The sequence below is a fragment of the Sus scrofa genome, chromosome 4 (genome assembly GCF_000003025.6).
Source record: "Sus scrofa isolate TJ Tabasco breed Duroc chromosome 4, Sscrofa11.1, whole genome shotgun sequence".
In the NCBI taxonomy this organism is placed as follows: Eukaryota; Metazoa; Chordata; class Mammalia; order Artiodactyla; family Suidae; genus Sus; species Sus scrofa.
The window spans coordinates 7,744,508-7,805,455 of record NC_010446.5 but is presented as its reverse complement, the minus strand read 5'-3'; the positions used below and the strand labels follow the sequence as shown (position 1 = coordinate 7,805,455).

At 50.1% G+C, this 60,948-nt stretch overlaps 3 long non-coding RNA genes across 4 annotated transcripts; 2 read left to right on the top strand and 1 right to left on the bottom strand.

Annotated features, from left to right (window-relative positions):
- Positions 9,436 to 38,237, top strand: LOC110260216. Its single transcript, XR_002343066.1, has 2 exons — positions 9,436 to 9,987; positions 36,154 to 38,237. It is a non-coding gene; the product is annotated as an uncharacterized LOC110260216 (long non-coding RNA).
- LOC110260217 lies at positions 12,204 to 17,951 on the bottom strand. Of its 2 annotated transcripts, none has more exons than XR_002343068.1 (3): positions 17,892 to 17,951; positions 15,896 to 16,216; positions 12,204 to 14,831 (listed from the first exon to the last, which is right to left on the bottom strand). It is a non-coding gene; the product is annotated as an uncharacterized LOC110260217 (long non-coding RNA). The 2 variants fall into 2 exon arrangements; XR_002343067.1 differs by having other exon boundaries at positions 16,050 to 16,216.
- On the top strand, positions 45,917 to 52,222 carry LOC102159040. The gene is made up of 3 exons (XR_002343065.1): positions 45,917 to 46,472; positions 47,158 to 48,268; positions 51,749 to 52,222. It is a non-coding gene; the product is annotated as an uncharacterized LOC102159040 (long non-coding RNA).

The window sequence follows — 60,948 nt, the reverse complement described above, 5'->3', positions numbered from 1 at the left end:
ACTATGAACGGTACCTGCAAAGAGAAGCAAGAGGGAGTTCCTGCTGTGGCTCAGTGGAAATGAATCCCTCGCATCGCCACGAGGACGCCGGTTCAATCCCTAGCCTTGCTCAGTGGGTTGAGGATCCAGCATTGCTATGAGCTGCGGTGTAGGTCGCAGATGCAGTTCTAATTCAGTCCCTAGCCTGGGAACTTTAAATGCACGTGGCCTTAAAATGCAAAAATAAATAAATAAATAAAAATAAAAATAAAAAAAAGAAAGGAAGAAAGAAAAAAGAAAAGCAAGAGAGGGTAAGTGACAAGGATGGTGTGTGTGTGCTTCTCACTGGGTCATCCTCAGGTTCCCCGGATTGAAACCACCAGTTTGGATGATCTCTCACGGTCCTTGCAGCAAGAAACCTTCTGTTTTATGATGTTTTTCAATGATTTCATTTCTGAGTAAAGTCAAAACAGGCAAAATGCTAGCGCCAGCTTTGAAGGCTGTCTAAGACCCCATGGGTAACACCTCCATTCTTGAAAAGAGAGTGTGGGCTCTTTAGGGATCGAAAATATTCTCTATCACGGTTTTATGATATTTCAAAACCAGCACCTTAATCTGGGAAAGTGAGTGAAAAAGCAGAAAAGAACGAACTGCAGCCCTGCTTGCTGGAGGAAGCAGTGGAGCCTGGAGGCCCAGGGCAGGGGTTCTGGATTCCAATGTGTGTGCTGAAGCCACTGGTCAAATGATTTACATTTCCTTCGTCTTCCAGTTTTCATCGGCAGAATGGGCTTGTGGTACCTGCTTCTCGGAGTCATTTTAAGGAGCAAGATTATGTATAAAAAATTACTTTTCCCTGCCAGGTATTTAGTAGGCATTCAATAAATGATAGTCATTATTAATTCAGGTATGCTTCTAATGCATTTGATACTTGTCAACATTCCTGCAAATGTGTTAAAAATGAGAATAGGAAACGACGCAGTTTAAGAGTTGCCCAGTATCCTGGCTCTGCCAGGCCAACAGCCTCTCTCCGAGGGCAGAAGGCCCTATAATTCTTTTTTAAATGGCAGGCTTATGGTGATGTTGGCCTTCAGATTTTCAGTTTGCCTAATTTTTTCCCCCAAAAGAGAGCAAGCTATTCTTTTCCCAGCTGAAACCACGCCTAAGTATCCAAATTTGGGATAGAAGGATTCCATGTGCATTTACTTATTTCTAAATTAATATGTATTTGATTGAAGTATATTAATTTACCATATTGTGTTAGTTTCAGGTGTATAGCACAGCCATGCAGCCGTGTGTGTATGTATATATAGTGTATTGCATGTGTATTCTTCAGATTCTCTTCTCTTAGCAGCTGTTACAGAATATTGAGTATAGTTTTCTGTGCTATACAGTAGATCCTTGTTATTTATCTATGTGACATATAGTCGTGTGTATCTGTAAATTCCAAACTCCTAACGTATCCCTCCCCTCCTTTCCGCTTTGGTAACCATCAGTGTGTTTTCTATGTGTGTGAGTTTTTTCTGTTTTGGAAATAAGTTCATTTGAAGGACTCCACATTTTAAAAGAATGAAGATGACATCCTAATACACTGTTGCGAAATTAAAAAAAAAGAGGCCTTGTGGAGTTCCTGTCTCGCTCAGTGGAAACAAATCTGACCAGCATCCATGAGGACGCAGGTTCCATCCCTGGCCTCGCTCAGTGGGTTAAGGATCCGGCATTGCCGAGAGCTGTAGTGTAGGTTGCAGATGCGGCTCAGATCCCTCATTGCTGTGGCTGTGGTGTAGACTGGCGGCTACAGCTCTGATTTGACCCCTACCCCGGGAACCTTCATATGCTGTGGGAGCGGCCATAAAAAAAAAGACCAAAAAAAACAAAGAGGGCTTAAAATTATTTCTCTGTTTTTTTTTTGTTGTTGTTGTTGTTTTTTGTGTTTTTTTTTTGTTTTGTTTTTGTTTTTGTTTTTGTCTTTTTGCTATTTCTTGGGCCGCTCTGGGAGCATATGGAGGTTCCCAGGCTAGGAGTCGAATCGGAGCTGTAGCCACCGGCCTACGCCAGAGCCACAGCAACGCGGGATCTGAGCCTTGTCTGCAACCTACATCACAGCTCACAGCAACGCCAGATCGTTAACCCACTGAGCAAGGGCAGGGACCAAACCCGCAACCTCATGGTTCCTAGTCGGATTAGTTAACCACTGCGCCACGACGGGAAGTCCTTCTCTGTATTTTTTTGTAGTTTAATAGTTTAACTTTCTTGAGACTAAACATGCAAACATCTTTTTTTTTTTTTTTTTTTTGGATAGTTAAAACAATATAGAGAATGCACAAAGGCTGGCGTACCTCCATAACTCAGTGGTTTGTGGGTGGATGCATGTATGAACTCGGCAAAACCTTTAGCTTCAGCTTGCTTATGTCTAAAATAAGGATATTGAGACGCTCGACCCTCTAGGACTGCTGGGAAGGTTAAATAAGGTGGTTATTAAATGGGTCAGGCACATACTGGGTGTACAGTAAACAGCCATTGCCGTTTTTTTTTTTTGGTTGTTTTTTTGTTTTTTTTTTTTGGCCACGACATGGCATATGGAGTTCCCAGACCAGGGATCAGATTCAAGCTGCAGTTGTAACCCACATCAAAGCTGCGGCAACACTGGATGGATCCTTTAACCCACTGCACCCAGTGGGGGGTCAAACCCAAGTCCTGGCACTGCAGAGATGCAGTTGTGCCATAGCGGGAACTCCAGGCATTGCTATTTTTATGTGTACTGATTGACTAAATAGTTTGGTGTTGATTTGTATAGTTTGAGCTGCAAACTCGTAAACTATAAGTTAACGTTGGCTTCTTGCACTACATGATCTGCATTTAATCATTCTGGAAGCAGCTAAATCTATCTGCCTGGAGGTTGTGTTGGGGGCTACGGCATCAGGTTTAAGAAATGTGACATCTGCTACAAATTTGGGGTGTCAATTTAGTAAAAATCATTCAGGTCACTAGGATGGCTTAGGACTGTGGTCTATAGCCAGACATGGGAGAGGGCGGAATTCCATTGGGCAGTAAAATATCTGATGGATGAACAGTCCGGTTGTTGGAGGAAAGACTCAGAATTTCATCTGTGCAAATCAAATGGCAGTATCTCTAGCAGTTAGGCCTAGGTTTGGCTGCAGAAAACCTGAAATAGCAGTGACTTAATTGGGTAGAAGTTAATTTCTCTCTTTGGCAAGTCCTGGAAGACAAGGCTAATATGGCACTGTACTGTCCCAGGGACCCGGGCTTCATCTACCCTGTCGCCCCTCAAGAGTGCACACCATCCATTCATAAGCTTACGTCCTAGTCCAAGGTGACTGCTGCAGCTCCAGCCATCAGATCTTTATTCCAGGCATTTAGAAAGAGAAAAGAGCATGTCCTCTAATGCCCACATCAATCTCTGCTAAAGTCTTATCCTCCAATCCACTTTGGCTACAAGGGATGCTAGTAATACAGCCCCCCGCCCATTTTTTTGTCTTTTAAAGGCCACGTGCTTGGCATATGGAGGTTCCCGGGCTAGGGGTCAAATCAGAGCTGTAGCCACTTGCCTACGCCACAGCCACAGCAATGCAGGATCCGAGCCATGTCTGTGACCTACACCACAGCTCACGGCAATGTCGATCCTTAACCCACTGAGCAAGGCCAGGGATCGAACCCACATCCTCTTGGATGCTAGTCAGGTTCATGAACCACTGAGCCATGACAGGAACTCCAGTAATATAGTCTTTACCCTGGGGATGTGTCCTGGAAGAAGTGGTATCTGGGGACAATAGCAGCCTGTGTTGCAGGGTTAAAGGGGCCAGATCACTCAGTTTTGACTGGGTACAAGAATGCAGAAGCTATTCCGTGTGTGAAGTGTGGACTTGGGGCTGCTTGTTGCCATGCTAAGTAGAAAAGATTGACATGTCAAGTGTCCTGAGGAAAAAAATTGTCCTTGCCCCTCAGACCCCCTGTTCTGGCCAGAATTCTCTGGCTGATAAGCTCCTAAATTTAGGATGGTACTTGCTTGTGATGTTAATACAACTAGTCTAGAGTCCTAGAGCTAAAACATGTTTCCACACTGGCAAAGTTGAGAAAGATACCAAGTGATGGGAAAGTAAATCGCAGAAATAATACTTATGGGGGATCAACATATGTTTCATACTTGAAGTATGTGGTATAATAAAAAAAAACTTGATATATTAGAGACAGATTCACCTGATAATGCCATTTTAAAGAGTAACCAAGTAGCAGTTTAATGTACACTTGCAAATTTTCTTTGGAAATTTTCAAGAAAATACTAGAAAATTTGTCATGTTTGATTGTTAAGAAGAATCCAAGACTCTTTAAACTTGTTTGAAAGTTTATTGCTTTACTAGACGCTTTGAAAACTCAGGAGGGCTTTTGTTTATTGTATCAGGATAAATATTGGAAGGGATTTAATCAACTGATAGGTAATTGAGTCCACCATTTTTTTTTTTTTTTTGTCGTCTTTTTTAAGGCTGCACCCACTGAGGCATATGGAGGTTCCCAGGCTAGGGGTTGAATCAGAGCTACAGCTGCCAGCCTATAGACGCCACAGCCACAGCCATGCCAGATCCGAGCCATGTCTGCAACCTACACTGCAGCTCACAGCAATGCTGGATCCTTAACCCACTGAGCGAGGCCAGGGATCGAACCTGCAACCTCGTGGTTCCCATTCGGACACCCATCACTTACAGTTATTTAAGTTTCAAGTTACCTGGTGGCTCAGCAGGTTAAAGATCTGGTGTTGTCATTGCTGTGGCTCAGGTTACTGCTGTGGTGCAGATTCGATCCCTGGCCCCAGAATTTCCATTGCTGTGGGCATGGCCAGAAAAAAAATAAAATAAAAAAAGTTATTTAACTTTTCAGTTTTTAAGCACTGAAACTCCCTGAAAGTCACTGTTAAAATATAGTTTATGTTTAAAGAGAATTATTGGTTGAAGTCAAAGGCCTAAGGAAAAATGGATTTCTAAATTATTTCTGTATTACTATATTTAAAAAAAAATCAACCTTAAATATTTTTCTATGTGAAAAAGCTGCCTAATATTAATAATAATTATAATGTAATAAACACTGACAACTTCAAGTTATATATTTTAAATTATTCCTATATCAAGCAGCAGGCTCTGGATGTATTTGCTTTTTCCTTTTGGTAGTAGAACATTTTTTGTTTGTTCCTTAGTTTGTTGCTTCAAATTAAACCTTATGTGGAATCCATTGTTGGCCTTTGTTTTGAGAAGTGACTCATACCCATTCCTAGAAGTCTGGGGAGTTTTCAGTCAAGGCCGCTTCCCCTTCTTCAGTTCTGAGGCCTGAGATGGCAGGGCAGGTGTCCCATCATCACAGGTGACACTTGGCCCATCACAGGTGACACTTCTCTGAAGACAACGATCACTATTTTCTTCTACGTAGAACACTTGAATTTATCTTCCTGCTTCCTGTTTTTTTAGCAGCAAAAAGCACTGGCTCAGAAACCAGATTATGTGAGTTCCCATCGTGGCTCAGTGGAAAGAAATCTGACTAGGAACCACGAGATTTCGGGGTTGATCCCTAGCCTTGCTCAGTGAGTTAAGGATCTGGCATTGCCATGAGCTGTGGTGTAGGCTGGTGGCTACAGCTCTGATTTGACCCGTAGCCTGGGAACCTCCATATACCGAGAGTGCGGCCCTAAAAAGCAAAAAAAGAAAAAAAAGAAACCAGATTCTGTGTGTTCAAATCATGGCTCTGATGCTGCCTTGCTGTGTGACCTTAGGTTCATTACTTAACCTTTCTGAGTCTCAGTTTCCTAATGTATAAATTTAGCATCTTAAGTGTCCTCTTTATGTAATATTTCTGTAAAGATTAAGTGAATTACCTATATGTGGAATCTAAAAATAAAAAATACAGGAATTCCTGTTGGGGCTCAGTGGTAACGAACCTGACTAGGAACCACGAGAATGTGGGTTTGATCCCTGACCCCGATCGGTGGGTTAAGGATCCGGCGTTGCTGTGAGCTGTGGCGTAGGTCACAGATGAGGTTCACACCTGGTCTTGCTGTGGCTGTTGTGCAGGCTGGCAGCTCTAGATCTGATTTGACCCCTAGCCTGGAAACTTCCATATGCCGCAGGTGGAGCTGGAAGGAAGGAAGAAAGGAAGGAAGGAAAGAGGGAAGGGAAAGAAAGAAAAAAAGGATACAAATGAACTTATTTGCAGAACAGAAACACTCAGACTGAAAGTTTTATGCTTTTCAAAGGGGACAGGTTGGAGGGAGGGAAGAGTGAACTGGGGATTTGGGATGGAAACGTTCTAAAATTGGGTTATTATGATGATTGTACAACAGTATAATTCATGGAATTATTAAAATTGAATATTTAAAATGCAAAAAAAGAATAAGTGAATTAATACATGTAAAGCTCTTGAGTGGTGCCTGGCATATAATAGGTGCTCAATATATGTCAATTATTATTATTTCTAGTTGCTGAGTTTTCCCTTCTATTATATGAATGAACTCACATTTTTCAATTGGATTCCTTTTTTCCTCCTTACTTTTGAAACATGAACTATTTTTGCTCCCTGCAAGCAATGCTTTCTGGCTGAAATAACCTCAGTGTAAGAAGAGATACCCTCAGGGGAGGGGAGGTGGGCCCCTTTGCCCCTGCACCTGCCACAGCAGCTTAAGCTCACCTCCTGGATCACGGACACCAAGCGACAGCCTGAAACCCACTGCTGCCAGTCGTTTAAGGGCTCCTCCTGGTTCACGTGCTCTGATTCCCTTCGCCAGTCCTGTTGTCCTGCCATGTGGAGCCCATCCTGCAGAGTGACCTCAATTCTGGACAAATATCCCGGGGCGGGGGGCGGGGAGACTGGTCTATAATGTTTAGAAGAGTCTATTACTGTCAAGACAGGGAATAAACTCATACATTTACACTGTGTTCAACCAAGGTCAACTTTAGAAGGAAAAGAAGAGAGAGATGGAGGAGGGTGAGAAGAAAGCCACCACCCCGACCTAGGACCACCTGGATGTTCCAGTGACCCCTCCAGTGTGTTCCTCTATGAGTCCTCTCACCTATGGGATAAAAGTGGCATCCTCAGCATGACATGTGGCCCTTCCGGGACTGCCTTTGGCTGCCTCTCCATGCCCAATTCTCCTCCATCTCTTCTCTCCCCATCATATTTCATGTTGCCTAAGTACCAGACACCTGCTCCATCTTGCTCCCTGCTTTCTCATGCCTCTGCATCTTCATGGATTATCTTTCCTCCTTGTCCTCTTGTCCACCGGGCACTGACCGCTCATCTTCAAGCTCGGATCACACCCTCTCTTCCCTGAAACAGTCCCTGACCCCTGCACCCCTCACCCCTTGCCATGAGCTGCTGAATCCTTACCCCTCCTTCTCTCTGCACCTTGCACCTAACCCCATTTTCCCCTCGTTGGATGTGACCTCCCTGTGGCAGGGTGTCGGTGTCTCTACACTTCTGCATCCACTGCCAGCCTAGTCCCTGACCCAGAGCAGGTGGTCCTGAAGATCTATTGAACACGGCTTCCCCAGACCTCGCCCCCTGCTGCCTGGCTTCTCTGAGATGCTTTCCTTCCCCGGGCCTGGCTGTTAGGGCGTTCTCTCCGCGGCACATTGGGGAGAGAACTGCGCTGTTGGGGAGCTCAGTGGTCCGATTTCTGAATCTCCTCTTAAATGATGCTCAGAACAGAGGCCGTCATCCCTGTTCCCTGTTGGATCTCCAGGGCCCAACACGAAAGGCTTAAAAAGGTACTCAATTCACCATGTATTAAATAGAATAATAAACCTATCCACCCCTCATTCTGCATATCTCTCTGAGTCCAAACCCATCCTGTCCTTAAATAATTTCTGCCAAACCAGATAGACAGTCATATCCTTTTTGTCCCAAAGTGAGGGCTTGTCCGACCTTCCTGGAGAGGCAGAAGCATGATCCCTGGAATCTGCAGATGCCAGGGTTTGGTGTCAAGATGAAGTGATTCTGATAGCCGTGAGCAAGGAATCTGGTCCTGTGATACCAAGGTGAAACGAAAAGAATGCATGTCAGTGCCACTCTCAGGGGACAGTGTGACAATGTCAAAATAAACTCACAGCAAATGCTGTTAGCTTGGACTGAAGGGGAAAGTTTGGGCTTCTGCAGAAACGAGACCCCAACCAGGAAGATGACACTGCTGTATGGCTCTCTGTCCCACTGTCCCGACCCCTTCAAACCTACAGAGGAAGTCTGTGGCTCTGAATTTCTGCCCCGGCCATTCTCCTAAGAAGGTGACATGTCTTATTTATTTCATGCAGTTTTTTCTTTAATAAAATATGGAATGTTTTGCGGTAACACTTGCAGAAACAGAGACAGCATCTTGCAGGGAAAAAAAAAAAACTTAAAAAAAAAACCCAAAGCAAAGATTCATGTATTCCAATTTGTTGGGTAAGCTGAAGTAGTCCCAGGGAAACCTGGATTGGGCCTCTACCACAGGCCAGGTTCAACATGTAATCTGGCAGACAGAGAAATAAAGTGAATTCTCCCTTTATGGGCTTTCCCTCCAGAATATGGGCTTTTCCTTTATCAAGACCGTTACATGACAGCCCATATTTCAGTCCATCTGGTCTCACAATCTGCCCCCAGGCCACTGGGCAATTGTCCCCCTTTTTATCAAGGACCATCCAGGACGCAGGACACTCTCTCCGTAATCTGCAAGTCACCATGACCGCACCAGCCCTTTCGTCACCTCTTGAACACCAGAAGTGACACGTCTCCAGTCCTAGTTTATCAGCACTGGAACGGGATGATGGGTATCACTTTGTACGGTTTCTGAGTCAACCAGATTCAGGTTTGCATTCTCCCCTCCGGCTCACTCCGCAACCACACAGAGTTCCTCAAGCTCTCTGAGTCTTCTTTCTCCTCTGCAAAGTACAGGGACTCACCTCAGCCTCCTAGACCTCTCGTGAGGATTAATTACGGTGCTACTAATTAAGACCATTTATATGAGATCGTAAGACCTTCCCTGCCCCACGATGGTGCTAGACTGGCACTTGGACCAGGTTCTCTTTAAACTACCCAGAGTCAGAAGTGGGCAGATACTTGATTGAAACTCAAACCTTTCATTTTACTGCTAAACCCCCCCCTGTGGCTCAGAGAGAAACTCACTAACTTCCTCAGAGTCCTGCATACAAATTCAGGGCATGGACTTCCCTTTGTGGCTCAGCAGTAATGCACCTGACCAATATGCATGAGGACACAGGTTCGATCCCTGGCCTCGCTCAGTGGGTTAAGGATCCGGCATGGCCATGAATTGTAGTGTAGGTTGCGGATATAGCTCAGACCTGGCATTGCTGTGGCTGTGATGTAGGCTGGTGGCTTCAGCTCTGATTTGACCCCTAGCCTGGGAACCCCCATATGCCAGGGGTGCGGCCTTAGAAAGACAAAAAAAAAATTCAAGGAAGAGGTATTTGTTGATGTGCGTGTTTAATAAATACATAAACTATACTTATACTAATTCAGATACTGTCCTAGGTGTTTTTTCAAATACCAGAACATTTAATATTTGCAGAAACTCTGTGATGTAGGAATTATTATTATCTATCTGAACACGCTCAATTACAGGCTTGTAATTAGAGAGGGCTGCAGACCCAGGCTGTTGGCTATAAAATCTGTGCCCTTACCTTGAACCACCGGACCGGGCCCAACCCTGGAATACTCAGGCTTCTTTAACATTCATCCAGAGCCAATGCCAGCTCCTCTCTCCTCCTTTCTCTCTCTCCCCCGCCCTCTCTCCCTCCATCCCTCCAGCCTTTTATCTATCCTAATTAATAATAATGAGAGTGAAATTACTTTCTCTGAGAATCCCACTGAGCAGAGGCTGAGCAAAAGCATGTGTGTTCCGACTTGAGGAGAGAGAATTCAAAGAAGCTGGAGAGAGAGAAAGAGGAGGCAGGAGAGGAGGGGACACACTGGTTTCCTCTTGGTCTTGTTTAAGCATGAGGGACCGTCTCTAAGAGGCAGGTGAGCTCTGCCCTGGGAAACAGCCTTTGGGGGAGGGGGGATGGGAGGGGGATGACCTTGTCCTCGGTCAAAGTCTACTCCCTGGGGTGTTTGCTCTCCTGAATTTCCGGGGCTACTGGAGCGGGTCATGCCAGGCTCCTGGTATCTCACACCACAACAGGAGCAGAGAGACCCCTGGAGAAGGTGGTCATGATGGGAGGGGGGAAGCCCTGCAGCGTTGGGTTGGAAAAGGGGCCCAGGATGCCCAGAGAGGGTCGCTGGAGGGCGGGTCTGGGTCCTGGGGGTGGAGGGTGTCTGACCCCCCCGCCCCCCCGAGGGGCTATTGCATTCTCTTGCCAGCCAGATCTAGCCAGGAGTTCCCAGTGTAATTGTTCTCATTCCTATTTCATCTTTAGTCTGTCTCTGGAACTGGTGGCAGGTCTTTTCATTTCTATCACTTTTCCACTACTTAAATGGGATGCCGTGATGATCACGTATGCTAATGAGCAAGAAGGGGACACAGCCAGAATGACGCCATGGGTTGGGGGTAGAGTGAAAAGAAATATTTAAAGAAATATCTAGCTTGGGAGTTCCGGTCATGGCTCACTGGGAATGAATCTAATCTGACTAGCATCCATAAGGACGCAGGTTCGATCCCTGGCCTTGCTCAGTGGGTTAAGGGTCTGGCGTTGCTGTGAGCTCTGGTATAAGTCACAGCCGTGGCTTGGATCCTGAGTTGCAGTGGCTGTGGTGTAGGCCGGCAGCTGCAGCTTTGATTGGACCCCTAGCCTGGAAACCTCCATATGCCACGCGTCCGGCCCTAAAAGGAAAAAAAAAGAAAATGCTTTGTGCAATGCCAGAAACAGGAATTTAGCCAGTGTTGCTTTCTTCCTTTGGCTCTCGTGAACTCGTGCACTGCCTTGGAGATCAGTCTGCAGGCAGATTAGTTTGCAGCTTATCTGCACGCCTCCCACATGCCATCAGCCACAAAGCCGCTGGTGCAGGGAGCAAGAGCCAGGAAGCGAGCTCACGGTGTTAACTTTATCTTGGAATGCGTCTTCTTCCTGAGTTATCTGGAGTTACCTCTTTGTAACGACCCAGCCCCCAGCCCAGTTCCTGACAACTGCAGGAGCTTAATAGCTACATGTCCGTTGAATAAACAAGAGATCACCCAGATATAACATTTTCTGGTCTCTCATAAGAGCGTGTTCGTGACTCAGTGACTTGCGATGCGACTTGGTTGTACCTGTGTGTGCCTGGATTGATCTCCAGGGGAACACAGTTGAAAGGCACCGTTTTTCAGCTTCTCTGTGCTCAGTTCAGCAAATATTTCATTTACATCCTCAGAGAGCCCGGAAGTGGGGAGAGGCAGGGCCCCGTGCTCTTGAAGAATGTGCAGCCCTGCCCTCATTTCTGGGTGCATCACGCCAGCTCTTCTAAACCCCTGCACTGATTAGCCATTCGAGAAGCATTTTTAATGAGTACGTGTTTGTCCGTGTCCTTTGCTCAGACTAACAACTCAGTAGAAAAAGGAAGTTCACAGGCGCCGAGATAAGAAGGGATTTGGGGTGATTGCCTTCAAAGTTCTCCTCCTCGGCTCCCTTCCCTCCCCCAACCCCAGGAAGCTTTCTCATTGCAAGTAGCATGGAAAGAGGGGGGTCTGCCCCGTCCTTCCTGCTGGGATTTTTAAGTAGTTGTATGACTGTTTAATCTAGGTTTGCCATGGGACATGTCACATAATCAATTGGGACTCACCCTGCTCACCCTTCTAAATGCTCAAGTTGCTTTCGGGCTAAGGCAGCTGCAAGAGGACAAGTGGGGACACCGGGAAGAACACATCTGACTCCATATTGGATCTGTTACTTTTTCATTAACATTGTATTCTGTGGCTTTTGCTACAAGAATGTTGCCTCCAGCCTGAAATATACAGGATAACCCCTTCCCAAGGCTCTGCCCTTTAAAGGTGTAACACTTTTCCATTCACATAGAGATGCAAAGCTGCAGGACAGGGAATAACATTTGCCCTATTGAGGGTTTTTAAGAACCTCGTGACCTGACCATGGCTGCTGCAGGAACAAAGGATTCTGGTACCAAGAAGTCTGCAGCAACTATTGTCACATTTTAATATAAAAGAAGCCTGAATTCTAGCTTGGGTAAGACGGTCCTTTGGGATACCAATTTACCATTTTCTCGATCTGCTGGCTTTCCAAATAAAGTCACTCTTGCTTGCCCCAACAGCTCGTCTCTTGATTTATTGGCCTGTCATGCAGCAAGTAATAGCAGGTTGGACTGGGTGACAGTAGGACATGAGCGCTGTCCAGGTGGGGCACACCCTGCCGTCCCAACAGCCAGCCTGTGGTCCATTCATCTGCACACAATGGCTTCCACCCCAGTTAGCCTAACGTGCGTCCTGCCTCGGGAGTCAGTCAGGATGCTGACGTGCCCACCTCTGTGGTGACCACAGGTTTACAGACAACCCCATCTAGTCTAATTTATCTAGAATGGCTTTCAGGTAAGGAAGTGGCATTTCCGGGAGACTGTCTCTGCTTGTATTGGCGAGTGGCAGGGCTGAGCTTCCTCCTCTGTAAACCCATCCACCTTTCCACGCAGGAGTGTGGGGTGAGGATGAAATCAGGCAAGGCATGTGAACGTCCTGTCGTGGAAAGACACATCGAAGGGATGTGTGCCCTCTTTATTTTGTACACCTATTATAGTGCACGAATCTTCCAGGTAAAGCTCAGTGCAGTGTTTACAGATGCATGCACCTGTGTATAGAAATGCCATCATCGTCAGACTGCAGCACTGAGAGCATCCCAGCACGCTCCATTCTAAGGATCCTGAATATAAATACCGCTCATGTTGCTCCTCTTTATCCAATGAACATCATCCCTGGCTCCTAATTTACAGGGATAAAAAAAGACCTTTGAATGTAGCATTATATTAGAAAAGCAGAAGTTGACTACAATTGACCCCAAATTATTGCTGTTCTTGCCATGGTTATTATCTTCACTGGGCATGCTTGGAATATAATTGTCAATCACACGATGCTGTTTATAAAAATTTGAGATTCCTGACTACAGGGATTTTGAGGTTTGTGTGTGTGTGTGTGTGTTTTGTCTTTCGGGGGCCTCAGCCACAGCAAATGGGGTTGAATCAGAACTATAGCTGCCAGCCTACACCGCAGCTCACGGCAGCGCCAGATTCTTAATTCACTGAGCAAGGCCGTGGATCGAACCTGCATCCTCATGGGTGCTAGTCAGATTCATTCCCTCTGAGCCATGATGGGAACTACGGATTTTGAGTTTTTAAGTAGTCATAAAGATATGACACCAGCCTGCAACCCAGTCACAGTTTGTGAAGCTGGAGAAAGACCCCTGGCCCCAGCTTTCCTGTCCTATTTCCTGCATTTTGAGAGACACTCAAACATGCAGGGCTTAGAGGGAAGCCTGCCGAACACGAGGGCGGGTCCTACTCCATATTTTGCCACTAACAAGTTGTGTGATCCCCGGGGAAATTGGGCTGCCTCCTAGAGCCTGGGACACACCTTCTGGGTGTCGACTTCAGGATCGATATTTGCTTTGCCATTCTTTGTGTTTTAAAGATGAAAATGCCTCAATACTTCCCAGGTCGGTTCCCTTGAAATCCTCAGGCCGAGTTGGGACATTGCTACCTCATAGGGAGTCTCCACGTGATTTGATAAAAGTCCACCTGCTGGGCGGGTGCAGCCCCACAGTTTGGGGAGGCAGATGGCCCCTTTGTTAGAATAAAAGGCCCATTAGCTCTGGACAGGTACCATCTTGCACCAGGGCACCCAAGTTGGCCAGAAGCAGGTGGGATGGATTTCAGCCTAGGCTCATCCCCTTTGTGCAGTGCGCAACTTGCGGAACTGTACACAGGGGCCCTGCATAGAGTTGGCTGTTGTCTCAGTGTATTTACATTTTTTGGAGTCCTTGCTCTGACCATGTTATTTTGAGATGCAGATTAAATGGCATTTTGTTAGTCAGGTCTTTTCAACTGTGCCTGACATGCTTTTAGAGACTGCCCCAGCCGGCGGCTCCTCCAACCTGCCTTCACCATGCTATTTGGGAGTCCTGCTCCATGTCTTCCGCTCAGGATTTCAGGAGCTTGTGAAGGTAGAGGATGGGTCTGCTGCTTCTTTATGTTTTCCTCTGCAGCCATCACAGTACTGGGCTCAGAAAATTTGAGTGAGAGGGAAGAAGGAAGGGAAGGGGAGAAAAAGGAAGGAAGGGGGAGGGGAGTCGATGCCAATGATCAAATCTCTTCCCCATCTCCCTGTGCTTTCTGCATCACACCTAAACTGCAGTTGACACAGACCTCATCTCTGCTGTCGGTTCCCCTCCCACCAGCCTGACGTCAGGGCAGGAAGTAGGTCTTCCTCGCCTTCGTTTTCTCAAGGTACCTGTCACCTGAGAAGGGCCTCACCACTGACACTTGAGTGGAGATGAATCCAGCTGAGGAAATAATCCACAAAGCCTGCTCCACACAACCCCCCCACTGTCTTCTAACCTCCGGAGGCACCTGCCCGGCCCAGGTGGGAAACAGCCTGCTCTTTGCTCCTGCGATGACACAGACCTTGTTCATGCCTGACTCAGTGACGTCACTTCCCTGATGGGGCCTTGGATATAGGTCTCCCCACTAGCCGTGTCCTCTTCCTTGGGCTGCTGAGTGGACCCTTGGCACTCGTAGTTTTCCCATTCTTGGATCTGTTGAGTCAATTCAGAAGATCCGCAATAAATTGATTTTTTTTTTTTTATAGCTGCAACGCTCCTTCCAGGCTTGGCCACTCATTAGCTCTTGTGACTCTGGTCAGATTATTCATGTTTTCTTAGCCTCAGTTTCCCCATCTGTAAAATGAGATAGTGATGGGTCACTTACTGGTTTCCTGGGAAGACTGATCCAGGCTACCCAGGCTACCCAGGAGGGTAACGGCACACATGTGCCCTCCATACAGGGGGCTGTTCACTGGCCCTTTCTCTAAAAATATAAAGTGTATTCTGGAAGTTCCTGTTGCAGCTCAGCAGAAATGAATTTGATTGGTATCCCTGGCTTCACTCAGTGGGTTAAGGATCCAGCATTGCCAAGAACTGTGCTGTAGGTCACAGATGTGGCTCGGATCCCATGTTGCTATGGCTGTGGTGTAGGCTGGCAGCTGCAGCTCTGATTCAACCCCTAGTCTGGGACCTTCCATATGCCACAGGTATGGCCCTAAAAAAACAAAAAAAAATTAAATTGAATTATATATATATATATATATATATATATATATATATACACACACACATATGTATGTGAAGTGTATTCTTATTTGTGGACCATAAAAAAATATGCTATGGGTGGATTTGGCCTGTGGGCCACTATTGCATCAAATATCTGAAGAATTCATATACCTGTATTTCTTTCAGTTCTTCTTTGTGGAGTTTCATGCAGGAAAACACACCTGTGTGTGTGTGTGTGTGTGTGTGCACGTGTGTGTGTGTGCACGTGTGTTTGTGTGTTTTGAAGAATTGGAGGATTTATGACACTTGTGAGCTCTGAACCTCATGACTTACCCCATAATCAAATTACAAGTGCTCTGAGTGTCTCTATGTGACAGGCCTGGCATCCAGTATTTCATTTATATCACCTGTTTTAACCTCCAGATGTGGGCATCATAATCTCATTTTATAGATGAGACCAAGAAGGCTCAGAGTGGGTGAGTATTTGACCCAACGTCACCCAGCAAGAAAGAAGCAGAACCAGATCTGATTTGAATTCCGTTTGGCTCTAGAGACCTGGGTTTTCAAGGCTATTCTCCCCTGACCCCTGCGTTTCTGAGCAGACCCCTGGGGTCCCATCCTGGGACCTAACTCTCCAGCTACCCCCTTCCTCTACCATCACGGAGAGGGGAGGAAAGTCCACTTAGCATTACCTGCACCTGCTCTGAGCCAGGGACCTTCACACATCAGCCGCCTCTCCTCCCAGCAGAGCTGGGAAAGAAGTCTGGAAAAGACCTTAGTCGGTCCAGGAAATCCTTGAAGAACGGAAGTCAGTAAGGACTCCGCCAGTGCCGGATCCCAACTCACCCTGAGAGTTGGAGGTGGGACACAGCTGTCTTATCTGTGGTGCGAGGGCAGGAGCCAAGGGCACTGCGGGGGCGCAGGGGACTTTGGAAGAGACACTGGGTTGTTGCATAAGTTCCAGTGTGCTCCAGGGTCAAGCTAAGTCCAAAATTTGGATAAACCGGAGATAGCTGAAAAAAAAGAAGGGGCAGTTTTACGCAACATATGCCAGAACTGCTAACTAGATAAATACATGACCAAGACCGCGCTCCCCAGCTCACTCGGAGGGCAGAACAACTCGTCTTCACCAAAGGCCCCAAGGTCTGCCGTTGGCTGATAAGCGAAACAGATTCTAGTCTGTTCCTGTTAATGATATTTTAGGAAGCTGGGGGAGGTCTGTGGTTGGCTCAGGATGCAGAGCTCACGTATGATGATTATTTTTGTTGTCTTTCTTTCCAGTGGTATAAATTCTTCTTGAAAGTCTGAAACGAGACCGCATCTTACAGACGTTTCCCAAACTCTTGCACAGACGGCCTCGGGGCTCTTGTGAAAAATGCAGATTCGGTGTCTGCAGGTCTGGGGCCTGAGATCCTGTGTTTGGAACCAGCTCCCAGGGGGTGCATACCCTGCTGGTCCCTGGACCACATTTGAGTAGCAAGCATCTCTATACCGCAGCTACGTGCTCGGTGCCCTGACTCGAAATGACTTTTAGGATTTATTTAGTGTCACACTGTGGATTCATCCGTAGCTGGGTGATAGCAGCCAGAGCCCAGGGCTAGGGCTCAGGGCCTCAGAGTCCAAATCTTGATCTGGCCCTTGTGGGTAATGTGACCTCTGGCAAATTATTTTGGCTCCCGGCATCTCAGTGTCCTTACTCGTAAAGGAGAGAAAAGAAATCCTTATTCCGGAGTTCCTGATGTGGCTCTGCTGTAAGGAACCCGACTAGTATCCTTGAGAATGTGGGGTCGATCCCTGGCCTCGCTCGGTGGGTTAAGGATCAGGACGGGCCATGAGCTGCAGTGTAGGTCACAGACACAGCTCGGATCTGGCGTTGCTGTGGCTGTGGTGTAGGCCGGCGGCTACAGCTCCGATTCAACCCTTAGCCTAGGAACTTCCATGTGCTGTGGGTGTGGCCCCAAAAAGCCAGGAAAAAAAAGGGGGGGGGAATGCTTATTCTGTAGGATTAGCCAAAAGAGTAAATGAATGGATATATGTAAAAAGACTCAGCACGTGGGTACAGGTACCTGGGTCTGAAATCACTCTCAAAGGCAAATCTTCACTCTCTGTCCCCTTGGGGCACCCCTGATGGCCACAGGCTGGAGCCCCCAGTGCCCTATTTCATTCTTTCTCCCAAGTGGACCATGGACTGGGGGCTGGAGAGTTTGGCAAAGCAGTTTCTTTTCTGACAGCAGCTCCATCCCTCCTGCCCCAGCCCGGAGGCCACTCCTTCTCCTCCTGTCTTTTTTCCTCCTGCAGCCACCGACTCCCCACAAGGTTCCGGGGCTGCCTCCCAGTTCCCTGCCCCAGGTTTCTGTTTGGAGATTTGCCCTCCCATCTGGGCAGGGCCCTACCAAGGCCCTCCTGCTCTGCAGAGCCCTCCAGTATCTGGAACCGGGAGTCCCCCCAGCCCTCAGAGAGGAGAGAATCTGTTGCCCGAAGCCCACCTCTCAACTCTGATGGTTGGTTCATACACCTCTGGGGTTTTTTTGCCACCAGCAGCCCCCTACTCTGTCAGGACCAGGCTCATTTTTGTCATGGGAGTGCCTCTCGTGGCTCTCCAAATGAAACTGATAGCACCTATGACTTGAACCAATCAGAACCCAGACTGGGATTTGAACGCACAGTTTTGAAATTAGAATCACTCACCCTGTGTCTGGACTCACGGAGGTTCAGGTTCTTTGTGCCTTGCTGCAGAAGGAATCCAGTGAGAGACAAAGTGATAGACAAGAAATAGATTTATTAGGATGGGACGCTCGTGAGAGATGCAAGCAGGCAGGCAAGGAGGCTCTGCCCCCAGGATTGGCTGGGCTACAGTTTTATCCTCCGGGGGGGGGGGGGGCAGGAAAAGGCCGCCTCTTCCTCTTTCCCGGAGTAGTAGCTCCTCCTTGGTATCTGGTAAGAGAGTAGTGGACCCTAAGGTCAAACGAGGACGTCATGGTGCTTATTCCAACCAGCAGAAGGGTGGTCCTTCCACTCCTGCCCTTGGTCCTAAGGGTCATTGTTTGCTGAACTTGAACGCAGGCCTCATTTGAATGACCTGAGGCATATCTTATGCTTTTATTTGTGGTTTTGTAGTCAAGCAAGCCTGCTTCCGATGGCTTTCTTTTCTTCTTTTTTTTTTTTAATTTTTCATTTCCATTTGTATTTTTAATTTTTTTGCTTTTTTTATTTTCACAGTTAGCTGATCCATTTCACATTCCCACCTGCAGCATATGGAATTTTCCTGGCTAGGGGTCGAATTGGAGCTACAGCTGATGGCTTACACCACAGCCACAGCAATGTGGGATTCGAGCTATGTCTTCGACCTACACCCTAGCTCACAGCAACAATGGATCCTTAACCCACCTAGCAAGGCCAGAGTTCAAACCCACATCCTCATGGATACTAGTCAGCTTGTTACCACTGAACCACAAAGGGAACGTTCTCTGATGGCTTTCTTGAGGGATTATTAACTTACAGTGATCTCCCAAAGGTCCCTAGGTTTCCCTCTCTCTCTGTGGTCCCCGACTGGGACTTCTGCAACTACCTGTGCAACTAGCCTGCTCCATCCCTATCACAAAGGCTGCTGTGTTATAGAAAGGACTTCCATCTTCTGCAAGAGGCCCCAGGTTTAAATATCAGCCCTGATGACCCCAAAAGCAGGAGCGACAAAAGAAAATTGGGAAATTGGACTGCATCACAATGAAAAACTCCCGAGCATCAGAGGACGTTATCCACAGAGTGAAAATACAATCTCTGGAAGCATCGATATGATAAGTGTCTAGTGTCCAAAGTATAGAAAGGATTTTTATAATGTTGTGCATATACGCACATACACATACACGGACCCCCACGCACACACCTCAATGAGAAAACTGGCAAGGGATTTGAACAGATATTTCTCCAAGGATGGCAAACACGACAAAGATGCTCCTTGTCGATAGGCAATGGGGAACTGCAGCTCAAAACTGCGATGAGATAGCGCCTATACCCGCTCGGATGAATGTAAAAAATTGTAAAAAGGGAAAACAGCAAGTGCTGCCATGGATGTGGAGAAACTGGAACCCCCGGGTGCTGCAGGTGGGAATGTGAAACGGATCAGCTAACTGTGAAAAACATTTTGAGGGGTTCCTCAAAAAGCTAAACGTGGAATTAGCATAGGACCCAGCAATTCTACTCTTAGGTATATACCCCCAAGAACTGAGCACGTTCTCGGATGCAAATGTTTATAGCAGCCTTATTTCCAACAGCCAAAGGGATGAAACGAGAGTGTGCCCACGGGAGCCCAGACCATTCCCTGCAACGTAATAACAACAAGAGCAACACTGAGATTTTTCTCTCCCAGGCACCTCGCTGCCTGCTTTCTCTAGACAATCTCATTTAATCCTCCCGGAAGCCTATGACTCAGGCAGTTTGCCTCATTTTACAGATGAAGAAATGGAGGCACAAAGGCCAAGGATACACCTGTACTGAACCCTGGCCTCTCAACCTCCTGGTTCCTCGTCGGATTCGTTTCCGCTGCACCATGACGGGAACTCTGAGAGATTTATTTAAAAATATGTCAGTCCTCTCCCCTGACAGGTACCAGAGTAAGAAAGCTGATGAGGAGTTCCCGTTATGGTACAGTGGAAACAAATCTGACTAGGAACCATGAGGTTTCAGTTTCGATCCCTGGTCTCGCTCAGTGGGTTAAGGATCCAGTGCTGCCGTGAGCAGTGGTGTGGGTCGCAGATGCAGCTCGGATCCCGAGTTGCTGTGGCTGTGGCATAAGCCAGTGGCTGTAGCTCTACTTAGACCCCTAGCCTGGGAACCTCCATAGGCTGCAACTGCGGCTCTTAAAAAAAAAAAAAAGAAAGCTGCCAAAGACCCTATTGGAGGGAGGAGAGCAATACCAGCTCAAGTGCCTGCAGCCCGTGAAGGAACTGGGGCGTGGGGACAGGTGCACCTGGGGCTCTCCACTCTGCCTTTTAATGCTGTGTGACCCTGTGCCAGCGCCTTGGTCTCTCTGAGCATCAGTGCCCTCATCTCTATAACAGAAGTGAAGATGAGAAGCAGTAACGTGCATGACCCTCCTGGCACACAGATCAAGTGTGTGGAACCTGCATTCTCAGTAGTTGCCCATAGGATGGACCCAGGAGGAAGAGGAGTGACTCTTAGTGTTATAGGGAAGAACAGATCTGACACCATATTGGATCTGTTTCTTTTACTTTGTTTGTCTATTTGTTTATTTATTTATTTTCGTCTTTTTACGGCCGCACATGCGGCACATGGAGGTTCCCAGACGAGGGGTGAACTGGAGCTGCAGCTGCCAACCTATACCACAGCCATGGCAATGCCAGATCTGAGCTGCATCTGCAGCCTACACCCCAGCTCACGGCACCGCCAGATCCTTAACCCACTGAACGAGGCCAGGGATGGAACCTGAGTCCTCATGGATCCTAGTCGGATTCCTTATTGCTGAGCCAGGAGGGGAACTCTTGTTTCTTTAACTGTAACCTTTGTATTCTGTGCTTTTGCTACAAGTTAATCACTAAAGCCATGTTGCGAATGGTTTAAAATTTAAAATAATGGCCCATCTCCAGGTTCTTAGCTCCCAGGCCTGGGTGTCAAAGGTCAATACCTTTGTTTAGCTCTCAGGCAACCTCCTGACCAGGCTCGGCTGTGCATGGCTGCAGGAAAGAAGAAAAAATACGTTGCCGAGAGAGGAGGAAATATTTGCCAAAACCTAGCACTTTTTTTTTTTTTTTTTTTTTTTACTTTACCTCCCACCTCCCCCTCTTTGTTCTATCAAAGAAACTAACATCCAATCCCCCGGGCAAGCTGATTCTGAGGAGGAGTCTGCCATCTCGGGATGCTGGCAGACGCAGACGCTGAGGCTCAGAGAGGTGATGCGACTTCTTACTTTATGCAGCCAACCAGTGACCAAGCTGGCTTTTGGCCTGGTACACTGCCCATGATGCCACCTCGCTGTTGTGGCCCCAGGGCAGTGCTGCCAAAGGAGAAGACAGATTTCTCTTTTATTTCCTTGGCATGAAGTGATTTTGCCTTGTGCCATAAGGTAAGAACAGTTTTCAAATGGTGTGTGTATGTACGTGCGGGTGTGTGCGTGTGCACACACAGACACTCATGCTTGCACACTGAACGGGCTTTATTAATGCTCTGGTCTTGCGGGTGAACAGTGTGAGGACTGAAGAACAAAGGTGTTCATTGCTCAGGGGGCTGCCTGTGATTCCTGGAATGCTGGGAACCACGTTTACAGTTTCGTCCTAGGTCCTGGATGTGACCCAGAAACAGGGACGAGCAAAGAACCTGGCTTGTGAGGGGTGTCGGCCTCATTAGTCAAACATTTACTGAGCACCGAAGGTCCACCAGGCTTTGAACTGGGTGCTGGGGGCATGAGGCTGAGCAAGACGTAGACCTGGTCTCCATGGAGCTTTGGAGAGACACGCATCAATAGCAGGCGGAGGAGTTACTGCTGTGGCTCAGTGGGTTAAGAAGCTGACTGCAGCAGCTCAGGTCACTGTGTGGAGGTGTTGGTTTGACCCCAGTGCCAATTCAGTGGGTTAAAAGGATCTGGCATTGCTGTGGTTCCAGGGTAGAGCTCAGCTGTGGCTCAGATTCAATCCCTGGCCTGGAAACTTCCATATGTTATGGGTGAAGCCATAAAAGAAATTTTCACCATGCCCCGTGAGAAATGCTCCGACTGCATTCTTGCAAATGGAAACTCCATGAGGACAGGCACCCTTCCCATTTATCTCTACGTCCCTCGTACCTGGTATGGGCTCAGGCGCATAGTAGGTCCTCATAAACCTGCTGTATGGTGAGCATGAGGGCGGGAGTAAGTATACCTAGGAAACTGGGGGAGGGACGTTGGCTAATATAAGAAGCTGGGTACTCAGGCATTTGCTCGATGGTTCATTGATGATTCGTACATGCGTGCGTTCCCCCATCCTTCGGTCTTCATCTGCCTGAACCATTTGCTTTTGTGATGGGAGGGGGACCAGAGTACCATTTACGCAGGGACACAACTTGGAACATGCTGGGCCAGGATCAGAGCCACGTGCGACCCAGAGGAAGAAGGACCCAGCAGTAATGGGAGGCCGTGAGGCTTTCCAGAGCTGGTGGCACTTGGGCTGCCCTTTAAGGGCAAAGGTACGTTTCCAGAGCCTCAAAGGGGCTGGCGTGAGGATGTGGGGCCAGGAAAAGGGAGCTTCCCACACCCCGATACCTCATGCTTGGTCAAACAGACAACACACCGTAATAGGCCCATGTGTGTGAATGTGTTTTACAAACAGTGAGCACCCGCTGGATGCCCAGTGAGGAGACGCAGCAGAAGAATAGTAACTTGCATGCTGGGACATCCTGACTCTACGAGTCTGGAGAAGGTGTTGGCTTTTATGGTGGAGACGTTACTACCCTTGACCCTGAAGTCACGCCTAGAGCTTGCCATTGCTGTTGAACTTGAGAGAGATGGGGCCTTCCATCATCATTGGGCTTTGCGTTTGTTCTTTCTTTTACTCACTTGCTCACTCATTCACATGTGGGGGTGGATCTCTTTTTTTCATAAGAACCCTTCCACTGAACCTCTGTATGTAAACCAGCCAACATGGAGTCAGAACCTCAGTTCCTGGTCTCACCCCTACCGCCAGCTCCGGTACAGCCTCCACAGGGGTTCGAGCCTTCCCAAGAACATGGTTGAAAATTTTCACCTGGAAGGTAGAAAGTGAGAGCCAAAGAGGGCGAGTGGGGAGTGCCCACTGTGGCTCAGTGGCTTAAGAACCTGACTAGTATCCATGAGGATGCGGGTTTGATCCCTGGCCTCCCTCAGCAGATTAAGGATCTGTCATTGCCATGAGCTGTGGCATAGGTCACAGATGCACCTCGGATCCCATATTACTGTGGCTGTGGTGTAGGCTGGCAGCTGCAGCTCTGATTTGATTCCTAGCCTGGGAACTTCCATAGGCTGTGGGTGCATCCCTAAAAAAACAAATATATAAAAAAAAAAAAAAAGGGGTAAGTGGCTTGTCCATAAATAGAGTGGAAGCCCTCAACTTCCTGTTCCCTGAACAAAGCTCTTTTCATGAAAGCAGCCAGGAAATCCAGCCTCACAACTGGCAAGAAAAGAAATGGGTCCCAAGAGAGGACTCTGGACCCTGCTCTGGACACCTGCTCCCTGACCCCCATTCCAGGTCAGATATGATCCGTGGAAAGCTCCCAGGGATGAGGATTTAGGCAACTGGCCTTTAGCCCTGCTCCTGTGATGTAACAACCGTGTCATCTTGGGCAACGTACTTGCCTTCGGTGCCTCGGTTTCCTCATCTGTGAAATAGGAGCATTTGAGAGGATGCAGTGGGACGGTCAGGTGCGGAGCCCATGGCCATAGCAACACGGATCCGAGCCATGTCTGCAACCTAGACCACAGCTCATGGCAACGCTGGATCCCAACCCACTGGGCAAGGCCAGGGATCGAACCCGCAACCTCATGGTTCCTAGTCGGATTCGTTAACCACTGAGCCATGATGGGAACTCCCGAGAGCCACCCCCTTACATGGACCAAATGGCTCTGTGGTTCCTGACCTTCCCTGGGCCTCTGGATTCTGTGAGGGCAGGGTCTGTGGGCATTAAAATCGCCTGGAATAATATGAATAACAAGCAAGACCAGAAACAAGCAGCAGGCTGTCTCCCCGCTCGCCCTCCGCCCCCACAGCAGCAGACTGGGAGGGGAGCCTGGGCCTGAGGAAAGATACACAGCCTTTCTTTTTGAAATGGCAAAGAGCTGGTGCAGCTCCAGGGCAAGGGTTTAGGGGCCCCAAGAGACTCTGATTTAAAAGTTTGTTTCAATCCTGTTCGTGACCCCTGGCCGAGAATAGACTCTGAGCCCAACCGGGGTCTAAAGGAGGGGAGTCAGAACAAGATTAGAAGGATGTGTTCCAGAGGAGGCACCTGCGAAAAGCACAGACCCTGGGCTCCACCTCGGATGCCCCCGTAATGATGCCAAGTTCCAAGTCACTGCGGGCGGGCGAGCCGGGCAATACAGAGGTGCCACCATGGGGTAGGAGCTTCACCAGCGGGCCTCAGGGCCTCACCCCCTGTAGAGGAGGCATCTCCCAGCCCCCTGGGGTGGGGGGAGGGGGATGCCCCACTGAGTCCTGTAGGCCAAGGGGGAGCTGGCAGGTGCAGAGGTGTGACCTTGTGACCAGCATGGACAGTGTGTTCTGGGAAAAGGAAGATGAGAGGTGGAGGCAGGAAGCCCCAGGGCCTCCAGAGCTGGGCAGCAACTCAGCATTGCCCCGTGCGGGGTGTGTGGTAAGACACAGCTGGAGGGGGCGGGGCAGCGTGATGATGGATGGTCCTGGAAGATCTCCTGGGAGGTGGCCCCTTATTTTGCAGCTTTGGGGAGCTGTCAGGAGGCTTTGGTGGGGGCACAATAATATCCCACATGTATTTCTGGATGAATGCTGAGACAGCGGAGCATGTTTATAGGGTCAAACCAGGGGTGGGGCAGTTGCCTAGGGAACATCAGCAAGAGCCCGCAAGAGTGCAGGTGGGGAGCTGGGTCCTCCAGGGGCAGTGGGGATGGGTCTATGCATCTGGGAAGGAATGGGGGTTCACTGGATTGGGGGCAAGAGGGAGGCCTAGGGCAGACCCTGGGTCTCTGGGTAGCTGGGGGGATCAGTCACTGAGCGGGAGAGAAGGCGGGAACCGGGTCCTGCTGAAGCCCCCTACCTGACCCCTCTAGACTGGAATAGAAACACAGGAAACTAAATTCCCAGAAGGGTGGCTTGACAGCACGTTGTTTTTAGAAGGCAGAATCAATTGTGTGCAGTGCGGCAGAGGCTGTGATTCCAGCTTTGTTGAGAAGCATCAGCTCTTGATATGTCAGAGCGGACTTGCAGAGAGTCCGCTTGCATGAACGAGCCAAAGGAGCAGGTCAGGCGTCAGTCACCCCTCCGTGCCACCCCCCAGGCTCGGCTAGCCCTGTAATCTCCCCCCTCTGGTTTCTTCATCTGGGAGGTGGGAGGCTCCCCGCACCCTGCAGGATGCTCCTGGGTAGCAGACGGGATGGCGAAGAGACCTTGTTTAAGGCCCTGTGGGCTCCTCTGAGCGCAGAAGTATTTCTTCTTCTAATGAATTGTGTGGTGGGTAGATTTCTACCCCGTGTCTTCCCCTCACTGGGGAACCCCAGCGGGAAAAGAAAAGCCCAAGAACCGCTTCGTGGAAGAGGGAGATTTCTGTCTTGCTTCCTGCCCCCGCTGCAGACTCCCCTTCTCCCCCTCCCCTCCCCTCCCCTCCCCTCCCCCTCCCCCCCCCCGCTTCTCCCCCCCTCCCTCCACCCCCAGCTCTCAACACTCACCAGCAACCCCTTTGGGTCTCCTCCTTCAGAGCAGTGTTATTCTCCACCCCAAGGACCTGAAGGGCTCTAAAGCAGCCCGGGGGGACGTGGGAAATCCTCAGGTGGCTTCAGGGACTTCTGCCGCGGAGTGTCTTTATGCGGGATTTTTAAAGCAGGAGATGCAGCCAGCACCGCATTCTGGCGGCCTGGTCAGGAGGCGGATGCGGTCCCGGCAAAGTTGTTGTTACGGTTTAATGGCCACTCCTGTGCCTGTGGCACAGGGAAGTTGCCGAGCTAGGGGTCAATGCAGAGCTGCATCTGCAACCTCTGCCACAGCTTATGGCAACGCCCGATTCTTCACCCACTGAGGGAGGCCAGGGATGGACCCAAATCCTCCAAGACACCGTGGCGGGTTCTTAAGCCTCTGAGCCACAGTGGGAACGCCACAAAGTTTGGTGTCACAAGGTTTTTCTACAAACGTGGACAGTCAGGGCTGGGGAAAAAAAGGCGCGTTCAGTGCTTCTCTTTTCTACCCAGTGATAACAGCTCCTTCAGTATGTGTCCCCTCATTAGATAAACTCCCGAGGTTACAATCAGATACAGCCGGCGAGTTTCGTGTTTCGTGACCATGTACTATGAACAGATGGAGCTTGGTCCCTCTCCCGCGCTTGTCCTGGCGACCTCCCTACAGGTGGGGGGCTGGGTGTTTCACGGTGGAGGAAGCAGAGTTTTAGTCACTTGGGCAAACAAGTCACACGACCAGGGTGGGAGCCAGATGCTCCTGTTCTGTATCTGTTGCCCTTTCCATCCCAGTAAGCTCTCTTGTCCAGACAGAACTGACTGGTTGTTCAAGCCGTGTTGTTTCTACCCCCACTTGGCGATTCCTTTCATCAACACGGCTGTCATTTCTTTGACCCTGTTCCCACTTAGCTGCGCTGCAGTCAGACTGGTGGTGTGTGTGCTGGTGTCGAAATCCTCATGACCCCACTTCTCCCAGGATCTTTCAGGTTCTGGGGTTCCTGGTGGAAGTCAAGGAGCAGCAGTGAGAGTCGGGGCTGGAATTGCACCTGCATCCTGTGGAAGACTTGAGGATGTACCCACTGGAGTCTCTTGGAGGGAAGAGAAGGAAGGTCAGGATGAACTGGGATGAGTTATGATGACCCTTTAGCAGGTGCCAAGTCCTGAGGGGGCCCACAAGTTCAGTGGACTGAGTGGGGCTGAGCTGGGTTCAGATCCCACTCTGGGAACCTCCTAAGTGAGAAAGCCCAGAAGTTAGTGTTGGCTATGACAAAAGCTTTCAGGGATTGCAGTGAGGATAAAAAAAAAAAAAATCTTCTACTGTAAAACCAGATGCACACTCAACTCTCAACCTCAGGTCCCAGACTCAGGGCTGGGTGGTTAAGGGTGGCTGCCTGAGCCAGGCTGCCTAGGATCAAGTCCAGGCAGTTGACCTTGAAACACTTCATTGACTCTCAGTTGCAGTGTCCTAATCTGAGGCTAAGATAGTAACAGCTCTTACTACATAGGCTATTCTGAGAATTCAGCCTGTGCACAACACAGCCCTTGGCCCAAGTGTAGAAGCCAAGAAAGCCAGCAGAAGGAAGTGTGTTAGGGGGTGGTCGAGAATTTTAAGACCAGGACCACATCCTAGTTAGCAAAACACCAGATCTGACTTAGTTCCTGCCACACGGGGTTGCTGTGAGTGCAAAAACAATTAGTGTATGAAAAAGCACTTGATACCCCAGAAAACGCTCTATGGCTATGAAGGCCTGGTCAGAGCTCATGGTTGTGGTCATTGTCATGACTGTCTGGGTCCAGGTCTTCTGGCGTCTAAGACCGTCCTAGCACATAAGAGAAGCCAGGTCACTCCCAGGTTTGGCTCACTATGTGGCACATTGATGGGGTTCCCTGTGCCTTGGCTTAGCTGCGTAAGTGTCTTCCAGGTGGGGCTGATTTCGCATGACTCTCCTCCCCTCCCCTCCCCCCACCTCCCCCCCCCGAGACCTGGAGTGAACCTCCTTACATTTTAGCTGCTGCTATACCGATGACACCTCGTGTGCATGTGGACAGTGCTCTGCCAACTTCAGAGCTTCCCGGGTGTTCACTAATGTGCTGCTAATATGATCATCTGCCGAGGGAATTCCACATGTCACTCACCCTTTCCTGGGAAGGAAGAGAAATACTTATCTGTTGGCAATATCCTTTATCTTTTTTTTTTTTTTTGGTCTTTTTAGGGCCACACCCAGGGCATATGGAGGTTCCCAGGCTAGGGGTCGAATCGGAGCTGTAGCTGCCAGCCTACACCACAGCCACAGCAATGCGGGATCTGAGCTGCACCTGCAACCTACACCACAGCTCATGGCAACGCCGGATCCTTAACCCACGGAGCGAGGCCAGGGATCGAACATGGGTCCTCATGGATATCAGTCAGGTTTGTTAACTGCTGAGCCAGGGTGGGAACTCCCTATGTAGCATTTTTAATATGCAGCTGGCTGTATTTTGGAAAAGAAATGGAAATGAAATCACCTCCGGGAAACATTTTTCCCTCTCTCTCTTTCTGAATCTCTGCATTAACACAATGTCCTTCAATTAAACCTGAAATCAAATCACGTTCCCCTTGAGTGGTCATTTTAATGTCTAAGTTTCCTGGGAAGGAAGATCAGGGTGAGTGATTGATGCTGGGGAGCTTCTCTTGTCTCCATAGAGACACCTTTGAATGTCCACACTGACCAGTTACAGGCCTGGACCACACTGCAGGCGTAGTCTCTGTCTCTGCGTATTCAGCCTGTGTGGCCACTGGTTCCCGGGGTGTGTGTGTTTCCCTGCCTGTCCTTGTTCTTTAGGGCGGTCTGTCCCCATGTCTCCCCACACTCTGCCCTGGACTCCGAACTTCTCTTGTCTTCTTTGCCCAGGGTCCGTCCTCAGCCCTCTCTCTCCTTTTTCTTTTCTGCCATGCCCATGGCATGTGGAAGTTTCTGGGCCAGAGACCGAACAGGTACAACAGCAGCGACCCAAGCCACAGCAGTGACAACACCTGATCCTTAACCCACCCTGCCATCAGGGAACTCCCCATCCCTGGCTCTCTGATCAGGGCATCCCGATCTTTCTCAGGGCACCACCTGGCACACATGCTCAGTCCCTGCAGCTCCCACGGCCCTCAACACAGAAGCCAAAGTCCAGACCAAGGTCTCTCAGGTCCTGCCCGTCTTTGACGTGCTGTCTCCCCATCAGCCGGGAAGGTCAAGCTAGGGGACATGTGCTGCTTCTCAAAGCTGTCAAGTCCATCCCTGTCCAGGGCCTCAGGGCAGCCCTCTGCAACCCCAGCTTCCTCCCAGTCTTGTCTCTTTCTCAGGGGGACCTTCCAGGACAAGCTTTTTAATGTAATAATTGCCACCCCCCCAAAAACACTACACTCCCATTCGTTGGTTCACTTTGCCCCCTAGCACCAATGCTGCCTCTGCCCCAGATGTGTTTTTATTTGCAAGGTTCAACGAGGCTGAGCAGTTCTATTTTTTTTTTTTATCTTGATGCATATCCTCATCTGTTAGAGTGGTGCTTAGCTCACACAAGTTCCTTTTCTCTTTTCTTTTTAGGGCCACATCCATGGCACATGGAATTTCCCAGGCTAGGGGTTGAATCAGAGCTGCAGCTGCTGGCCTACACCACAGCCACAGCAACGCCAGATCTGAGCTGAGTCTGTGACCGCCACCACAGCTCATGGCCATGCCGGATCCCTGACCCACGGATCAAGGCCAGAAATTGACCCTGCATCCTCATGGGTACTGGTTGGATTCATTTCTGCTGCGCCACGTCAACTTAAAAAAAAAAATGCACAACCTGAAAGTTGAAAGTTAAGTGTTATTTGGGGCAAAGTTAGGACTTAACGCCCAGGAGACAGCATCTCACGGAGCCTGAGAAAGGGATTGGCTCCTGCTCCAAGGAGACAGGGGGTAGCCAGGATGGATATATAGGAGTTGTTTGCAACAAAGGGCAGATAGCAGGAACAAGAGAGGCCTGGGCTCACCGAAATCATTCCTTTGATGTGCACCTCTGCCACCAGGGCCAGCCTGCCGGACTTGCAGGCTCCCACCCTCGGAGGTATCTGCATTCGCAGATAACTGTGGCGTTCTTTGTTTTATCCTCAGCTACAGCCCAAGCAGCAGTATTTTCAGAAAGCTCTGAACTACAGCCTGAAGAGGAAAAGGGGGATATTAGGAGATGATAAAGGCAGGGGGAGGTGCGTGCATGCATTTTCCAGAAGTTTATGGCTTGTCTCATGAAGGTGACTAGTAGTCACAAACATCAGGCATCATAAAGGATCGTAGAGTTTTTCTAGATATAAGGAGGTGCAAGAATTGGGCACGTAGAGTCTTCTCCTAAGAATTTCTATCAGAAGACCTGTTCTTCCAGTTTCCCCAGAGCACAGAGGGCCTCACCCCTGATGTTCACCCTGACCTCTGCCCAGGGGGTGCTGCAGGTCAGCCACTGCAGTGACTCATAATTTAACCCCTGGAGAGTCTGACAGCAAGTGTCAAACTTCAGTTCACAGCCACCACCGGAACTCCGCTCACCTTGTCCCTTAATGCATGTTCTGGAATGAATGTAGCTTTGAACGGCCTGATGCATCCCTCGGATTCTGGGGATGGGCTCTGCTACTCAGGCAGCACCTTCCACCCTCCCTGGAAGCAAGGGTCGGCCCAGGAGGGCGCAGGGCCCAGGCCGTGACAACGAGGGTCAGCCTGGGGCCGCCTGGGAAAGAAGGTCCTTGCTTCTCTGGAGCTGCTGAACAGGTAACATGGGGGCTCCCAGCTGCAGGAGCTGTGGCACCCTTACTTAGGGAAATGTGCCCAAGGAGGAAGCTTGGTGGGCAAAGCAAAGCCGAGAGGGGGGAGAGAAACCAGCCTCAGGGCCATTGAAGTAGCCGGTCTTTTTGTTAATGCTCCTGGATTCAGCCATACCTGAATCTCTACATGTTTACTTGAACCAGTGAAATCTCTCTTTTGTTGAAGCCCAGGTGAGTTGGGATTAAGCCCCTTGCATCAGAAAGAGTGGTGATGAGTTCCAGGTAAGATGCCCTCCTGCTCCTTCTGGAAGACCAAGTGTTCATTCTTTCTCCTTTCTTGCCCGGTGTCTTTGCATATTACCCCTTGGTGGCTCTCATTATTCTGTTATAATGTGTTATTGGCCTGTCAGATCCTCGCTGGTGTGGGCATTCCTTGCGGATGGGGTCACATACGAGTCATTTATATTATATTTATTTATTATTATTATTTCCTGTTGGGGCTGCCCTGTGGCATATGGAGTTCTTCGGCCTGGGATCAGATCCAAGCCACAGTTGCGACCTAAGCCACAGCCGTGGCAATGCCAGATCCTCAACCCACTGTACCGAGGTTGGGAATTAAACCTGCATCCCAGTGCTCCTGAGATGTCAATGATTTCCATTGTGTCACAGCAGGAACTCCATATGAGTCATTTTTATTTTATTTTACTATTTTATTCTATCTTATTTTTTGCTTTTTTTTTTTTTTTTTAAGGGCTGTACCTGTGGCATATGGAGATTCCCAGGCTAAGGGTCTAATCGGAGCTACAGCTGCCGGCCTACACCACAGCCACAGCAATGCCAGATCCAAGCCGCATCTGCAACCTACACCACAGCTCTTGGCAATGCCAGATACTTGATCCACTGAGTGAGGCCAGGGATTGAACCCCCAACCTCAAGGTTCCTAGTCAAATTCGTTTCTACTGTGCCACGATGGGAACGCCCATATGAGTCGTTTTTAGACATTCCATTCCTAAAACAAAACACCGGGTACACAGGTGGTACCCACTAATATTTGTGGCAAATGCAGTTGAAGGAATGGAACCAATTCATTCCATTCCCCAGGATAACTGTCTGTCAGCTATTCTTCTAATTTCAAATATATCTGACCCAAACATCTTTTTGGGGGGCCTCAGTGGACTTCTCCAATCCTGATGTCTTTCCAAGGGTGTGTGACTTTTCAAAAAGCCCATGCAGAACAAGCTGATACGGCTGCTTTGTTCTCTACCAGACATCAGCCCATGTCCTTTAGAGAAGTGGCATTTCAAACAGATTAAGTTCAGCACACTGAGCCCAGCTTTGAATTAGCAATTCCTTTTGATGAAAAAATACCTTTTATTTCCAACACACAGAGTCTAAGAGTGAGTTTATGTTTTCCATAAGCTGTTCCATATTCAGAACTTGATTTTATGTTCCAGAGCATTAATGAAAGGAAAACTGGGAGTGGGAGAATAATTTATTAATGTTTGTCCACCTGGCCTACGTGTTCATTAGTGAATTATATTTGGACAAGGGTAGGTCGGAGTGAGAGCAGGTAGCATTTAATGATGCAGGGGTGGCTTTAGCGCCCTAAGTCGTAGATCAAGGAGGAAGGGATGGGGGAGGCTGCCTTGTTTTGAACGACAGAACGATGGACAGACAGCTCCTGGCTTGGAGTCTTTCCTGTCTTCCATGGCTTGATGGGCAGATGGCCCCTCTTTCAGTCCCTGGAATTCCAGCTCCCAGCCTCGGGGCACAAGAATATCAACAGTCTCCAGCGGAACCTGACCTTAATCATGCCACTAGCTAGTCTCAGAGTGAGGCCATCCTCTGTTCCACGGGGGAAAGAAGCAAAAGCCGCTGTCACCCGTCCCTTCTGTCATTGGGAGGGGGCAGCCTCAGCCTCCACACTCACCAGCTCAGTGCCTAGTCTTAGGTTTGCCGAGGGAGGAACACGCAAGGCCAAGTTGGTAAAGCCAGAGAGATTTCTTCAGGCACCAGAGGGGGTCAGGCTGAGCTCCAGAAGGCACCAGCCCTGACTCTGAGGAGGTGCTGGGCTTATAAGGATCTGAGGCCAGAAGCGGTGGCTGGAGTTCCTGGAGGGAACTTGTGGCAGGAATGACAAAGACGGAGGAGGGCACGGTCAAGGGCGGGGTCTGGGGTCGAGTCCCAGGACAGAGGGCAGTGAATCCTTGTAGGTGGTTAACCTCTATTTTGTGTCTTGGTCTTTTTAGAGCATGTGCTAAGAATGACCCTAGAAAGGGCATTAAATCCGAGGCAGCCACTTCATGAGGTTGTAGGATTTGAGCATTGGGCGCTAGTGAAACTATAATACATGCACCTGAGCAGCATCTTGGAAGTACTAGGTCGGCCGTACTGTCACATAAGAAGAAGTAGCACATTCTTAATAAAAAGGGATGACGCAGTGGAGGCTTTATAGCTGTGATCGCCTGTAAAATACTGATCTGGACGTAGGACTGTATGGAGGCGGCCTGCTTTTTTGTCTTGGTGTCTTTTTATCTCTCCTCTTGGAGCGTGCCGACAGCGTCGATTTCATAGTGAAAGATGAGAGAGGTCCTTTTGGGGGCCGGTGGAAGTCAAAGTTCCATTAGCCGTGGGTTTAGTGAGAGACGGTCCTGTTGGACCCGTTAGCCCCACGAGCAGAGGGTCAGAGTCATTAAAGGTGAAGGGATGGTGTTGATGAGTTTCGGGGATGTCATTTGGAACTTTTCCCCAGAGCAGTGTTACCTTATGTCCCCCGCCAGGCGTGTGGGGACCTATAGGGCTCCGTGTACCTGTAGTGGCGTTGAGTGCGTAGTGGCGGTAGGACATGTGCAGGTGTCCTGGGGGTAAGGGCCCGGTGTTGTTGGGTATATGTTGGAAACAGAAAGGCCCATCAGCCAAATGAGTAACTTCCCCTATCGGGTGGGAGACTCTTGGACAATGAAGCAGGAAGAACAAAGACAGTATGGTCTGTTCACGGAGGACAATCAAGCTAGAGAGCGGGGGTGGGGGGGGGGCTCTTTTCTTGCTTGGCGGGGGCAGCCCGAGGGGCACCAGGGAATCGGGTCCCAGGAAGAATGAGGTAGAGAAGAGAAAATAGTCAAGACCTTAATAATTGGTCGTGACCTGGTGAACAGAGGGAGAGTAGCAGGTGTAACGAGCTCCCTCATTAGCTGATTCTTCTGGAATCTTGGTCAGCCAGAGTCGAGTAGGTCCAGCCAGGCAGCTGTTGTATTCTGGAAAGTTTGGGGGTGTCGAGTCTCTTGATGTGCTGTTGGAGACTTGTTTTAGCCTAGAGAAATGAAACCAAAGGGGGTGTCCAGCAAGTTTAGCCACCATAGGAGTGGTTAAGAGGACCTGAAAGGGACCCGGCCAGTGTGGTTTGGAGGTCAGGAGGATATAGGTGCTTTAAGAGAACCTAGTCTCTGGGTTTGATAGGCTTTGGGGAAATTGTTCCCATGTAGGGTTTTGGGAGTATTTGGTTTGCGTGTTCCCTGAGGAGATGTCTGGCCATATTTAAAATAGGTATATAATCCCCAAGAAGGAATTCTTTAACTGGAAAGTCTCCCAGGAGGAAGAACCTTGCCATGCATAAGTTCAAAAGGGCTCAGGAAAGAAGGAACTTGAGGGAAAAAGCCCTGATGCCTATAAGAGCAAGGGGCGATAAGGAAGTCCGGGGCTCCCTGACTTCTCGGCTAAGTTTGGTTCATTGGTTTTAATCACAGAGTAAGCCTTTTGTATGTTACCTGAGGACTGGCTGGGGATGATACAGAGGATGCAGGTACCACTGGATGTTTAAAGCTGTACCAACTTCATGGGTTCTTTGAGATAGAAAGGCAGGACCATTGTCTGATTGTAAGGAGGTCCGTAACCCAAAGCAGGGAAGGATTTCTTTAACAAGGACCTGGGGAACCTCAGAGGACTTCTCAGAGGTGGTGGGAAATGCCTCCACCCAGCCTGCAAAGGTATCAGCCAGCGTTAGTAAGTATCTGACCTTCTTAACAGGAGGCGTGTGAGTAAAATCCACCTGCCGGGCTTGTCCACATAGGTTGCCTCTGGCTTGGAGAGTAGGAAAGGAAGGAGACGGAGGCTTCCGTGGGGGGAGGTGGAAGAGCAGATAAGACAGATTTTTCCAAGAAGGGGGTTTACGTCAGGGCAGCCTATGAGGGGGTCTGAAGAGTTGTAAGAGTGTTGAGCACAATGGGTAGAAACTTATGAATGTCTGTTAATATACGTTGAGCTTGGTCCTTGGGTATGATGTACCTTCCTTGAACTGTTAGGCTGGCACCTTCCCTGACTGCTCCAGAGGCTAAGAGGGAATTGCTGTTCCTCCTAGGAGTACTGTGCTGTAATATCTGGAACAGTTAGGAGTTGCGGGGAAGGGGGCTGGCATGGAGAAGCCCTCTTGGCCTCTCTATCTGCTTTGTTGTCACCCTGAATGAGAAATCCCTTCCCATTTGATGCCCCTTACAGTGAAGGACAGCAGCTGCCTTGGGCAGTTGGGCTGCCTGGAGAAGCCTAAAGATTAAGGGGGCATTAAGTACGCGGGAGCCCTTCGTGGAGAGGAGCCCCTCTCTTCCCAGATTTCGGCGTGAGAGCGAAGGATATGATAGCCATACTTGGAGTCAGTGTAAATGTTTGCCTCTTGTCCTGCAGCTAAGACCAGGGCTCGAGGAAGGGCAATGAATTCTGCCTTTGGGGCGGTGGCTTCTCTTGGAAGGGGGTTAGATTCAATGCCCTCCTTAAGAGAAACTACTGCATATCCTGCCACCCTCTTTCCATCCTGAGAGAAGGCGCTGCCATCAGTAAACCAGGTATCAGAAGCTTTAGGCAAGGGATGGTTTGAGAGGTTAGTGAGGTACGGTGAGTTGAAATCTAAAATGTCCTTGGAGTTCCCGTTGTGGTGCAGCAGAAACAAATCTGACAAGGAACCATGAGGTTGCGGGTTCTATCCCCGGCCTTGCTCAGTGGGTTAAGGATCCGGCGTTGCCGTGAGATATGGTGTAGGTCTCAGATGCAGCTTGGATCTGGTGTTGCTGTGGCTGTGGTGTAGGCCAGGGTCGACAGTTCTGATTAGACCCCTAGCCTGGGAACCTCCATATGCCATGGATACGACCCTAAAAAGATAAAAAGACCAATAATAATAATAATAAAATTTCCTCGCAAGACTGTAAGACTTTCCTGTCCGGGATGTATAAAAGTGTAGCCGGGTTGAGCGGGGGGCTTCTGGCCAAGTGTGTGTCGAGTGACTCGACACAAGCCAGATGAAGCTCCTGTGTTCGTCTCCAAGGGAGAAAGATTTTGCGTGGCTTTATGTGAGAGAGGGCCCGGGAGGTTATATGTGGACTAGACGGTGGTGGACTATCCAAAGATGAGTTTTTTGCTCTCAGATGTTAAGAGGGCAGCTGCAGCCTGGGCTCTCAGACAGGCTGGCCATCCCCTGACTGTGGCATCTAGCAACGACTTGAATATCTGGTCCCCTGTCTTTTCCCAACAGACCAAGGGCTCTTCCTTGTCTTTCTGTTGAAGGGAGCTTGAAGGCTTGTGATAAGCCAGGAAGGGAGCAAGCAGGGGCGGAGATAAGCGCCTGCTGTAATTTAAAGAAGGGAGCTGTAATAGTGACAGCAGGGCCTTTATTAGAGGCCCTTTGGTGGCTTGGTATAGGGGACGGGCCAAAGCCTCAAGTTGGGGATCCGGATACGGAGGAATCCTGCAAGCCCCAGGAAAGATGGGAGTGCCTGTTTGAAAGGGGTGGTGGTTGGGGAGAGAAGCAATGAGCTGTTTTCTGTCTACAGTGACAGCGTGACATCCAGGGTAATAGATTCTGAGCTATTTGACCTGGGGGCCCGAAGCTTGAGCTCTGGCGGGAGACAGCCGGTATCCCTTATCAGCCAGGGTTTGAAAGCGTCGCTGTCTGTTTAAGAGCTGTCATACGCTGGGCTGCATCGTAAGAGACCATCCACGTGCTGGAGGAGGGTACTCGGGCTGATGCGATCTGAAGCCAGGGGCTGTCCCGAAAGCCCTGGGGAAGGACCTCCAGGTAAGCGGACTCGATGGGTGGGTGTCGGGATGTGTCCAGGTGACGGCGGAAAGGTCCTGAGAGTCTGGGTGTGAAGGGACAGGAAGGAAGGCATCCTTCAGATTGAGTACCAAGAAGTGGCAGGTATCTGGGGGAAGAAGGGGTAGGATGGTGCAGGGGTTAGGGACCCCCGGGGGAGGTGCAGGACTGCCTGGTTTATGATGCGGAGATCTGGGACAAGGCGGTCAGAGCCATCTGACTTTTTTACCGGTAGGATGGACTGTTGAATGGGAGTGAGAGGGCTGGGGTAAGTTACGAGAAAGAAGGCGGTTAATAATAGGTTGGAGGCCCCTTCTGCTCTCAGGGTTCAAAGGACAGTGGGGGTGGCAGGGCTTTGTGGACGGGTCTTTTAACTTCATTCGAATGGGAGCATGATGTCTGGCTATGGAAGGGGTGGAGGTAGCCCGTACCTTGAGCATGACAGTGGGGGCTGGGAGAGGTGGCTCATCAGGTTCTGGAGGAGCAGGAAGGAGGGGTCAGCCACTCCCCTAGAACTGGGAGGCCGGTGTTGGATGCGGAGTTGGTAATGGCAAGGCGGAGTTCCCGGCTTGGCGTTTCTCCCTGGCTGGGCTCCAGAGGGTTGGCAGGGAGATGCCTGGATCAGGGGCCCAGACCTGCATGGGAGCCTGAGATTAGCCCAGGACCAGCTGCCCCTGCCCTCTGCTCTCTGGGTTGTAAACCCAGAGGTTACAGGTGCTACTGGCCAGCTTTCTGACCCCCCGCCAATCCCTCCTGGGTTTCAGCCCCAAATGTTAGGTTTCAGAGGGAGGAACACGCAAGGCCAAGTTGGTAAAGCCAGAGAGACTTCTTCAGGCACCAGAGGGGGTCGGGCTGAGCTCCAGATGGCACCAGCCCTGACTCTGAGGAGGTGCTGGGCTTATAAAGGATCTGAGGCCAGAAGTGGTGGCTGGAGCTCCTGGTGGGTATTTGTGGCAGGAATGACGAAGAAGGAGGAGGGGTCGGGGGTCGAGTCCCAGGACAGAGGGCAGCGAATCCTTGTAGGAGGTTCATCTATGTGCGCAGTTGTTTTCCTCAGGCCGTTGTTGCTTGCTGCCCAATTTGAGTCTCCACCTTCCAGGCAAAGGTGTAGATCTGGTGCCGGGCTGAACCCATGTCCCCAGTGGGTCTCCAAGCTGAACAGCCACATGTGGGGGGTGCGGTCTGTCTCCGTCCTCCTGGGAGCCTGTCACCGAGGACATCCAGCGGGCTGTTTCCAGGACTCCCAGCACAGGTGGCTGGGACCGGGGATGCTGCAAGAGCTCTCAGGGGCCACTGGAGACAAGGTCCCAGCCTGGGCTCTGCCACCCACTCTGGGCGTTCTGATAGGGTGGACTAGGATAGTTACACAGGTGGCCGTGGAGTCCCAGTAAGGGACCATAGACAGAGAAGGAAACTTAGGGAACTTTGGGAGATCTGTAAGTTGTTCAAGAACGCCGTCAGAACCGGCAGCCTTACTTGACTAGTGGAGGCGGGAACTGTGACTCAGGTCAGTGGGTGGGGGATGACGTGAGGCCTGCATTTGGGTTCTGACCAAGGGCAGGAGTGGAAGGACCACCCTTCTGCTGGTTGGAATAAGCACCATGACGTCCTTGTTTGACCTTAGGGTCAACTACTCTCTTACCAGATACCAAGGAGGAGCTACCACTCCGGGAAAGAGGAAGAGGCAGACTTTTCTGACCCCCACCCCACTTGGATGAAAAACTGTAGCCCATGGGATCCTGGGGGCAGAGCTTCCCCGCCCGCCCGCTTGCATCTCTTTCAAGCTTCCAATCTTAATAAATCTGGTTTTTTTGCCTATCATTTTCTCTCTCTCTGGATTCCTTCTGTGCTGAGGCACAAAGAACCTGAACCTCAGTAAGTCCAGATACGAGGTGAGTGAATAACTGTGGTTTCAAGTCCCAATCTGGGTTTAGACTGGGTTCGAGTCCCAATCTGGGTTCTGGCTAGGTTCAAGCCGTAAGTGCTGCCAGCTTCAGTTCTGGGGAACCTCATGAGCCCGGTCAGGTAGAACCCTGGCAGGCGGCTTCTAAGATCCCCCCTCCCCCATAGGATTTCCCTCTATTGTCACTGATGCATGAAACATATCCGGGCTTTTGCCTGTCAGCAACAAGGAGAGATAACTGGTAAACGCAGGGGGAGAAGCGGGCTGGCTCAGCTTGTCTCCAGGAGGACCTTTGAGCTGTTCAACCAGAAAGACAATGAACACTGTCCTGGGTTTGTCCTCAGCCCTAGGGATTAGGGTCTGATTTATCCCTCTTAGCTCTTGGACCCGCTAACCTAATTAGCTCCCTAGCAGCCATCATTCTCCTGCTGCACATCCTTCTTGGCCTCTGCTGCAGGCTGGAGTCCCAGCTGTTACCCCGATTTGACCAATGCCTTCCCTCGTTGCCCGAAGCCTGCTTCCAACCTAGCTCCCTTTCTAGCTGTTCTTCATATCCCTTTCCGGGACAAGTCAAGGATATTTAGGTTTTTGCCCTTAAACACGATGTCTCTTGCCTTGGATCACCATCTCTCCTCTTCCCTGGTCAACAAACTCTTACTTAACCTTCAAGAGCCATTTCCTATAGCCCCTTCTGTAGGATGTCTTTCCTGAGCTAGTCAGAACTGGAATAGGAATTCCAGAATTGGCCTTCACACGTGACCTCACGGCTCTGCCCTTCGATTAAATTTAGAGACCTGCGAGCTCTCACTTTGCTAATTGGGAAGAGGCAGTGGGCATGTTCCCCAGACTGGAAAAGCTGTCTGAGATCTCCAGGCGCTGCCCCCACTTCGTGTCCAGCTGCCCAGTCCTGGAAGCCAGTGAGACTTCAAGGAGGGGCCGTCTCTCTTGTCCAGTAAAGTAACGTACATCAACTTCGTTCCCACTCCGCTCCGAGCTGTGATGCCGGCTCTCATTAACCCCCAGAAGCAAGGATGCGTCCAACGGGAAGCTTTCCAGAACATGGCATATAAACTTGTCCTCCAAACCCACTCCTGATGCTAACGAGCCCCGAGAGTTCTCCAAGGGGCTTGTGTGATGAGCACGTCTCACGCTGGCCTCGGAGATCAAGGACCCCATCGCTTTATCTCCATGACCAGGGTCTTGCCAATGGCCAAAGGGGACTGTGGAATTGTTTTCTTTCTTTTTGCCTTTTTCCCCTTCTTTTAGGGCCACACCCATGGCATATGGAGGTTCCCAGGCTAGGGGTCTAATCGGAGCTGCTGCTGCTGACCTCCACCACAGTCACAGCAACTCGGGATCTGAGCCGTGTCTGCCACCTACACCAGAGCTCACGGCAAGGCCAGATCCTTAACCCACTGAACGAGGCCAGGGATCGAACCTGCAACCTCATGGTTCCTAGTCGGATTTGTCAACCACTGAGCCATGACAGGAATTCCCTGTTTTCTTTATTTTTAGGGCTGCACCCGAAGCATATGGAGGTTCCCGGGCCAGGGGTTGAATCAGAGCTACAGCTGCCGGCCTGCACCACAGCCACAGCAACTAGGGATCTGACCCACATCTGCGACCTACACCACAGCTCACCTTCATCCACGGAGCAAGGCCAGGGATCGAATCTGCATCGTCATGGTTACTCGTCTTTGGGTTTGTTAACCACTGAGCCATGATGGGTACTCCGGGACCGTGGAATCATGAGAGGCTCCTCAGGCCCTGGCAGATCAAGTCCAAGCCCCAACCCCACACAAAGCAAAGCGACTCTGACCAGTGTGCTCCCCCACATTCAACCCCAACAAGATGGGGTTAGTTCTGGGACCACCTAGACCCCGCATGTGGCCCGTGGACACTGTCACAGTCCATGAACTGTCATTGCTCTGCCCTAATGTAACTGGGCAGGGCCTTGTAGGGCTCTTGGGCGCAAGCCTTTCTGTGTCCTCCATTTATTGTTTTCAGGGAATAAGCCTCAGTCTCCATGGCCTTCGCCAAGGTCCAAAGGGCAGCTGCTCATCTGGGAAAGGAGGGGATGCAGAGACCCAGGGGGAGCCATCAGGAGACAAGAATGCAGCCTCCCCGGGGCAGAGTCCTGGTTCCTCCTTAAGTAATCTGCTGAATGATAGTTTTGAGCCTTTCTGTGGAACTAAGAACCCTCGATAAATGTAAGAACTACTTGATGATAATAAGGTGAGGACAAAGAATGTACACAGGCATGTGTGACTGGCTCATCTTGCTGTACAGTAGAAAATTGACAGAACACTGCAAACCAGCTATAATGGAAAAAAATCATTATATTAAACAAATTAAAAAAAAAAAAAGAAATACCTGATGAAGCAGTCTTCACTCTGGGAAGAAGGAAGACCACCAGAACCAGTCCCGGGGCCACTAAACACCAGCTTTGAGAAACAACGCAAGCTTGCCTCTACCCTGATTCTTATCTGTGGCCCTTATTTCCCACTCCCCAAGCTATAAAACCACCTCCTAATCTCTCCCAAGGCTGGGGAGGGGGGGCATAGTTTTTAAGGCGTTAGCCTGCTGTGGCCCCCTTTGCCTGGCAAAACAATACAGCTATTTTTTTCTTCTTTGCCCCAAACTCTGTCTCCACGTTTCTATTTGGCAGCGGTGGACAGAGGCTGAGTTTCGGCCACATTGCTACACTAACCTCAGGTGGAAGTACGTTCTGGAAGCTTTGTGCACAGAGATGGAGGGTTTTATAAGAGTGGGGGGCTGGCAGGTGGGACGCCAAGCCTCTCCTCCCCGCAACTCCGCCGTTTCTCCCCAGAGCCCATCATTTCTTCTCTGTAACTCAGTTTCTTTAGCGCTAACATGGGAAGTAAATCCCTACAGCAGACTTATCTCCTAGGATGTGGTAAGACCTATGAAACACTGGGAAGCGTGCCTGCTACAGAGTGAACATGAAAAGCGATGTGAGCCCTCGGGTTACACTTTTTCCCGCCTCTGATTTCACCTCTGATTGAGCTTCTGGCAGGGACTGAAACCTACAACTCCCCACCAGGGCACATTGATCCAAACTCCCAGACTGTGGCCGTCACCTCCTCCCTGTCCCCTGTGTCATCTCTCCCTTCGTCTATAATCCATTCTCATCCTGCCGCCGTTGAGATGTCTTTTAAAAGGAAATTGAATGATGTCACTCTCATTACTTGGGATTTTTTTTAATTTTTATTTTTATTATTTTTATGTATTTATTTATTTTGTCTTTTTAGGGCTGCACCCAAGGCATACGGAAGTTCCCCAGGCTAGTGGGCGAATGGGAGCTGCAGCCGCTGGCCTACACCACAGCCACAGCCACGCCAGATCCAAGCCGCGTCTGCAACCTACATCACAGCTCCATGGCAATACCGAATCCCCTGACCCACTGAGTGAGGCCACGAATCGAACCCACATCCTCACGGATGCTAGTTGGGTTCGTTACCGCTGAGCCACGATGGGAACTCCCCATTACTTTTAATCCCAGGTCCTTATCTACCAAGAAGAGCTACCTAGATTAACCTCTGGTAACCTAGGTAGATAGATTACTTAGATGGGCTAAACCCCTCCTGCCTCATTTCTAACTATACTCTGCTTGGTTCATGCAGGGACCCCTGAACTCAGGAGCTCGCTGCTGCCTCAGGGCCTTTGCACCTGCCTCCCCTTCCCCCACTGGAGCTTCTTTCAGGTTTCAGTTGACAGCTTGCTTCAGTCTACCGGCCATGCACCCCAACTTGCCTGATCTCAGAAGCTAAGCAGGGTTGGGCCTGGGTAGCACTTGGATGGGAGGAAGGCCAACTGAAATGTGTTCACAAGAGGGGACAGGGTGACAGGAGATTCAAAACGATGGTTTGAAACAATAATCGAAGAAGAGGAGCCATTTCATCCAGGGACAGGCAGCTGGGGGTGAGGCCAAGGATTGAAAGGGGAATCGTCCTGCTTCTTAGGAGCTGTCCTCTGGGAGAAGAGCAGATTTGCTTTGCGAGGCTTTGCGCGGCTACCTGGGAAAACCAGGGCGAAGGGCAGGAGACCACAGGGAGACTGGCCTGCTTTTCCATTCGGGCTCCGGGAAAACACCCCACCCCCCACCCCCCACCCCATCGGAACTATCCAGAGCTGGGGGAGCAGCCTCAGGAGTTTTGCTAGTGGAGACTGAGGGGTTACAGGCAAGAGAATTTGCCATCTCAAACTGGGGGTGGTTGGTTCTGGAAATACTCCAAACCACTGAAGCTACTGGTTTCCGGTGTGTCTAGAAGGCCTGGCTGAGAGCACGAGACCCTGGGGGATAGGGATGGGGGCGGAGGCGGAGCGAGTTGGCCAGTCTGGGATCTTGCCTTTCCTGCTCCCTTGCTGCGGCTGGGACTTGAGAAATGTGTGGAGGAGGCTGCAGGGTTTCTGCAGGCATGAAACCACAAAGGGAAGACTTGATTCCAGAGCTTTTCAGGAGACTGCAAACCTCCGGTGTGGGGAGTATATGGACCCCAGCCTCTCTCAGCACCTGCCCCCAGGTCAATCCTGGCAATTAGCAAGAGGATGTGTAACAAGGAACTGACTCCTCCAAAAAGTGAGTTTCTTCAGAGTAGAGTTCAAGGCTTATTTATATCTGTATCCCCAGCTGAGTTCAGTGCGTGTGGGCGTGGGGGGGCAGCCACGCACATATGGAATATGCGAGGTGTATGACTGACAGTCAAGATGCAACTTTCAAACATCAGGCAGTGGAAGCTGGTGGGCTCCTGTTTTCTGCTCGCAGGAAATAGCACACGTGCCTGTGTCACTCTGCGTCTTGATGTAGCTAGAAATCCCTGACAGCGCTGTCCCAGCAAATTATTAAAACTCTCTATGGGAGTTCCCGTCGTGGCGCAGTGGTTAACGAATCCGACTAGGAACCATGAGGTTGCGGGTTCGGTTCCTGCCCTTGCTCAGTGGGTTAACGATCCGGCGTTGCCGTGAGCTGTGGTGTAGGTTGCAGACGCGGCTCGGATCCTGAGTTGCTGTGGCTCTGGCGTAGGCCGGAGTCTACAGCTCCGATTAGACCCCTAGCCTGGGAACCTCCATATGCCGCGGGAGCGGCCCAAGAAATAGCAACAACAACAACAAAAGACAAAAAGACAAAAGACAAAAAAAAAAAAAAAAAAAAAAAAAAAAACTCTCTATGGCTTCAGGGTCAGATCTTCCTCCCCCTTGGTCCTGGGGTCAGTTCCAGAATGAAGCCTGCAGGGGAACACAGGAGCCGTGGCTTCTGCTCCCTTTCTCTGCCTGGCCTTCCTTCTTTCTATTCCTCTGACCTGGAAGCTGGTGGGTGATGGGAACTAGAAGTCCTGGGGTCTGAGGGAGTTCCCATTGCGGCTCAGCGGTTTAAGAACCCAACATGGTGTCCACGAGGATGCGGGTTCCATCCCTGGCCTCCCTCGGTGGGTTAAGGATTTGGCGTTGCTGGAAGCTGTGATCTAGGTGGCAGATGCGACCTGGATCCGGCGTGGCTGTGGCTCTAATTCCACCCCTGGCCTGGGAACTTCCATATGCAGCAAAAGAAGCCCTAAAAATAAAGGAAAAAAGAACGTGCTGAGAACTGAGAATTGTCCTAGTCATGCCCCGGCTGTGTTCTCTGGGGTCTGACTCTTGCCCCGTGGGTTGTCCAGGAGGCCCTGCCCAGCGCTCCTGCGCCCTCCGCTGACCCGGCCACGGGTCTCTATTCCAGGGGGACCTCTAGGTACTCACCTGCAGCTTCTTGCGCCAGGTCCTTCCTGCCCTCCACCGAGGATTACGTCTGTCTTAAGGTCCAGCCAGCTCCTGCTTTGCAGCATCAGTGTCTGAGCGAAGGGCGCCTCTTCTTTAATGGCTTCGAAGTCAGACCTCGCACAACCTGTCCCAGCGGCAGGTAGTGTGGAGCGGGCCCCTCAGTCCCCTGGGAGCGCCTCTCTCTGGAGCTGGGGGTGGAAGGCAACGTCCAGCCGAGGTCAGAAGGACGTGGACTCTCCTGGACTCACATCGCTCTTGCCAAAGAACTTTCTCCGTCCATCTTTTCTTACCTTCTTTCTGACCTTGACGTTCCCACTGAGGAATTTTCTTCATTCCTCTTGTAAATTCTGCACATCTGTGGGGGGGGGCCTTTCCCACCCATCCGCTGGGGTCTTGTTCAGCATCCTGCGGGGTCCAGGAGCAGCAGCCTGGCCGAGGCAGGAAGACTCCCATAATGGCAGCATCTCGTGGGATCTGCCGTGTGCCAGGTGCTTCGGTGAACAGAGCTGCAAAGGGGAAGGCGGTGAAGCTTGTGCCCTGGAGCTGTGCCTGGTGTGGTGGGAAAGAAAGACTGACAGACAGAGAGCGAGCGAGCTGGTCAGCCAGTGTTTCCTGAGGGGCTCTAAGATGTCAGGCACAGTGCCAAGTTCTCTGCAAGCTCAGGTGAGAGCAATAGATGTGGTCCTGTCATTAGAGCTGACATCCCTGGGGACCAGAGGGCGTCTGGGGGGAGGAGTGAGGCTGAGGCCGTAGAGGTCATGCTGGGGCGAGCAAATCATTTATGCTCTTGCAGGCGACTGATGGGACGTGGCTTCAGCTCTGACAGGGAGTTATGGGAGTTACGAAAGGGTTTAAAGTGTACCGCGCTTTGATTTTGTTGTTGTTGTCGTTTGCTTCTTTTCAGGGCCACACTGCAGCATATGGAGGTTTCCAGGTTAGGGGTGGAATTGGAACTGCAGCCGCTGGCCCACAGCACAGCCACAGCAGCAACGCAGGATCTGAGATGCACCTGTGACCTATACGGCAGCTCACAGCAACGCCGGATCCTCAGCCCACTGAGCAAGGCCAGGGATGGAATCCGCGTTCTCATGGATCCTAGTCAGTTCATTGACCACTGAGCCACGATGGGACCGCCCAAGCCTTGAGGAGGGTTTAGCCCAGAGAACCACCTCATTGAGGATGCGTCGTTGCTGTTATTTCTCCCCACTTCTTTGAGGCTAGAGAAGCCGGAAGTGACGGAGTCCTTTGGGTAGATGAGTCACCGTGGCTTGTTGGACCAATTCTAGGGGTTGGGAGCATAGGAAAGTGTCTGTGTTTGCTTTTCACGAACAGATTAGAATTGTTGGGCGTTCCTGCTGTGGCACAGTGGGTTAAGAATCTTCCTGCAGTGGCTTAGGTCTCTGCGGAGGCAAGAGGTTGATCCCTGGCCCAGGGCAGTGGGTTAAAAAATCCAGTGTTGTTGCAGCTTTGGCTTGGATTCAATCCTGGCCCAGGAACTTCCATATGCTGTGGGGGCAGCCATAGAAAGAGAGAAAGAAAGAAAGACAGACAGACAGACAAAAACTCATATCTTTCTCTAAAAAAAAGATAAATAAAAATAAAAAATAAAGGCATTCTCATGTGGTTCAGTAAGTTAAGAACCCAACTAGTATCATGAGAATGCGGGTTTGACCCTCCATCAGTGGGTTAAGGATCCAGTGTTGCGTGAGCTGAGGTGTAGGTCAAAGACACAGCTTGGATCCTGCAGTGCTGCGGCTGTGGTGTAGGCTGGCAGCTACAGCTTTGATTCAACCCCTAGCCTGGGAGCCTCCATATGCTGCGAGTGCAGCCCTAAAAAGACAAATTAAAAAAAAAAAAACAACAACTGTGAATGGCTGAGTGAACCTTCTCCCTCAAGGCAGTGGAAGGAACCCATTTCTTGCTTTTTTTTGCAAGTTTCTTTCCCTCTTGACAGGTCCCCTCCAGGGCGGGAGCTGGACCTCTCTCCCCATGTGCCCTGACTGCCCAGGATAGAGTGGGCACAGAACCAAATATCTGCTGAAAGCTCTGGGCCTGGCGCCCTCCCCTTCCTGTGGACTCTGCTCTCACCTTGACGTTGACCTTGCTGGAAGACAGGCAGGTCCCGGCAGTCACCAGCAGAGATTTTTCCTGAGGGAAACCCCTCGGCTGCAGGCCATTCTCAGGGCTGAGGGAGGCGGGGTTGGAGGTGTGCAGCCACCAGGATGATTTTGGAAAGTTTTCTGGGGCTCAAGACACCTGACGACAATTCTTGGTGGCAGGAGCACCTGGAGTGGGACTCAGATCCCCGACGTCCCATCCGGAAGGAGCCCTTCACACACCTGTCCCGTTCCCGAGCCTGAGGACCCAGGTATCTCCAGGTGAGGATGCAGAGCTGGCCTTGGCCGCTCTCCAGCCAGGCCGCTTCTGACACCGGTGGTGTTTTCCCGGCGGTGCGGATGGACAGCCCTTGCTCTCTGGTGGGCAAGGTCAGATGGTCCTGAAGTGCAGACAGCTTTCTGTCGCCTCCCCCGACCCCCACCCCCGCCCCTGGGAGTGGCCCCGGCAGAAAGCACAGGTGCCTTAGGGTCCCCTAAGCGTGGATTCAGTTCCCAGCTTGGCTCTCATCACAAGTCAGTTAGCTTTTCTAAGCCCTATTCCTCATCTGAAAAGAAAAAGGAAAAAGAAAAAAAAGAGGGTGTGAATACCCTTCCCCGGCTCCTGTGAGGACCTGCTGGGAAAAGATGTCTGAACCACAGGTCTAGATGGAGCGAGGGTTCAGTCCTGAATCTCACCTCCCAGGCCTTTGAAAGGTGCCCCCCTCCACCAGCCTTCCTTATTTTTCTCCTCCTTGAGTGTAGCTGCTTTGGGGCCTGCAAACTCTTCTGTCTCCCTTTGAAGCAATCTTGCCGAGTCTAACAGTCTGATGCCCTTTATGGAATATTCCTACCTGCCCAGCCCAGGTAGAGTCGTGGCTCCCATCTTTGCGGCCCAGGGACCTGGCATTTTCTGTCCTGCTAATATTCTTAGGCTTCTTCTTCTTCTTCTTTTTTTGGCTGTTCTAAGGGCATGTGGAAATTCCTGGACCAGGGATCGAACCGTGTCTCAGCAGTGACCATGCTGGATTTTCAACCCACCAGGAAACTCTCAGTGTAGGCATTAACTACGAAGCAGCTCAATGGGACTAAAAAAATTCGTTAGCACACGAAATAGATATTTGGATCTTCTGATGCTCATGAGTGTAGTTCAGCATCTTAAGGTATTGTTACCAGAAGAATTCTTGTAAATGGCCACCCTTCGCCACCCGTCTTTATGGGACCACTCACAGCATTGCCGCTGTGGGGATGCACCAACCTTCCATGTCTGTAGGAATCACAGGCACTGGGTCTCTGACATCAGGGGCCATTGTTGCAGCTTAGCAGAACACACCCTCATATGCACCGGTCATTAAAAGGTCATTTCCTGTCTCTTGTTTTTCCTGATATCACTGCGATGTGATTTGTGACAACAAAACAAGCTTTTTTTCTGCTAGCTCGGAATTTAGATAAAACCCCAGAGTTGAGGACAAAAGGTGACCTCGCATTCTAAAGAGAAGTGCAAGCTCCATCCATGGAAGGCAGGGAGACCTGTGCAGTGACCTAGTGATTGATGGGGCGGGGCTTTGGCGCTGGGAGGTCAAGGGAGGTGGGCTCAGAGATAACACTCCATGGAGACTGGTGGGGGGGGGAAAGAGTGTGTGAGAAAAAGAGAGAGGACCTGGTCCCGCTCTCCACCTGGACGGATGCTTGTGAAGCTCCAGATGGAAGCTGCCAGACGGGGAGCCCCAGAGACCCTGACGCATGTCCCAGGATGCAGGGACAACGTCGGGCAAAGGCAGACACAGTTAGAAGGGGGAGGACAGGCTGAAGCGGTGAGGAGCGGGGAAGGTGTTGGGCAAACTGCACAAGGACAGCAAGGACAGGCGGGTTCACTGCGGGGCCTTAGCAGGATTTCAGGGGCCACTCAAGAGAGCCACCTGGTAGGCTTGCGGAACCCGGGAGAAAGCGGCTGCCGGACTGTCCCGGACAGGAGCTGCAGGACACAACCGGTTGCAGGAACATCTGCGAGCATCTCTACAGGACCAGTTCAAGGGTCAGTGTTTGGATGCCTGGGAGGCAGCGACACACCTGCGGCATCAGTTAAGTATGCAGACATGGGCCCTTCTGTCCGTCTTCCTTCCTCTTGGCTGCTGACTCTGGAGGGTCCAGAAGCAGCCGAGAGAGTGAGGGGGCTTAGCCTGGACAGGATAAGAACTCACTGGTTCCATTTTCTTACTGGTGGTTCCCAGGTCGGGGGTTGGCCGGGGGTGCTGGTTCTGGCTGATTGGCTTGGTGTGGGGTGGGAGGTTAAATACTCCTCTGGGACCGTAATTATTCCTGAAAGTGACGTTAAAGCTCGAGGTTCTATCTGAGGTATCACTCAGGGGTGGAGAAGGCAGAGATGACAGACTGTGTCTGAGGCAGGCTATTTTGTAATTTCACCTTACCGAATTTAGCCGCTCAGTGGAGTAATTACCCCAAAAGAGGGTGATCAGAAAAGCATCCTCCCAGAGTGATTCTGCTGTGTGCTTCCAGTTTTAGACTCTGAGATATTCAATCTTTAGGGTATTGTTGTTCTAGCTTGCATCATTTTGCAAAGCATGTTTTTTTTGTTTATTTGTTTTTTGTTTTTGGTCTTTTTAGAGCCACACTTGCAGCCTACGGAAATTCCCAGGCTAGGGGTTGAATCCAAGCTGCAGCTGCTGGCCTCCGCCACAGCCTCAGCAACACCAGATCGGAGCCACATTTGCAACCTACACCACAGGTCATGGCAAGGCCAGATCCTTAACCCACTGAGCGAGGCCAGGAATCAAACCTGCATCCTCCGGGATACTAGTTGGGTTCATTACCTCTGAGTCACAATGGGAACTCCACAAAGTATGTATTTTTCACATCTTTCTGAACCATGGCTTGGGTGCTCATGGCTGCTGTGGGCTGCATGAGGCACTGGGAATGCCACTCGGAAGAGGAAAGCAGCATTTCCCATGCCAGTGAGCTCAGGCCAGTGTGAGAGATGTACAATCCAGTGGTGGTGGGAGCCCCCGGATGCCTCTAGGGGCAGAACGCTTTTGAGTCACAGAAGAATTTGGGATCCTGAAGCAAGGGGTTGGGCGGGGGGGTGGGGGCCCTCCCTGGGAGAGTAGATTCCTGAGCTGATTCCTCTTCAACAAGGAGGAATATCAAGGAAAAGAGCAGAGCACATGCCTAGACCAGAGGGGCAAAGGCCAAGAAGGTTTTGGAGAATGTGCCTTCTGGCTGGAAGGGGAAGTGTGAGGGGAAAGCAATGAGAGGGAGCAGGAAGGATGGACTGTGGCAGACGCCCTGCCTTCCTTTAAATCTTGCGCAATATTCCCTTCCTGTGAAGGCAGGTTAGCCCCTTCTACTATAGGCAGAAATACAAAGGTGCTCGGTGTGGTCAGAAAGAACACACTGGCAACAGCTTGGAGAACAAAGGGTGTGGGCTGGGGAGGGGGACAGGGATGCTGATTCTAGACGTGGGGAAATAAGACGGGCTGCAAGTGCATGAATCCGGAACTGAGAGTGGGTCTGAGCCAAGGAGCTGGTCATGGGCATGAAACAGGGGTGGTTCAGAAGCGGCCATCACTCATCATCCCATTCGCAGAGGGGGAAGGGGCTTGCAGAGACAGTAGGGAAACTCACCTGTGGTTCTCAAATTAAATTAGATTATTTCATGCTTATTCCTGTGGTCTTTGGAGAGGAGGAGGTGGAGAGGAGGAGTGGAGAGAAGGGACTGAAGAGTCAGAAAAGAATAGACCTGAAAGGAAAACTAAAATAAAATTTGGAGTTCCCGCTGTGGCACAACGGATCAGCAGCATCTCTGCAGCATCAAAGACACAGGTTCAACTTCTGGCCTGACACAGTGGGTTAAAGGATCCAGGGTTCACACAACTGTGGCTCCAATCTGATCCCTGGCCTGGGAACTCCATATGCGGGGTGGCCAAAAAAAAAAGCTGGGGAGTTCCCATTGTGGTCAACAGGTAAGAACCTGATGTAGTCTCCATGAGGCTGTAGGTTTGATCCCTGGCCTCGCTTGGTGGGTTAAGGATCCGGTGTTGCCATGGCTGTGGCGCAGGACTGCAGCTGCAGCTCTGATTTGACCCCTAGCCTGGGAACTTCCGTATGCTGCAGGTGCAGCTGTAAAAAAGAAAAAAAAATATATATATATAATTTATACATATGTATAATTTCATCAGGATGTCCTGGATTCATCAGTGAATACAAACACTTGTTGAGAAGCTTCTTCGTGTGTAATAATGAAATGGGAGAGACCCATGGGTGTAAAACTGAACCCCATCTTCGTGTTCCCATTGGCAACTCAACCTTTCCCTCGCCTTAGGATGGGACCGTTCATTTTGCACTGTCCGATTTCTAGCCCAATAACAAGCATGGATGTGACCTGTGCCGCCTTAATGTGGTCCCCTGTTTACATAGGTCATTGCTCTCTCCCCCATCGCCTTCAAATGATCTTGAACTGTAAAATCTTAATGATATTTCCTTGACCCCAGAAATGTGGTTTACTGTCCCCATGGAGAGTTAGATATCTAGAAACGAGCTTCAGGAGCGGCAGGCTGGGTGTCAAGAGGGGAATCCACTGTTCATTTTGTTAGTCATTACTTTTTAATCTCAGTATACGCACGCTTCCAATTGGCATCATAAATGTCTCTGGAGAGAGAGAAGCTCACAACACTTAATAGCTATAATGGTCCTGGATAAAAATAATGAGCTGGAAAAAAAAAACTCAACCTTTAGTTTTAAAAAATGTGTTTTTCCTTAAATGGTAAAATCCATTAAAAATAAATGAAAAGGAGCTCGCATTTACTGCACATTTTTTTTTTCGAGCTAGATGTATTGCATAGATCATTCTCAAAATAATTATCAAAACAGGATGCCAAGGTATAGATAATACTGCTCCCACTTTAAAGAGGGGGAAATTAAAGCTTTAGAGATTTTAGTGACCTGTCCAGGGTCAAGCTGTTGTGACTCTGAAAAAAGTGCTCTTTCTGTGACATTGGACTCAGATTTCAGACCAAGGCCATTGCCACGTGGCAGATGGTTGGCTTATGGATTTAGTGGCAGGGGAGACATTTCGATTGGATGCAAGGAAGAAATTCTTGATTATTAAGCGGTCAAATGTATGGATAAATTATAGACGGCTTTTACTGACTATTTGGATTATGACTGTAGGGGTTTGCCAGGGCCGTTTCCTCACATCATTTGTAGCATTATGTACATTGGGGAACCGGTATAGCTTTATCATTATAATCGTTACTTAGCATGTGCTGGGCATCGTCACATCACATGCTTTCAAAGATGATCTCTATCCATCCTTACAAGCTCTTCGGAGTGGGTATTATCATCTCCGTTTCCATCGTGAAAAGCATGAATCTCAGAGACACCAACAGACTTGTTCAAGTTCACGCCAACTCAGTACAACTCTGCAGAAGCTGGGTGATAGGTTTGTGTTGGGAGTGAAGGTTCAAGGAAACCATTACTTCTGACTTTGTACCCCAAAAAGACACCTGCAGCCTTCTCACAGAAAGGTATCTCTTCTTCTGCAGGTCAGAAGGACCGCCACATCGCTTGCTGCTGACCCAAAGCAGGTGCTCAACAGAAGCCTCCCTCCTCACCTTTTGGTGTCACCAGTCCCATCAAGTTCAAGTTACCTTGACTTTCCTTTCAGCTCCCATGGCCACCGTGTTGCTTCAGCCTCATCTCTCCCCCGCCTTACTCTCTGCCTGTAGGATCTCTCCACTGATATTGGTCCTCCACTTGGCTCCAGATTAATCTTTTAATTTTGAAAAAGTAATTTTTTTTAGTTCCTTATTCAATAAGTGCATGCTCATTCTAGAAAAGCTGAAAGACAACAGAAAAAAAAAATCATCCCGGGAAAAAAAATCAAAATTAGATTTTGGACTGTTTTCTTCTAATTTTTCTGATGTGAACATCTTTCTGATGGCTGGATTTATTTATTTATTTATTTATGTTTTGGTTTTTAGGGCTGCACTCATAGCATATGGAGGTTCCCAGGTTAGGGGTCAGATCAGAGCTGCAGCTGCCAGCCTACACCACAGCCACAGCAACACCAGATCTGAGCAGCATCTGCGACCTACACCACGGCTCACAGCAATGCTGGATCCTTAACCTACTGAGCAAGGCCAGGGATCGAACCCACAACCTCATGGTTCCTAGATGGTTTTGTTTCTACTGTGCCACGATGGGAACTCCTATATTTATGTAATACAATATATTATAGATGACATTTATTGTAATATATACAAATAAATATTTTAATAGAGAACATATCTCATATTTTAATATTATTGAATATTTAATATATTTATATTAAATATAAATGTAAATATTAATATGTAATACATTTATACTCTCCAGGATACAAAATACTTTCCAAGAGAGTATTTTTTTAACATATATTTATGTAATATATAATATGTATATGCACCACTACAGGAACTCCTGAAAGCTGGATTTAAATCTCAGTTGTTACAGGGCGGGGGAACCACCGGAGCCCAAAGAGATAGAGCATCAAAGGAGAGACACCAAGTTGTCCTTCTTACTTCCCCACCCAGAGGAAATCAAGACCTGCAACGTTAAAGCTAAATGTGCTCCTGCTCATCCAGCCAGAGAGTCCCTCGGACCAGGTGCAGAACCTTCCAGTAAAAGACTATTATTTATATGAAATATTTTCTTGAATTCATCCATGCAAGGAACTTAAACCTCCCACTAAGAGAAGGTTTGGCCATGTGATTTGCTTTGGCCAATGGACGTGATAAGCTCGAAATCTATTGAATACTTTAAAGTGTTTTTAGATTGTTATTTTCCCTCTGTCATGAGTCAGCTCTACCCTGAATAGGGGCGGCTCTTTAGTCTTGAAAAGAATAGGTATGATAGACAGGCACCTTGCGATGACCATGAGTGTGAGCAAGAGTTGAAATTGTGTTGTTGTAATCCACCCCTGTTTTCTGGCAGGGGGTCATTTGTTACTGCAGCATGAGCCTAAGCTGACGGGTACACTTCTACTGTGCCATGCAAAATAGACACGTATACCCAGGGCAGAACAAAAAGCTAATGATTAGGAATATCCTAGTAACTAACACACTCGAATTAGGCAGTTCAGGATACATGGCAGCTGTAGAGATGCTGGTGCAGGCCGTTCTAGAGAGCAAGTGCTTGTTCATGCTTGGGAGTTACCCTGAGGGAGGAGCCAAGAGGCTAAGATACTTCATTGACAAGCCGAGCTGCAATATCTAGTGCTTCCTGTGTGCTGGTAGGTCTGCTGAGTGAGATGCGCTCAAATTCTAGAAAGCAGAGACTCATTCTTAGCAACATTTTAAAGATCAGGGCATAGAGGGTAGGGCAGTTAGTAACTTAGCTCGTAGGCCGTAGAGCTATAATTCATACCCAGGTCCCTCTCACACCAGTATCCACCCACTCTATCTCATGAGGGTGGGTTCCTGGCCAGGTTGCCTGCAGGGCTGCGGATCAAAAGGTAGCTCCTGGCCTGGCCTGTGTGTGTGGGGGGAGGTGGTGAAGCAAACTTTATGGGAGCAAATCACCCCACTAGCAGAGCCAGTAAGCACTGGACTTCCCATTTCTCATCTTGAGGGAAACTCCTCCAAGAACGTTGCGTGGGTTCGTCACAGATGCAAAACTAAAGATCTGAAATGAGAGGCGAAATGAGAATGTGTAATTGAAATTATACCCACGCTTCATCTCCAGACTTTTTTTTCCTGATTGAACAAGTAAAGCAAATCCTATTAATTATAATTAGTTGGAGAGCAAGCAGAAGGAATCCAGTTGGAACTAGCTTATGCGAGAGCGAGAATTATTGGGGAGAGACTGGTTCCTGGAGCCAGGAAGGAGGAAGATGACAGGCCCCAGGGATGTGGGAAGCTAGAGCCTGAAACACGGCAGGACTCTTTCTAGCCTGCTCTTGGCTCTGCTTCCCTTCGGAAAACAGATCTTTCTTCTCAGTTCCAGCCTTGTCCAGCTGCCATCACCTCTCAAGATCCCATAGCTTATGTGTCAGCCACTTGGAGAGAGATGGCTTGGTTTCACTGCCAAACATCTGGAAAAGAATTTTGATTCGGTGCATTTTATTCAAGGGGCCACATCTAAGCCATCAGCTCTGTGAGGTCCTGTCTCACTCGCACAGCAGCTCTTGGGTTACTGGTGGGTGGGGTGGAAGTTTCCATAATGAATGCTGACGGCAGGGCAGGCAATTCCATGAAGCTTCAATATGCACGTGCCCCAGAGAGTATTTGGGCAAAACAGAAAAAAAAGAACAAACCTGGGGAGTTCCTGTTGTGGCTCAGAGGGTTAAGAACCTGACATAGTATCGGTGAGGATGAGAGTTTGATCCTTGGCTTTGCTCAGTGGGTTAAGGATCTGGGATTGCTGCAAGTTGTAGGCTGGCAGCTGCAGCTCCGATTCGAACCTACCCTGGGAACGTCCATATGCCTCGGGTGAGGCTCAAAAAAAAAAAAAAAAAAAGGACAAACATGGAAGATAGGAAGGTTCCCGCCTCCCAGAGGGAGCCCATTGGGACATCCTGGTACATTTCTTCATTATATTTTCTGAATCCATGTTTCACTACCCGATGGCGACCATATTGCATACACCGAGTTGTGTGCGGTTATCAGACCAATCCGAGATCTTAGATGGACGATGATATAAAGAGGGACTTACTATCAGATGATACTCAGCACCAAAGGGTTCCTTAGGTTTGCTCGTTGTAAACCAAACCCCTTGTGAGTTCCCACTGTGGCTCCATTGTAATGAATTCGACTGGTATTCATGAGGACGCAGGTTCAATCCCTGGTCTTGCTCAGTGAGTTAAGGATTGGCGTTGTTGTGAGAGTTGGTGTTGGTTGTAGATAGGGCTTGGATCTGGTGTTGCTGTGGCTGTGGCATAGGCCAGCAGCTGGAGCTCAAATTTGACCCCTAGTCTGGGAACGTCCATATACCACAGGCGCGGCCATCAAAAACCAAAAAAAAAAAAAAGGCAAACCAACCCCCACACAAAATACAAAAATTCCAGACATTGCTTATGAATTTAAAAACTGCACTGCATGTGCTTATACAGAGGGGCCTCTTCAACACAGGAAACTTAACATGACACCCCTCTAGTTAACTCTTTGTTGATTCTTTTTTTTTTTTTAATGGCCGCACCTGCCATACATGGAAATTCCTGGCTGGGGGCGAATCAGAGCTGCAGCTGCTGGCTACACCACAGCCACAGCCACAGCCACGCAGGATCTGAGCCACATCTGTTTCCCACGCTGCAGCTTGCAGCAAAGCTGGACTCTTACCCCTCTGAGCATGGCCAGGGATAGAACCCACATTCTCACAGACACACTCTCCGGGTCTTCACTCCCCGAGCCACAATGAGAGCTCCTCTGTCTCGGCTCTCGAATAACAGCCTGACTTTTTCCTTCAGTCGGCAGGCGGGCCTCACCCTTTTGACCCGCTTCCATGTGAAACTCCAGGCAGACTCGTCTGGGGGCAGGTTCTCCTCTGATTCCATTACTCACGTGCTCATCCGTTTCGAGTTTCCTAAGATGAGTGTCAGCCACGCAGAAATGAGTAAGACCCCTGTCGTTGTCCAGGGAGCTCACAGCCTAGAAGGCAAGGAGAATAAGTCACCTCGAAATACCTCGAGGGTAGGACAGGCTGTGATAAACCCTGAGGACCTGTGGGGGGACAGACCTGGAAGACCTTGCCCAGTGGACAGGGCAGAGGCGGGACAGGCCTGTTGTGACTTGACTTGGCTCACAGAGCAAAGAGCTGCTACATCATAGCCTCTTCCTGCTCCAATTTGCTAGATAATGGGCCCCTAGAACTTTCTGTCAGCTCTCCTGTGCCTCTCCCCCACCTTTGCTGCCCAGTTTCTTTTTTTTTTTTTTTCCTTTTTCTTTTTTTGGGCTGCAACCATGGCTTATGGAAGTTCCCAGGTTAGGGACTGAGTGGCAGCTGCCGGCCCACAGCCACAGCCACAGCAACAAGGGATCCAAGCCGTGTCTGTGACCTACACCACAGCTCATGGCAATGCGGAATCCTTAACCCACTGAACGAGGCCAGGGATGGAACCCACATCCTCATGCATACTAGTCGGGTTCATTAACCACTGAGCCACAGTGGGAACTCCTGTCAGTTTCTTTAGCTCCCTCCTGACCCCAGGAAAGGATGAGCCATGGAACAAGAAAGAAATGCCTTTGCTTCATGGGCACCTGGGCCCCCTGCCCTCCTGGGTCTGTTCCAGAGGCTGCAGCTGTGACACTGGGGGGGGGCTCCCTCTCCATTTGCTCCGGCCCCGTCCACTCCATTCCCGACGCCAGCTAACATTGCTGGGTGATGCCCGCCATGCGTCTGGGCCATTATGCCCTTGTCAAGTTGACATGTCACTTTTCCAGTTGTCGTGTTGCCTTCTGCGTGGGTAATTGCTCAAAAGGATCTTTTTTCCTTTTGGCTTCATTGCTTCTTTAATAATAGCGCCACAATAAGGAATTGCATCTGGTCAGTGAAGCTAATGACGGTGAGCAGTTAGTGCCTCTGCCAAAGTGTCTGTACTCGGATTATTCTGACTATAGCTAAGCAAGAGGCTCCTGACCCTCAGATGAACAGGGGGCTGGGGGACTGGGGCTGGGGGACCAGGTCAGGGGTCAGGCTGGTCCCTGGACTCTGGCATCAATGGGAGTGTGTGTGTGGATGTGTGTTAGTGAATACATACGTGTATGTATGCCTGTCCTTGGGTGTGTGCTTACCTGTGTGTCTAAGGATGTGTGTGCAGCTATGTTTACATAGATACCTGTGGGCCTGAGCAAGTGTTTGCGTGAAGGTGGCTGTCATGGAAGTTTCGGGAAGGACAGAAGCCATTCGCTCATACATTTGTTTACCAACAGCCAAGGGTACTGCCTTACGACGAGCATCCGAGTTGCATTGGGAAGTTAGAAATGAATATGTTGAGATTTCCACCCTCAAGCAATACATACAGTTCAGAGCTGGATTTCTCAACCTTCACACATCAGCACTGGGAGCCAGGTAATTTTCTGCCGCAGGGCGGGGCTGTCAGGTGTTTAGCAGCATCCTGGCCTCTACCTGCAAGATGCTAGTAGAAACCCCCCACTCCCAGGAGTGACAATCAAAAATGTTCCCCAGGTAGTGCCCACCGTCTCCTAGGGGGGACACAGTCACCCCTGGCTGAGAAGCCCTGTGCTCAAAGACATTGAAGCAGGGCAATTCCAGTTGTGGCTCGGCAGGTTAAGAACCCAACTTGGATCCATGAGGACACGGGTTCGATCCTTGGCCTCGCTCAGTGGGTTAAGGATCTAGTGTTGCCGTGAGATGCCGTGTAAGTTGCAGATGCAGCTCAGATCTGGTGTTGCTCTGGCTGTGGCACAGGCTGCCAACTGCAGCTCTGATTTGACCCCTAGCCTGGGAACTTCCATGTGACTCGGGTACAGCCCTAAAAAAAAAAAAAAAAAATGTTGAAGCAGGTAATTTTGATAGTGTGAACAGGAATCCTTGAATGGAGACTTGGATCAATGCCTGGGGGGGGGCAGAGGCGTGAGGCACTGTCCCCTGATCTTGAGGGGGGGTGGGGATAAGCAGGGAGGTTTAAAATGGAAGGTCCCCTTATCCCCGGCAACTTGAATGAACTGGCCAGTCACGCTCAGAGCGTGGCTCTTCCTGGAAGGCAGTGCCGTGTGGCTCAGAGTGTGGGAGGCCTGGGGACCAGCCCAGCTCTGCAGGCAGCTCACCAGGGTCAGGGGACTCAAGGGCCCTGTGCTCCTGTCCAGGGTGGAGCTGGGATGGGGGCGGGGCTGCAGGGCACAGGGAGAGAGCAGCATCCCTGCGGTCCCAGGAGAGGGGCACGACCTTCTGAAGGAGCTGGTGCATGGCTTCACAGGAGCGGGGAGGGCTGTGATGGGCCGGCCTCTGGGCCGAGCTCTCAGATGGCAGACTGCACCTGCACACCCTCCGACCTGCAGGACAGGTGAAAACCTGTGTCTCGTGGTACATTGGCTGTTAAATCAAAGGAGGGCTGAGCAACTTCTGGGTGTCCCAGCCTGGGTCTGTGGGAGGCGCTCCACTTCCTATGACCCTGGAGATGAAGTTGCCTGTAACTGATGGCTGGCGAGTCACCACCGCCACCCTCCGTGTATTCATCGTCTTCCTGTGGCCACAGAAGCTTCTATTTTAGGCTCTCTGTCTGCCTCACATCCTGTGTCCCTTAAGGCATGGGGCAGACCTCCCCTTTGGAGCCGCAGAGAGCTGTACAGGTCACCCAGCCAAGAGCACAGAAGGAGGGACCCAGCCTGGGAGAGAGACCTGTCTATGGCTGGTGAAAGCATGTGGCTTCATGTTTATGCCCCATGGGGACCAGCGCCCTGTCCGGCAGCACACATCAGGTCGTCAGACACACCCTCATCCAGTCTCATCCTTGCCACTAACTCCCCTTGTGATCTTGAGTATGCCTCACTGCTCCCATCTGTAAAGTGGGTATCTCAGTGCTGCTCTTGGAGTGTTTTGAAGATTAAAACTTGAAAGGATAAAAGAAAAGAAAGGTTAGAAAGCCGAGTGTCTTGGGTTCGATCCCTGGCCTTGCTCAGCGGGTTAAGGATCCAGCGTTGCCATGAGCTGTGGTGTAGGTCGCAGACGCAGCTCAGATGTGGCGTGGCTGTGGCTGTGGTATAGACCGGCAGCTACAGTTCAATTTGACTCCTAGCCTGGGACCTCCATATGCCATGAGTGCGGCCCTAAAAAGACCAAAAAAAAAAAAAAAAAGCCGTGTCTCTGTTACTATTTCTCGAATATTCCAAAGGTTCATTCAGAGGCTAAATGTGCCAATTCTCCCATGGGCATTGTTTGGTTTTGATAGTTATCTATGCCAATACACATTATCTTCTGGGGCCCAGGAGAGCAGATGGACCTTCCCAGGCTAAAGGTCCTGGAATAAATAAAAAGTATAACCTGTAAATATTTACTTTTTTTCCCGAACTGGGCTTTGGGTCAATAAAGTTATTTAGGACGTCCTAGGATGTCAGTTGCTCAGACAGTGTTGAAGCTGGTTCCCGGTTCCTCTGTTGCAGCAGCACTCGAGGAGGACAAGGGCTGAGGTCCGAGGGCTCTCCCGGGCCTGACCCGCAGGCTGCGATGGCAGGCAGGCGGCAGGGAGGCTTTGCAGATCTGACGGCTGCTCTAACAAGCTACCACCAACCTAATGGCTTCAAAGACACACCTTCGTTTTTTATGCCTCTGGAGGTGAAAACTCTAAAATCAAGGTGTGGGCAGGGCTGCCTCCCTCCTGGAGGCGCTGGGAGGATCTGTTTCCTCCCTCTCCCATCTTCTAGAGGCGGCCTGCCTGCCTTGGCTCGTGACCACGGCCCTCTGCTTCCACCGCCAAATTGCCTTCTCTGACGTGGAGCCTCCTGCCTTTCTTTTTTTTCTGTATAGGGCTGCGGCTGCAGCATAGGGAGGTTCCCAAGCTAGGGGTCGAATTGGAGATGCCGGCCTACACCACAGCCACAGCCACGCCGGATCCAAGCCACGACCTACACCAGAGCTTGTGGCAATGCCGGATCCGTAGGAGTCTTAACCCGTTGAGCAGGGCCAGGGATAGAACCTGCATCCTCATGGACGCTAGTCGTGTTCTTTACCATGGAGCCACCATGGGAAGTCCCGCCTCCTGCCTTTCTTGCAAGGATGCGTGGACTACCCTGGGCTCACCTGGATAGTCCAGGATAACGTCTGTCTCAAGATCCTTATTCTCATCGGCAAAGTCCCTTTCTCCATGTTACGTAGCACAGTCACAGGCTCTGGGGATCAGGACCCACAAAGCCTTGGAGAGGCCTTGGCCCCGCCTCCCAGGGAAGAGGTCGCTGAGGCCGTCTGGGGGGAGGACCCACTTCCAGTTCCAAAGCTCCGAGGTGCCTGCTTGCTCTGCGCTAATGGAGGTGGCGTGTCCTGACAGCCTGGCCTCCCTGTCAGCCTCGACTGGGGACAGTTCTCAGGCACCAGGCCTCTCCTACACCCCCACCTGGGGACGAGGCTCATGCACGGGCCACGGGACAAATCCTCTGAGAGCCCTAATTTGGAAGCTCGGACTGGCCTCTCTCACACTTCACGCCCACCTGGCCTCCCGTTCCAGCCATCTGCCAGCTCCTGACTTCTAGGCCAAGGTCAGGGGAAGGGGCTGCAACCAGCAGCTCCCGGCTGGGTCCCTGCCTGCTGTCCGCCCTCCCTCCTCCCTGGAAGAGCCGGGCTGGTGCTCTTCTAGGCTCCACGTCCTCCTCTGTCAGGTGATGATAACATCTGACTTGAGGGTGTTTCCTAATCAGATTCGTTTCTGCTGCATCACAGCGGGACCTCCTGCCTCCTGCCCTTTGAGCCTCGGGATTCAATGGATCCCGATTGAATGCAGTGGATCCCAAGCACACAACCCTTTGGGACCGTCCTTCCCCCTCTCTCGGCGTCTCCCCAGGGTCCAGCAGACACAGCAGGAACCCCTCCAGTTGCGTCTGAAGTTAACAAGACAGGTCGCCTGGGTCTGAGTCAGGACTAGTTCTCTGCATGTTTGTCTTTTTGTCTTTTGTAAACTCTGAGTGAAGAGATGGATTTTGTTTCCCCTGGCTGCATCTAAACCACCACATGGTACCCATGGTACCCGGAGTTTGCCCGATTCGTGCTCATTAAGCACACACAGTCCTTCTCAAGATCCATTTCGATTTGAATTCAGCCA